Source organism: Arachis stenosperma, chromosome 5 (assembly GCF_014773155.1).
Source record: "Arachis stenosperma cultivar V10309 chromosome 5, arast.V10309.gnm1.PFL2, whole genome shotgun sequence".
Classification (NCBI taxonomy): Eukaryota; Viridiplantae; Streptophyta; class Magnoliopsida; order Fabales; family Fabaceae; genus Arachis; species Arachis stenosperma.
In genome coordinates this window covers 110215417-110287505 of record NC_080381.1, presented here as the reverse complement: position 1 = coordinate 110287505, position 72089 = coordinate 110215417, and the positions used below count along the sequence as shown (strand labels likewise).

At 38.6% G+C, this 72089-nt stretch overlaps 1 long non-coding RNA gene and 2 other non-coding genes across 3 annotated transcripts; 2 read left to right on the top strand and 1 right to left on the bottom strand.

Moving 5' to 3' along the window:
* The first annotated feature begins 28250 nt into the window (after positions 1 to 28250).
* Positions 28251 to 31195, top strand: LOC130979074 (uncharacterized). Its single transcript, XR_009086517.1, has 3 exons — positions 28251 to 28400; positions 28493 to 28546; positions 30909 to 31195. It is a non-coding gene; the product is annotated as an uncharacterized LOC130979074 (long non-coding RNA).
* A 21863-nt stretch (positions 31196 to 53058) lies between these two features.
* On the top strand, positions 53059 to 53166 carry LOC130984301 (small nucleolar RNA R71). Its single transcript, XR_009088244.1, has one exon. It is a non-coding gene; the product is annotated as a small nucleolar RNA R71 (small nucleolar RNA).
* Positions 53167 to 60997: 7831 nt separating this feature from the next.
* LOC130984765 (small nucleolar RNA R71) lies at positions 60998 to 61101 on the bottom strand. The gene has a single exon (XR_009088676.1). It is a non-coding gene; the product is annotated as a small nucleolar RNA R71 (small nucleolar RNA).
* Positions 61102 to 72089: the final 10988 nt, after the last annotated feature.

The window sequence follows — 72089 nt, the reverse complement described above, 5'->3', positions numbered from 1 at the left end:
GTGTATTGATGAGATCTTGCTTGTTGCTTGGCTAAGAATTCAGGGCATTGTTCAAATGGCTTGATCTCAGGATTGAGTGTTGGCAAATTGTGGGTCAAGTACTCCAACCTTGCTTGCATGTTTTCATCATGCTCCATTCTTTGTACGTGTCTAGCTTCTCCCATGGTATGATGAACATTTTTCCATTGATACAGGTTGTGACTATATTCCCCTGCTTTGGCTTGACTAAAATACAGCTTATCATATGATTCTTTGAATTCTTTGTATTGCTCTTTTTGTCCTTCAAGAATCTGTGCTTGAAATTCTTGCTGCTGAGTCATCATTTGTTGTTGCCATCTCTCTTGTTTCTCCTCCATTTGATGCTGCCAAGCTTCTCGTTCTTCTTTTTCTTTCAAGAATTGCTCCATGAATCCAGGATGGGGCTCTAGATATTTCTCTTGGCCCTCCTGATTTTGGCCTTGTTGGGCCTGCATGAGTTGCTGAGATAGTTCTTCAATTGATCTTTGTAATTGGCTCATGTCTATGGCATCATGAGCTTGATTTCGTCCTTCCTCTCCTTGTGATCTCCTTTGTCTAGGAGCTACTACCCCTTCTTGATTTTCTTCTTCATTCGTTCCCTCCATGCTCTTCTTGGTAATCCATTTTCCTTTCTTCACTTTTATTGTATCCTCATCTTCAAAAATTACTCCAGCTTTGTCACATAGCTTGAGGATGGTACTTGGATGTCCAAGACTCTTTGATTTGCTTGTGCTATCGGCCATTTCTTGAATACTGTCAGCTATGAGTTGTGCGAGGTTGATCTCACCTCCATGTAAGATGCAGTATGTCAAGAGTGCTCGTTTGATTGTGACCCAAGAAGCATTTCCAGTAGGAAGGATAGATCTCCTCACTATTTCATACCATCCTTTAGCCACAGGGGTGAGATTTATCCTCCTTATGTGACTTGGGACTCCCTTTGAATCTCTTTCCCAATCAGTGTTCTCCACACATAACCCTTGCAGAATTTCATCAGGATTATTTTCCCTTTGCAATCTAGCCTCATAACTAGGCTCTGCATAGGTTATGGTTCTCAACTTGAGGGCTCTTGTGATGGCTGCTGGACTGAAGCTCACTTCAACTCCTCTGACATAACTTGTGTAAGGAGCACTATCTTTATTTTCCTTCACAGCATTAGCATAGAACTCCCTAATCATATCTGCACTGATGTCAATTAGAGGAGCACACAAGAGCTCCCACCTTCTTTCTTTAGTGATCTGCCTCATGATGGGGTATTCTCCTTCCCTTAAATCAAGACCTTTCTCATAAATGACATTCTTTGCCTCCATGAACCTATGATATCTCCCTTCATGGAATTGGGATCTAAATTTGGTTGCATCAAATGATGGAGGTTCGGTTACCATAGGTTCCTTTCCCGGCCTTCTTTTTGAACTTGAAGAGGCCATCAGATTTGAGGTAAGAAGAAAGAAGAAGTGAGAGTAGAAGAAATGTGTGTTGTGTTTGGGAAGAGTTTTGGTTCGGTTCTGTTGTGAGGTAAGGGAATTATGTTGGCTTTGAAAGTGGAAGAGAGTATGGTTTTCATATGAAAGTGGCTTAAATGAGAATGTGTATGCCGTGTTGGTGCCAACGGCTACTTATAGGCCAAGTCTTCAAGCTTCTCAACAAAACCACAATGAATGGATGAAGAAGGAACCGTTAGTGCTCATGAAGGGTTGAGATTGAGTCGTTCATCTAGAGGACTCTTGGAATGGACGGTCTGCATGCATGGTTGAGGCTTGACGAGGATCCTCTTCCCATTGGTTGCATGCATTTAGGTGTCCAAGGATGCATGCATGCAAACAAATTCGGCTTCCCCATGAGCGCGTTCTCCTAGGCACATGTGACCTTCCTCACATAGCTTCTCCTAGCCGTGGCCCCTCCTTGTGTTTATCTTAATCTTTTTTCTCCTGCAAGAATCAAGATAGCTAGCCTTAGATCATTAATATGGCCGTTGGCAATTAATTTGTATTAAATGAAAAAAATTGTTTTGTTTTGTTTATTATTATGAAAAATATTTTCATGGTCAATTGTGTCCCTTAATTAAAGATGTTAAAGGTTGGTGAACACCAAACTTATCTTTTATTTAGGGGATGGCTTAGCAATGCAAACCATTCTTCACAATTGATGCATTTTAAAAGACTGATGCATGATCCCTTTGTGTATGGTTTTGAATCCATGATTGGAAAATGATCCTCTGAACATTGTTGCATATGCAGACACCAAACTTAGTGTTTGGTCATATGCTTCCTCAAGAAGAATTATGCATATGTTCTAAGAATAACTCCCTCTCTTTTTGAAAAGCAAAAATTAAGTGTGCCTTAAGGGACACCAAACTTAGAAGTTTGACATGTGCTTTAAAACAAGTATGCATTCATTAGGCATGAAAGTTCAAAATCATATTCAGAGGAATCATAGCTTATTAAATGAAAGAGAAGACAGAAATCTTAAACCATGGGTTGCCTCCCATGAAGCGCTCTTTTATTGTCATTAGCTTGACATTGACCTCCCTTTAAGGTGGTTGATGTTGGTGATGTCTCAACTTGTCACCTCTCACTGTCAGCTTTCTCTGTGTGCTTTGATGCTCAATTTCCATATGCTCAAAAGAAAGTATTTGGTTGACAGTGTAATAATCTTCTGCTCCCTGTTGTTGATATACTAGTTGCACTTTATCACCTTTAAAAAATCCTTCAGTTGGGATTTTCTTGTTCTTCCACCCTTTGTGAGCCTTTTTCTTATTCTTCACCTTTTTCTTGCTTGTTGATCTTCCTTTCTTGACAGTTACTTGAGTTGTGATGCCTTCCTTCTTGCTGATCACCCCTGCTTCCTTGTGAATCCCTTTTTCTTCTTGCATCTGTTTGTTTTTCTGTTCCACTTCCTTTTCAGTTGATTGCTTTGGAGGGAGATCATCACTCATTTTGCTTGTTTCTTCATCCTTTTGTAATTCTGGGAAGACTTTCAGGATGATGCTCTCCTCATGCATCCTGAGGGTTACCTCTCCCAGCTCTATATCCACAATGGCTCTAGCAGTGGCTAGAAATGGTCGACCAAGTATTATGGAATCACTTCCATTTTCTGAAGAATCCAGGATCACAAAGTCTGCCGGATAGATGAACTTGCCAACCTTAACTAAAAGGTTCTCAATTAGTCCTTTAGGATATACCACTGATTGGTCCACCAACTCCAAGGACATCTGTGTTGGTTTTACCTCCTCTATGCCAAGCTTTTTCACTAGAAAATATGGGATTAGATTTATGCTTGCTCCTAGATCGCACATTCCTTTGTTAATGAACAAGTTTCCAATAGTGCATGGTAAGAAGAAACCTCCAGGGTCTTCAAGCTTGGGAGGTAGTCCCTTTTTAATGAGTGCACTGCATTCTTCACTGAGCATTACAGTCTCTTTCTCATTCCACTGTCTCTTCTTGTTAATGAGCTCCTTTAAGAACTTGGCATACAAAGGCATTTGTTCCAATGCTTCAGCTAAAGGTATGTTGATCTCCAACTTCTTAAAAGTCTCAAGAAATTTGTGGAAATGCTGATCCTTTGTTTCCTTGTGAAATCTCTGTGGATAAGGCAGTGGTGGTGTTGAGCTCTTCTCCACTTGGTATTGTTTCGGAATTGGTTCCTCCAAGATCTTCTTTCCTTTCTTCAAATTCTGTGGCTTGTTGTCTTCCTCTTTGAGTTTTTCTGGGATATTCTTGGTCATCATGTCTTTGTTGATGGCTTCATCATTCTTTGTTGGCTCAGTGTCATTATGCTTGGTTGCTCCTTGGTTACCATCTGTTAACACTTTTCCACTTCCTAGTTGCACGACCTTGCATTCTTCCTTTGGGTTGGGAATGGTGTCACTAGGTAGTGAACTTGATGGTTTTTCAACAGAAATCTTCTTGGAGATTTGTCCAATCTGCCTCTCTAGGTTCTTCATGGTAGCTTCTTGATTCTTGGTTGTCAATTCTTGGCTCTTCATTAGTTTCTCCATGAGCATCTCTAGATTAGTGATTCTCTGTGAGTCTTGTGAGATGGGTTGATTTTGGGGTGTTGATGGATGAAGATAAGTGTTTTGGTTGGTTGGGTGGTTATTGGGTGGATATTGGTTAGAATTTGGGTAGTTGTTTTGTGGTTTTCTGTATGAGTTTTGGTTAGTGTTTGGCTGGGGGTTGTGGTTTGTGTTTTTCCAATTGTTCTGGCCTGTGTTTCTTTGCCATGGTTGTTGGTTTTGATTATGGTTGTCTCCCCATCTGAGGTTGGGATGGTTCTTCCAAGATGGATTGTAAGTATCTCCATAAACTTCATTTGTTCCAGGATTTTGGTTGTGCATGTATTGGACTTGCTCTTGTTGTTGCTCTTCTTGAGTTTCTTCACTTTGCACCCAAGTGGTTGGAGGTGGGCTTGTGGTGCTCACTGCTGCCACTTGCAAGCCATCAATTCTCTTAGCCATTTGCTCAAATTGTTGTTGAATCTGCTGCTGCATCATCTTGTTTTGAGCTAGAATTGAATCAACTCCTTCCAACTCCATTACTCCTCTTCTTTGTGATGGTTGGCGTTGTCTTTGATGAGCAAAGAAATATTGGTTGTTGGCCACCATGTCAATGAGGTTTCGAGCTTCCTCTGTGGTCTTCATGAGTTGTAGTGAACCTCCGGCAGAGTGATCAAGAGCTTCTTGAGCTTTAAGAGTGAGTCCCTCATAGAAGTTTTGTAACTTATCCCATTCAGTGAACATCTCTGGTGGACACTTCCTCAATAGAGTCTTATATCTTTCCCATGCTTCATATAAGTTCTCGACTTCTAATTGAGTGAACGTTTGAACCTCAGTCTTCAACCTTAGGATTCTTTGAGGGGGATAAAATTTAGCAAGGAACTTGCTCACCAAGTCATCCCAATTGTTGATGCTTTCTTTTGGAAAGGTCTCTAGCCATTGAGTGGCTTTATCTCTGAGAGAGAATGGGAAGAGCAGCAACTTATAGTTATCAGGAGGTACACCATTTGTTTTTACTGTGTCACAGATTCTCAAGAAAGTAGACAAATGTTGATTTGGATCCTCCAAAGGCCCTCCTCCAAAAGAACAATTGTTTTGAACCAGAGTGATGAGTTGTGGCTTGAGTTCAAAATTGTTTGCATTGACATTGGGAGGAAGAATGCTACTCCCACAATGCCTAGCATTTGCAAATGTGTATGAAGCCAAGACTCTTCTCTGTTGTTGATTATTGTTGGCTCCTTCTCCTGGTTGATTGGTGTCTCCTTCCATTTCTTGAAATTCCTCCTCAGATTCTTCTTCTCCAACAACGTTCTTCCCTCTTTCAGCTCTTCTTATTCTCCGAAGAGTTCTTTGATCAATTTCAGAGAGGATAGGGGAAGATCTTCCTATACCTGACATACAAACATACAACAATAAACACACAGACCCAGAAAATTAATAAAACTTCAATCTATTGCTAGAATGAGGTTTTAGTTAGTTTAAGCAAAAATTCAAACAGTTAGTGTGTTAGTAGAAATTAGAATAACAGAAAAGAAAAAAAATGCTTAATCTAGACCTCCACTTCACTTAATCATTGTCAATCTATTTCAATCCCCGGCAACGGCGCCAAAAACTTGATGTGTGGAAAACGATCCAACACAAAACTCACCGGCAAGTGTACCGGGTCGCATCAAGTAATAATAACTCACATGAGTGAGGTCGATCCCACAGGGATTGAAGGATTGAGCAATTTTAGTTTAGTGGTTGGTTTAGTCAAGCGAATCAAGCATTGGTTGAATGATTTGTGTTTAGCAGAAAGTAAATGACAGTAAATGTAAAGGGAGAGAGGAATTTGCAGTAAATTAAAGAACAGGAAGGTAAAATGGACTGAATCTTAAAGAACAAGAAACTAAATGACTGAAACTTAAAGTGCAAGAAATGTAAATTGCAGTAACTTAAATGGCAAGAAATATAAATTGCTTGAATGTAAAAGGGGTTTGAGGACTGGGAATTGCAGAATCTAAACCAAGAGAAAGTAGATGGCAACAATTAAAAGAGCAAAAATTGAATCAGAAGCAATAAGCATTCAAACAGAAAGGAAATAAGGTGCAGCAGAGGTTCACAGAGGAACCAAAAGTAAAATTGGGTCTCAGGTCTCAAGAGACTAGGTAGCAGAGCCTAGATCTCTATTTGCCTTCCTAGATCCAAGTTAACAAAGCAATTGACAGAAAATTAAAAGAGGAAGCAGTAGAAGAACAGAAATGAAATTGAATTATGCAAAAAACAAATTGAAAAGAGTTTGAATGGGAATTGAGACAGAATTTCCTCAATTTCACACACCCAATACTCAGAAACAGAAGAGTAGAATTGCTTAGGCAAGAATGAGGAAGAAGAGAGATCAATTCTCCTCCCCAATTCTCAGAATTCTCAGTAAAGTTCCAAGAACAATTGCCAAAGCTCAAAAGAAAGGTGAAAAATTCAAAGCTCAAAGTAAAATTTAAAAGTCAAAAGTGAAAGTAAAGGTAAAGGTTAAAGGTTCTAATTACAACAAACTAACTCCTATTTATACACTTTCTATTCTTGGATATTGGAATTTGGATGGGCTTTTGATTTGGTGAAGAAATGAATTAAAATGGGGATTTAATTTGAATTTTTGGCCCATTAAAAGTCACTCCCAGGAGGCTGCCCTGCCCTTGTGGAGGGCAGGGCAGAAAAATGAATCTTGGTGCGAGAATTGGTGCGTGTTGGTGCAGCCTTGTGCAAGCTTGGCGCGGCAGAATTTTCCTTGGTGCGTATGATGCTGCCCTGCCCGCGCCAAGGGCAGGGCAGGAAAGGTTTGGTGCGCCAGGGACGTGAGTTGGTGCGCGCTTGGTGCTGCCATGGGAGAAAATTGGTGCGCGCGTTGGTGCTTCTTGGTGCGCCACACACGATGCTGCCCTGCCCGCGCCAAGGGCAGGGCAAAGTTCCTTTCTTTACGGCCCGTGTTCGAAACTGGGCGGACGCATGCGCTACAATTATTTTCTTGGTTTCTTGGCACGGTAGTGAACCTTAGTGCTTAGCTTGCTCATGGTCCCTTGTTCGATCCTTGTGGCATGCATGGTTGATATTTTTTTCTTGAATTTCTTTCTTGGAGAGCCCGATTCTGCCCTCCACAAGGGCAGGGCAAGGTTCTCTTCCTCTTGGTTCCAAGGCACATTTTGTGCTCTGCCCTTGGAGTGGGCAGGGCAGAATTGCCTTCCTTTGCTTGGTCACCTAATGTTGCCCTCCTAGAGGGCAGTGTGCCCTTGTGGAGGGCAATGTTTGCCTCCTCCTTGCTTGCGGCACGCTTCTCCTCCCTTTTGCCACGCTTCTTCTTCCTTGGGCTACACTTTTTATGCCACGCTTTTCCTTTTCTTTTCTTTTCTTCACCTATAATAAACCAAACAACCACTCAAAGTATCACTAAATTCAAGAGGCTTATAAATCAATTAAAATTCAATTAAAATGAGCTCAAACCTCATGGATTAACATTAATTTCATGGTGGTTGCTTGATTTAAAGAAGTTATGCATTTTCACTCCAAATCACGTACTTAGGATGCAAGAAAGTGCATAAATGCTAACAAAACAAGTGAAATTAGCTTGAAAAATGGGTATATGATGACTTGTCATCACTATGGTCACCTTGTAAATCTTAGTCAGGCAGACTCAAATGGTTATGAATGATATATGAATAAAACATAAAGATAAAGATAGAGATACTTATGTAATTCATTGGTGGGAATTTCAGATAAGCGCATGAAGATGCTGTGTCCCTTCCGTCTCTCTGCTTTCCTACTGTCTTCATCCAATCCTTCTTACTCCTTTCCATGGCAAGCTTATGCAAGGGTTTCACCGTTGTCAGTGGCTACCTCCCATCCTCTCAGTAGAAATGTTCAACGCACCCTGTCACGGCACGGCTATCCATCTGTCGGTTCTCGATCAGGCCGGAATAGAATCCAGTGATTCTTTTGCGTCTGTCACTAATGCCCCGCCTTCAGGAGTTTGAAGCACGTCACAGTCATTCAATCATTGAATCCTACTCAGAATACCACAGACAAGGTTAGACCTTCTGGATTCTCTTTAATGCCGCCATCAGTTCTAGCCTATACCACGAAGACTCTGATCTCACGGAATGGCTGGCTCGGTTGTCAGCGAGCACTCGGTTGTCAGGCGATCAACCATGCATCGTGTATCAAGAATCCAAGAGATATTCACCCAATCTAAGGTAGAACGGAGGTGGTTGTCAGGCACACGTTCATAGGTGAGAATGATGATGAGTGTCACGGATCATCACATTCATCAAGTTGAAGAACAAGTGATATCTTAGAACAAGAACAAGCGGAATTGAATAGAAGAACAATAGTAATTGCATTAATACTCGAGGTACAGCAGAGCTCCACACCTTAATCTATGGTGTGTAGAAACTCCACCGTTGAAAATACATAAGAACAAGGTCTAGGCATGGCCGTGAGGCCAGCCTCCCAATGATCTAAGATAGCATAAGAACAAAGATAGCTACCCCGATATCTCAATACAATAGTAAAAGGTCCTACTTATAGAGAACTAGTAACCTAAGGTTTACAGAGATGAGTAAATGACATAAAAATTCACTTCCGGGCCCACTTGGTGTGTGCTTGGGCTGAGCAATGAAGCGTTTTCGTGTAGAGACTCTTCTTGGAGTTAAACGCCAGCTTTTGTGCCAGTTTGGGCGTTTAACTCCCATTTTGGTGCCAGTTTCGGCGTTTAACGCTGGAAATTCTGAAGGTGACTTTGAACGCCGGTTTGGGCCATCAAATCTTGGGCAAAGTATGGATTATCATATATTGCTGGAAAGCCCAGGATGTCTAATTTCCAACGCCGTTGAGAGCGCGCCAATTGGGCTTCTGTAGCTCCAGAAAATTCACTTCGAGTGCAGGGAGGTCAGAATCCAACAGCATCTGCAGTCCTTTTCAGTCTCTGAATCAGATTTTTGCTCAGGTCCCTCAATTTCAGCCAGAAAATACCTGAAATCACAGAAAAACACACAAACTCATAGTAAAGTCCAGAAAAGTGAATTTTAACTAAAAACTAATAAAAATACACTAAAAACTAAACCAAATATACTAAAAACATACTAAAAACAATGCCAAAAAGCGTACAAATTATCCGCTCATCAGTTAGTTACACTAACGTGGGCACTAACGTGGAAGGAAGGAAAGCCCCAACGTTAGTGAGAAAATTTAGTGGCATTAACTTTGAAGAAGGAGAGCATGGAACATTATCAAGGAAGACCCACGTTAAGAGTCACGTTAGCTACACTAACATGAACTCTAACGTAGGGACAAAAGGCACCAAGTAACGTTAATGGGAAAGGTGAGCCCCAATAACGCTTGTTAAAGGGGTATATACCAACGTTAGTGGAAAAAGTGAGTGCCACTAACGTTGGCGAAACAAAAAGACCCACGTTAACAGCCACGTTAACTAAGTTAACGTGGTAGTTAACGTGGAAGGAAAGGAAGGTGCCAACGTTAGTGGAAAAAGTGAGTGCCACTAACATTGGCGAAGCAAAAAGACCCACGTTAACTTCCACGTTAACTAAGTTAACGTGGTAGTTAACGTGGGCAAAAGTCCCCACCTGGCAGCCTGACCATGCCTTCTTTAAACACGCATAACTTGAGCCACAAAGCTCTAAATGAGTTAATTTTAGTGGCATTGTAAAGTAGGATTCCAGAGCTTTCCAAGCATATATCACACTACATGGTTGACACTAAATTTAAGGGAGAAAACCTGCCCCGAAAGTGCAAAGATGAACATGGTATAAACCTCTAGTAAGGCCAACTGACCTCTTCACCTTCCAAGAAGTGTAACTCGAGTTGTAGAGCTCCAAATGATTCGCTTTCAAAGGCGTTGAAAAGTAGACATCCAGAGCTTTCCAACAATATATTAAGCCCCTGGTCGCTAGCGTTATCGGGACTCACGTTTTCCATTAACGCTAGCGACTATGCCAGCGACCCTGTCCACTTCAAAGGAGCATAACTTGAGTTACAGAGATCCAATTGAGGTGATTCTAGTTGCGTTAGAAAGCTGACATTCAGAGCTTTCCAAAGATATAATAGTCTATAGTGGGCATGAAACTGGAGCATAAACAAGAGGCATCTTTTAAGCTCTAAAAACACCAACTGGGCAGCAAGTGCAACGTTAGACACAATAACTTTATCACTAACGCCACACTTGTAGCATTAGTGTGGCTAACGGCAGCATTAACGCAAGTCACCCTGGGCCTCAATTTGATCACTTCTCTTTCAAAGACCACCCAACCTCAAGGAAGCAAGGCCACAAGTGTCAACCAATCAAGGCCACAAGAGGCATCTAGAATAGGAATTTTCATTTAATTGTAATTTGCTTTAAATTTCATTTTGTAATTTAGGAGAGCCTATATAAAGGCCTTAGTTTGTACATTCAAGTATTTTGGAATTGGGGGATTGAAGAGGGGTCTTCGGACTCTCTCCCCTCACACACTTTTCCTTCTCTTTCTTTTCTTTGTACTTTTCATTTATGAATTTTGAAGTTGTCATTTTAGTTTTAATCTTCATCTTTACTTTTCTGCACTTTCTTTCTTTTCTATTTTGGTAGAGCAATGATCAACTAACTCTTTCCATTGGGTTAGAGAGCTCTATTGTGATATAATGGATCAATATTAGTTTTCATTCTTCTTCTTCTATCTTTTCTCTTGATTTTACTAGAGAGCTTTCGATCTTCATCCAATTGGGTAGTTATCTTGGAAAAGAAGCTATTCATACTTGGATCTCTTCTGAACCTTGGAAGAGGAATGAAGAGATCATGCTAGAAATGCTTTCTCATGCTGGACCAAATTGGGTTTGGATGGATATGTGACTATAATCCTACCAAACACTTGATTTGGGAATGCATGTGGTATAATCAGTGACCATACTTCTTCATCTCTTCTCATGAGCAATTGACCAAGGAATTGGCTATTGATCAAGATTTGAGAGATTGAATTCCAAGGAATTGGGATCCAATCACTTAAGATTGCCAAGGAGATCAATGAATGCATTGATTGAGGAAAAAGATGAGAATAAACTTGATCTGGAGGATTGCAATATCTCTTGATCCCAATGTTCATTTTATTTTTAGTTCTTACATTTACTTTTGTTGCCATTTTACTTCTCTGCACTTTATTGCTTTCTTTACTTTTATGCCATTTACATTTCCTTGTTGCTTATCACTCCAATATGATTCGTCTAACTTGGATAATCAGTTAACCATTGATTGCTTAATCCGTTAATCTCTGTGGGATTCGACCTCACTCTTTTGTGAGTTATTACTTGACGACAATTCGGTATACTTGCCGAAGGGAAATTTGTTGAGAGGCAAGTTTTCCGCTTATCAAGTTTATGGCGCCATTGCCGGGGATTAATTGTGATTAACAAACTACCGGTTGATTGATTTACTAGATTAGACACTTTTCTTTTGTCTTTGTTTTCTTTTGTTTCTTTATTTTCTTTTGCTAACCAACTGTTTGTGATATTGCCTCACTGGGAATTTCCTCATCTGTGACAAGGGGAATTCCAAATCTCTTTTATCTTGGTGATTGTTATTTGATACAGAGTATTTTGTAGAAAAATGGAGTATAGATCATCCTTTGGTCAATCAAACTTCATGGGAAACTCTCCACCACCACAGAATGATCCACTTTACTATGCTCATGGTGGGTGGGAGTATCAAAAACATGAAATGGGGTACTTTCCAGAGCCACAAAATGGTTCATATTTTGATGACTTTGAGTACTACTCAAGCTGTGCCTGGGGAGATCAGAACCAAAGAAATTTCACTCATTCATACCCCATTCATCAAGAGCCATCACCTCTCAATTATACAACCTCACCTCCAAGTTTTACATGCCTAAATTCTTCATCATTTGAGTATGCCTCAGCACAAAGGTCTATCCTAAATCCATACAATTCATTTCATCATCCAATTATACAACCTCACCTCCAAGTTTTACATGCCTAAAATTCTTCATCATTTGAGTATGCCTCAGCACAAAGGTCTATTCAAAAGAAGTAGAAAAGAAGATATACTCTAGGATAGAACTCCTCCTTGAAAAATAATGAAGACAATCAAAGAGGAGAAAATAGCAGAAAGGGACCATGAAGAAAAATTGAGACAGAATGCACAACTCTATTCTGAAGAACAATTCATTAAAGAACTGAAATCACAAAGAGAGACCACTTCACTCTCTCCAGAAACAGAGGAGTGCATTCAATGGTCAAGAACAAGGGAGGAAGTCAATCAAGGGAGTCCACACTACTCCAATGAAACAGAGAGTTGCTAGAGGGTGAGTTCATTGAACCACCAATTCAAGAAGCACTTGATGAAGAAGATGCTCCAACCATCATACAACACCCAAGTCTTGAAATCAAGGTGGTGAAGACAATCAACATGAGCACTAAAAAGAGGATGGTGACCAAGAAAAGAAGGACAATATCCATGCAGAAGAAAAGGTCAACCAAAAGCCATCCCACCCCTACCCCAACAAGCAGTTTACTCAAGCTAACAACAGAAAGCTTGCTGGGGAGAGGCACTCTAAAGGGGCATTAACTGGCTCCTCTTTCCTCTTGAGTCATTCCTCTTAACAAACTGGAAGAAGAGGAAGAAAGTCATGAACAACATGTCAAGCTAATGACATTAAAGAGCGCTTGTTGGGAGGCAACCCAACCGTAGGTAACATTTCCTTGCTTTGCTTAGTTTACTTTCAATAATTGGGCATATGATTGCATTCTAAGTTTGGTGTTGCCATGCAACAATTTGATTTTCAATCTTCACTGGGTACTTGCAACATTCTAAATTGAGAGTGTCACACTAAGTTTGGTGTGCCACTCATCTTTCATGCAAAGTAACAAGCACACCACTTACTAATGCAATCAAAATGTCTCTGATTGTATCTCTTGTGCCTTTATTGTATCCTTAATCTTGCTTGCTGAAATACATGCATACTCACACTTCATTCTATGACATTCATGATCCATCATAGACCCCATCACCACTGTTTTAATTGTTGCTTGAGTATAAGCAAGCATTCTAAGGTTGGTGTGGGAAGGGAAAGAATAGGAGGAAAAGGGCAACAACAATGAAGATAAACTACAAGGTGGTAAAGTTCCTTTCTCCTCTTACTTATTTCCAGCACTTTAAATTGCATGATTGTCTTCTATTTTCTTTGTATGCATGTGTGATTACTCCTTGTGAATAAGCATAATTTGATATTTGATTTGTAACATGTTGCTATGATATCATGATTATCATCTTGAGTTTTACTTGCACCCAATCTCTTTAAGAATGCAACAAAGAAATCATTCTTTTGAAAGGAAAATGTTGAAGAATTTTATAAATCATGGACAAGCAAAAGATTGGAGTGGGAGTTGATTGATTGTATTGTGTATTGGGTTGCATGTTTATGAAAACTTGCATGGGAGCTCATAGACAGGAAATGAAGTTTAGAAGTATTATATTTCTCAAACATCTATTGATCCAAGAAGCAGTAACAAAAGAAAACAAAAGAAAAAGAAAAACAAAGAATAAGCCCAAGGCTCTGAGCATCAATTACTAGGAAGAAAAAGAAAGAAACAAGAACTCAAAGAGTTATTGTCCTAGTTAAATGCTTGTGGTAGATTTGTATCAAGGAGAGAGGCTTGAGCAAGTAAATCCTAAGGGGTGTTTCAACGCCTAATACCTTAGACCAACTGGTTTGGGAGTATTGATTGAAAGCTTATCTTAAAAAGCCGCTTTGATACATGACACCTAGAGTCGAGGCCAAATTCCAAAAAAAGAAAGAAAAATGCTAGAAAATAAGTGCTGTTTCAAGGTGACAATCTATAAAGAGACTTCCATAGTATCATTTGAATGAAAGTTCTAAAGATCTAAGACTTCCAAAATGTGAGGACTAATAAGCACTGGAATCATTGCATAAGCATACAAATTAGAGTTCACCCCACTGTCACTTATTCACTTCACCCACTAAGGCATCATAAGCAATCCTTCAATACATTCCAATTAAAGAGAATTCTTTGTGCATAGTTCTTTTCTTGCTTGGGGACAAGCAAGCTTTAAGTTTGGTGTTGTGATGCCAGGGCATCTTGGTTAGTTTTACTAGCCATTTTTTGTATACTTTAGGTTGGTTTCATGCATTTTCTTAGGAAATAAGCAAGTATTTAGTTGAAAATGCAATCATACCATGATTCAAGCAAACATTGTGAATCTTGAATGATTTCATGAGAATTATGCATAAATTGAATGATAAATTGGATGATGCATAATCCCATGATTAAGAGCAAGACTTTGATGCACTTTGTTTGACTGATTTCAGGCCAAAAGAAGAAGAGAAGAGCCACGTTAGTGGCTACGTTAGTTACACTAACATGGGCACTAACGTGGAAGGAAGGAAAGCCCCAACGTTAGTGAGAAAAGTTAGTGGCATTAACTTTGAAGAAGGAGAGCATGGAACGTTAGCAAGGAAGACCCACGTTAAGAGTCACGTTAGCTACACTAACGTGAACTCTAACGTAGGGACAAAAGGCACCAAGCAACGTTAATGGGAAAGGTGAGCCCCAATAACGCTTGCGAAAGGGGTATATGCCAACGTTAGTGGAAAAAGTGAGTGCCACTAACGTTGGCGAAGCAAAAAGACCCACGTTAACAGCCACGTTAACTAAGTTAACGTGGTAGTTAACGTGGAAGGAAAGGAAGGTGCCAACATTAGTGGAAAAAGTGAGTGCCACTAATGTTGGCGAAGCAAAAAGACCCACGTTAACTAAGTTAACTAAGTTAACGTGGGCAAAAGTCCCACCTGGTAGCCTGACCATGCCTTCTTCAAACACGCATAACTTGAGCCACAAAGCTCCAAATGAGGTGATTTCAGTGGCATTGGAAAGTAGGATTCCAGAGCTTTTCAAGCATATATGGCACTACATGGTTGACACTAAATTTAAGGGAGAAAACCTGCCCCGAAAGTGCAAAGATGAACATGGTATCAACCTGTAGTAAGGCCAACTGACCTCTTCACCTTCCAAGAAGTGTAACTCGAGTTGTAAAGCTCCAAATGATGCGCTTCTAATAGCGTTAAAAAGTAGACATCCAGAGCTTTCCAACAATATATAATAGTATGGGGTGGACATTAATTTTAAGCTCCCGAACCTGGAAATATTAAGCCCCTGGTCGCTAGCGTTATCGGGACTCACGTTTTCCATTAACGCTAGCGACTATGCCAATGACCCTGTCCACTTCAAAGGAGCATAACTTGAGTTACAGAGATCCAATTGAGGTGATTCTAGTTGCGTTAGAAAGCTGACATTCAGAGCTTTCCAAAGATATATAATAGTCTATAGTGGGCATGAAATTGGAGCACAAACAAGAGGCATCTTTTAAGCCCCAAAAACACCAACTGTGCAGCAAGTGCAACGTTAGCCACAATAACTTTATCACTAATGCCACACTTGTAGCGTTAGTGTGGCTAACGGCAGCATTAACGCAAGTCACCCTGGGCCTTAATTTGATCACTTCTCTTTCAAGGACCACCCAACCTCAAGGAAGCAAGCCCACAAGTGTCAACCAATCAAGGCCACAAGAAGCATCTAGAATAGGAATTTTAATTTAATTGTAGTTTGCTTTTAATTTCATTTTATAATTTAGGAGAGCCTATATAAAGGCCTTAGTTTGTATTCAAGTATTCTGGAATTGGGGGATTGAAGAGGGGTCTTCAGACTCCCTCCCCTCACACACTTTTCCTTCTCTTTCTTTTCTTTGTACTTTTCATTTATGAATTTTGAAGTTGTCATTTTAGTCTTAATCTTCATCTTTACTTTTCTGCACTTTCTTTCTTTTCTATTTTGGTAGAGCAATGATCATCTAACTCTTTCCATTGGGTTAGAGAGCTCTATTGTGATACAATGGATCAATATTAGTTTTCATTCTTCTTCTTCTATCTTTTCTCTTGATTTTACTAGAGAGCTTTCGATCTTCATCCAATTGGGTAGTTATCTTGGAAAAGAAGCTATTCATACTTGGATCTCTTCTGAACCTTGGAAGAGGAATGAAGAGATCATGCTAGAAATGCTTTCTCATGCTGAACCAAATTGGGTTTGGATGGATATGTGACTATAATCCTACCAACACTTGATTTGGGAATGCATGTGGTATAATCAGTGACCATACTTCATCTCTTCTCATGAGCAATTGACCAAGGAATTGGCTATTGATCAAGATTTGAGAGATTGAATTCCAACGAATTGGGATCCAATCACTTAAGATTGCCAAGGAGATCAATGAATGCATTGATTGAGGAAGAAGATGAGAATGAACTTGATCTAGAGGATTACAATATCTCTTGATCCCAATGTTCATTTTATTTTTAGTTCTTACATTTACTTTTCTTGCCATTTTACTTCTCTGCACTTTATTGCTTTCTTTACTTTTATGCGATTTACATTTCCTTGTTGCTTATCACTCCAATATGATTTGTCTAACTAGGATAATCAATTAACCATTGATTGCTTAATCCGTTAATCTCTGTGGGATTTGACCTCACTCTTTTGTGAGTTATTACTTGACGACAATTCGGTATACTTGCCAAAGGGAGATTTGTTGAGAGACAAGTTTTCCACGCATCAGGCAGATAATAAATGGTTATGGAGTTTTCGAAAATAAGGGTAAATAAAACATAAAATAGATGAAGGGGATACTTATGTAGATCCTTGGTGAAAACTTCAGATAAGTGTATGGAGGTCTTTTGTCCCTTCTGAATCTCTGCTTTCCTACTGTCTTCCTCCAATCATTCTCACTCCTTTCTATGGCAAGCTGTATGTAGGGCATCATCGTTGTCAATGGCTACTTCCCATCCTCTCAGTGAAAATGGTCCTAATACTTGTTACAGCACGGCTAATCATCTGTCGGTTCTCGATCATGTCGAAATAGAATCCATTGATTCTTTTGCGTCTGTCACCACGCCCAACAATCGCGAGTTTAAAGCTCGTCACAGTCATTCAATTCCTGAATCCTACTCGGAATACCACAGACAAGGTTTAGACTTTCCAAATTCTCAAGAATGGCCGCAAATAATTCTAGCTTATACCACGAAGACACTGATCTCACGGAATGCTAGGCTTGGTTGTCAGGCGAGGGCAACCATGCATCGTGCCTCAGGAATCCAAGAGATGCACACTCTAGCTTTCGCTTGTAGAACGGAGGTGGTTGTCAGGCACGCATTCATAAGGATGGATGATGATGAGTGTCACGGATCATCACATCCATCAGGTTGAAGTACGAATGATATCTTAGAACAAGAATAAGCTTGAATTAAATAGAAGGCAGTAGTAATTGCATTAAAACTCGAGGTACAGCAGAGCTCCACACCCTTAATCTATGGTGTGTAGAAACTCCACCGTTGAAAATACATAAGTGATAGTGGTCCAGGTATGGCCGAATGGCCAGCCCCCAAAACGTGATCAAACATGTAAAATCCCAGATGAAACGTGGTCAAAAGACACCTAGTACAATAGTAAAAAGTTCTATTTATAATAAACTAGCTACTAGGATTTACAGAAATAAGTCTAAGTGCAGAAATCCACTTCCGAAGCCCACTTTGGTGTGTGCTTGGGTTGAGCTTGAGCTTTACACGTGCAGAGGCTTCTCTTGGAGTTAAACGCCAAGTTGTAAAGTGTTTTTGGCGTTTAACTCTGGTTTGTGACGTGTTTCTAGCGTTTTACTCCAGAATGTAGCATGGAACTGGCGTTGAACGCCAATTTGTGTCGTCTAAGCTCGAACAAAGTATGGACTATTATATATTGCTGGAAAGCCCTAGATGTCTACTTTTCAACGCAGTTGAGAGTGCAAGGAGGTCAGAATCCAACAGCATCAGCAGTCCTTTTTCAGCCTGAATCAGATCTTTGCTCAAATCCCTTAATTTCATCCAGAAAATACCTGAAATCACAGAAAAACACACAAACTCATAGTAAAGTCCAGAAATGTGAATTTTGCATAAAACTAATGAAAACATCCCTAAAAGTAGCTAGATCCTACTAAAAACTACCTAAAAACAATGCCAAAAAGCGTATAAATTATCCGCTCATCAATATCAATCCAGAATTAAAAATTATAAAGTCTCAAAGTTACTGACTTAGAAAATAAAACCTGACTTTTACTGCATAATACATCTTACTTTAAAAATCCAAATCTTTAAAACCACAACTCTAACAATTCTAAGTTTTTTTATGAAATTATAGTATTAAGACCAGAATTTCATTTAAAATTGGTTCTATTTCAAAATTCAAAAGAGGAAACAAGTTGCTGCTGTGTTAAACGTTCAGTAGAAAAACCAGATTTGATTTCCATAATTCAAAAATTCACCATAAATCTTAAACTTAATGAAAAAGTCTCAAATTCACCAGTCCAGCTCCCCATATTTCCAAGCTTAATTTGGACTTGGTTCCACGCAATTCGATAATCACAGGATTAGTTATAGCTTTTCAAAGTTACTGACTCAGTTTAGAAATTATGCAGAAAATCAGATTTTAGAACTCAACTTTGAAAAATCATAACTAATTCTCTAGTTGATACGAAACCTTCAAAATTGAGTTTTCACAGTTACACTTAATATAATTTACTTAACACTTAAATACTTATCATTTCAGTCACTATAGAGTCACTAATTCACTTTCAAAGTTGCTATTTAATTTTAAGAGAACCTGATTTTCAGCAAACCATTTAGTATTCAAAATCCAACCCTTCAATACCCCTCAAAACCAATTCCAAATCAACCACCAACCAAGCTCATTAATATTGCAATATACCAAATAATAGCTCAACAGCAACAAATCCAACATAACCCATTAAAATTCATAATTCTCAACAATAAGTCATCAAACTATTCCCAATCTACATAATCAATCAATATCACCAATCAACAATTCCAAATCACAATCTCAACCATTCCAATCACAATTTCAGCAATAATTCAATATTCACATAATCAATCAATTACTCACATCTATTAAATCTATTTGCAGTTATTCAATAAACCTTGTAGGCATTCTTAAATTAAAATCATTTTAAACCCCCTACCTCAGTTAGTCGAAAACGTTGAATTTAAATGTGGTGATCCCCTTCTTTTTCCAGTTTACAATAGCTAGTACGGCCGGAACAGTAGCAGTAACCTCAGTTCTTTTGGGGAAGCAACAACAATGACATCGGTGGTTCCGGATAAGGACAACAATACCGAACAAAGACAGTAATGATTGGCAGCTAAGGAAGATCAAGAAAACGAGGCATGTTATAGTCAAGGTAATAGCAAACCAAATAATGGCAACAGAACACAACTCAATGCTACCAGGGAAAAACAGAATAGAACAGCAACGGCATAGTAACCTACGATGAACATGAAGCATGGAGGAGATGGAAACAATGGCGGTGGACCTTCGGTGGCGGTGACGCGGCGATAACAGAGATCAGACGCGATAGAGCGGGTGGCATAGGCAGCCTCTTCTTTCTCCCCTGCGAGCTTCCTTCCTTACGCATCTCTTCTCCCTCGCGACAGTAATGACATCGCAACAGCAGCAGTGTGACGGGTTCGGTGGAGGCACAACGATGGTGACGCGAAAGTGCAGCTTCGACAGTGATGAAGGCGCGACAAAGACACAGCGGCACTACCCTTCGCGCACAAGCTCTCCTCGTGTTTGTCCTCTCCCTAGCGAGCGTTCAGCTCCTCAACGACTTCAAATTTGACAGCATTGTGACCTTGCTCCAGCGGCGGTGACGGCAAGGCGAATTAGCAACGGCTGCACGACGATGGGCATGAATAACGGCGCAGGCGAGGTGCTGCGGCGGTGAGCTGGACGGCGCAGAGTGCGGCTCCTCTTTTCTGATTCCAAGCTCTCTGTTCTCCCTTTCCATTTCTTTGTTTCTTTCTTTTGTTTGGGTGTTAAGTGTTTTGGAAGAAAGGTGGGGCAGGGGCTGCATTCTGAGGCTGGAGAAAAGGGAAAAATTAGGATTAGGGGTTCTGATTTCCAATTTGGGAATTTAGGGTTAGAAATTAGTATTTTATAAAAGTATAAGGATAGATATGAATAGATATTTTGATAAAATTGAAGGATAAAACCAAATATACTCTCTTAAAATATTTAAGAATATTATTTATCAACATATTGCTAAGTTGAATTAATTATTTCTAATTTAAATTATAAAATAAGCATATTAATCACATTTTTATTAAATATAGTTTAAACTCAATATTAATTATTCAAATTAAATGATATAACTTTTTATTATTTTTCTATCACCGAAACTTTAATTTCAATTTACAAAATATCTAATTATAATAAAAATTGTACATAAATATTAACTTACTTAAACTTAAAGTATTTATAAAAAAATCCACTTAATCATTCCTAATAAGTTAATCTCTAACAGCTCAAACTAATAAAATAAACCATATTTATTCATAATAGAAATTTCTTAAATTAAGTTATATATTGCTTCCATTACTAAATCTTCATTTCAAATTATATAAAATAACAATTATAAAATTACACAAGAATATTAATTAACATAACTCCAAATATTAATAAAACTAATTTAGTTACTCTTAATAGTTCAGTTTATAAAATAAAGAATTCAAATTAATAATAAGTCATAACTTATTAATAATAAAAGTTACTTAAATTAAATTGTACAATTCTTTCTTATTTTTCAATTACTAAAATTATACAAAATATTCCATTATAATAAGATTGCTTAAGAATATTAATTGATTCAAAATAAAACTATCTCTGAATCTATTTAATTATTTCTAATAAAATAATTTCTAAAATTATAAAGTTTAAACTTAATAAGATAAATTCACAATTTATTCATATTTAGGTTTCCAAAAACGCGGGATGTTACACTGTACTCCACCATTCGACTTGTCTCTCCTCCTATTCCTCTCCTTTCCTTTCTTTTGCTTGAGGACAAGCAAATCTCTAAGTTTGGTGTGCTTTTCGTGATCACTGGGCTAAGATTCACCAAGATCATGGCTCCTAAGAGAAAACAAACCACTCCAAGAGGCAAGAAAGAGAACATTCCAAAACCACTTTAGAATCAAGAGAGGTTCTTAACCAAAGAACATGCAGATATTACCACAAAATAATGGGTCTAAGGTCAGTGATTCTGGAAGTTAAATTCGATCTGAAAGAAGACGAATATCCGGAGATCCAAGAGCAGATTCGAAATAGGGGCTGGGAAATTCTAGCTAATCCCGAGACAAAGGTGGGTAGAAACATGGTTCAGGAATTCTACTCAAATCTGTAGCAAACAGATAAGCAGAGAATGACTGGAACCGCCTTCTATACCTTTTGAACTATGGGCAGGGGGAAGATTATTTACTTTGACCTGGACAGAATAAGAGAGGTCTTCAAGTTGCTTCAACTACAAGATGATCTAGAATCCTTTAATATGAGAATGGTGAGAGTAGATAAGTGCTTGGACCAAGTTCTAGAGGACATATGCATCCCTGGAGCTAAGTGGATAACTAACACAAAGGGTGTCTCAAATCAACTCAAGAGAGGGATCTCAAACCAGTTGCTAGAGGCTGGCTGGATTTCATTGGGCATTCCATACTGCTCACTAGCAACTGCTCTAAGGTCATTGTCAAAAGAGCAGTGATGGTCCATTGCATTATGCTGGGAAATAAAGTGGAGGTCCATCATCTGATTTCTTGTGAGCTTTACACAATTACAAACAAGAACTCTATGAATCCAAATTGGCCTACCCAAGCTTGATTTCTCTGCTATGTAAATATGCTGGGGTAAAGATGGGAGTAGATGAGTATATCTCAGTCGATCACCCAATCACAAAAAAGTCAATAGAAGGACAACAAGTGCAAGATAACTCCACCAAGAGGAGGGCACAGGAGTTCCTCCCAGCAATCCCTCAGATTGACTACTGGACCCGCCTAGAAGCATCTGTCACCAAGCTGCAAGAAGTTATAGATCAACTTAAGGAAGAACAGCAGAATCAAAATAGCATGCTTTGCAAACTGCTTAAGGAACAGGAGAAGCAAGGGCGTGAGCTACAGGAGCTGAAGTGCCAGAAGCTGTCTCTTGAAGGACCAGACACCCCACAGATTGAAGGAGCATCCATCTCCCAAAATAAAGGTTGTTGAGTCCTAATCTTAACTCTGTGATAACTTCTGCTATTAGAGATCTACCTTAGAAGTCACATGAATAGTAGTAATTAGTATTTTTAATTTTAATTTTATTTTTATTTTTATCATCTCCAAATAAGTTATAATCTATTTTTCTCATCATCATTAAACATGAATAAAATAGCAGATTTTTTTAGAATAAGGAGGCAATTTTGTTTTTTGAGTTCTTAATAAGAAAAATTCAAATTATTTATATGTGGTGGCAAAACTTTTTGTTTTCTGAATGAATGCTTGAACAGTGCATAATTTTGATAGTGAAGTTTATGAATGTTAAAATTGTTGGCTCTTGAAAGAATAATGAATAAAGAAAAATGTTATTGATGATCTGAAAAATCATGAAATTGATTCTTGAAGTAAGAAAAAGTAGTGAAAAAAAAGAGAAAAAGAAAAAAAGCCAATAGCCCTTTAAACCAAAAGGCAAGGGTAAAAAGGATCCAAGGCTTTGAGCATTAATGGATAGGAGGGCCTAAAGGAATAAAATCCTGGTCTAAGCGGCTAAATCAAGCTGTCCCTAACCATGTGCTTGTGTCATGAAGGTCCAAGTGTAAAGCTTGAGACAGAGTGGTTAAAGTCGTGATCCAAGGCAAAAGAGTGTGCTTAAGAACTCTAGACACCTCTAACTGGGGACTTTAGTAAAGCTGAGTCACAATCTGAAAAGGTTCACCCAGTTATGTGTCTGTGGTATTCATGTATCCGGTGGTAATACTGGAAAACAAAGTGCTTAGAGCCACGGCCAAGACTCATAAAGTAGCTGTGTTCAAGAATCAACAACACTATTTGAATTCTAAGTTTCTATAGATGCCAAAACTGTTCAGAAACCAAAAAGCTACTAGACCCGCTTATCTAATGAGAATTTGAGCTTCATATAACACTCTGAGAAGTTATTGCCTCTTGATTTTCTTTTTATCCTATTTTATTTATCTAGTTGCTTAAGGACAAACAACAGTTTAAGTTTGGTGTTGTGATGAGCGGATATTTTATACGCTTTTTGGGGTATTTTCATATAGTTTTTAGTAGGATCTAGCTACTTTTTAGTATATTTTTATTAGTTTTTATGAAAAACTCACAATTCTGGACTTTACTATGAGCTTGTGTGTTTTTCTCTAATTTCAGGTATTTTCTGGCTGAAATTGAGGGACCTGAGCAAAAATCTGATTCAGAGGCTAAAAAAGGACTGCAGATGCTGTTGGATTCTTACCCCCTACACTCGAAATGGATTTTTTGGAGCTACAGAAGCCCAATTGGCGCGCTATCAATTGCGTTGGAAAGTAGACACCAAGGCTTTCCAGCAATATATAATAGTCCATACTTTGCCCGAGTTATGATGACGCAAACTAGCATTTAACACCAAGTTTCTTCCCTATTCTGGCGTTAAATGCCAGAAACAAGATACAAGCTGAAGTTAAATGCCCAAACTGGCACAAAAGGTGGAGTTAAACGCCAGAAATAGCCTCTACACGTGAAAGCTTCATTGCTCAACCCAAACCTAGGTTACTAGTTTAGTATAAAAACTACTTTTCGAGATTCATTTTGTACCTCATGACATTTTACATCTGAACTTGTATTTCCTACGGCATGAGTCTCTAAACTCCATGGTTGGGGGTGAGGAGCTCTGCTGTGTCTCGATGAATTAATGCAATTATTTCTGTTTTCTATTCAATCACGCTTGTTTTTATTCTAAGATATTCATTTGTACTTCAACATGATGAATATGATGATCAGTGACACTCATCACCATTCTCAACCTATGAACGCGTACCTGACAATCACTTCTGTTCTACCTTAGATTGAATGTATATCTCTTGGGTTCCTGGTTCGCAAGTTTGACTGCCTTTCCTGACAATAGAGAATTCAAATCCGTGAGATCAGAGTCTTCATGGTATAAGCTAGAATCAATTGGCAGCATTTCTGAGATCCGAAAAGTCTAAACCTTGTCTGTGGTATTCCGAGTAGGATCTGGGAAGGGATGACTGTGACGAGCTTCAAACTCACGAATGCTGGGAGTAGTGACAGACGCAAAAGGATCAATGGATCCTATTCCGACATTAGTGAGAAACAACAGATGATTAGCCTTGTACATGGACCCTTTTCACTGAGAGGACGGCTGGTAGCCATGGACAACGGTGATCCACCAACATACTGCTTGCCATGGAAGGAGACCTGCGTGCGTGAAGAAGAAGACAATAGGAAAGCAGAAATTCAGAAGATAGAGCATCTCCAAAACTCCAACCTATTCTCCATTACTGCATAACAAGTATTTATTTCAGGCTCTTTTACTTTTCGCAATTAAAACTAAGAACCACTATTGATATCCTGACTAAAAATAATAAGATAACCAAGCTTGCTTCAAGCCGGCAATCTATGTGGGATCGATCCTTACTCACGTAAGGTATTACTTGGACGACCAAGTGCACTTGCTGGTTAGTTGTGCGGAATTACAAAGTGTGAGTGTAATTTTCGTGCACCAATTGCGCATTTGCATTTGGTCTTGTTTTGCTTGTTGTATTTTCTCTGTGATTGTGTTGCTTCACTTGTTTGTCTTATTACAATTTGTTTGTGTGTTGATCTGTTTCTTGTGCTATTGTTTCTCTGTGATTAGGAACTGAGGTTTTGATTGAGATTAGTTTATGTTCGGAAATTTAAAGAAGGTAATAAGTTAATAAAGTAAAAATAAAAAGTATTTCCAAAGGTTTAACAAAATAGTTTTATTGAGTAAAGTTATTTATTTGTATTTTATTTTATTACTTTTACGGCATTCCTATTCCCTACTGAGAACTAGTGGTTTGTTCTCACCTCAAAATCTTCCACCCTTTCAGTGACACAGGTTCGGAGACTTAGTTTGAAGCTGCGGGCGATTATGAGTTTTATTTAAGTTAACTTTATGTGTTGAGTTTTTTTCATAGAATTTCCTTGTCTTTGTTATTTAAGATTTTATTTTATACAGAGGGATAGGAATTGTATCTGAGTTTCTTTTGGATTCTTTTGTATAATATTTTTTATTATTAATAATTACGTGATTATTATTACTTGGTGTCCTTTGATGAATGAGTTTGATTAATAAAAAAGAAACAAGGTTTCCAGCATGTTCTCAAAATTGAAATGCGAAATCGAACTAACGGCTCAATATTAAATAGTAAATAAGGAAAACAGGTTAGTAACGCCTCACTTTGGTACGATCATGACGTGCTAAAAGTTAGGATATTACATCTATCTCTTTCACAGCTTCCATGTATGTGAACAAAGATGTATGCACTTTTACATCTTCACTAACCCAATCATATGACCAGTCCACTTTGTCCTTTTTCTCTCTATCTCTCTCGAAAGCCATTTTCAACAACAAAAATTCAAAAAATGTAGAAAACAGAACACACAGAAAGGAGAAAACTAGCACATACCTTTTTTACTCATTTCTTTCTCAACAACCTTCACAAGCAATTCTTAATGCAAATGAAATAATGATTTGGGAAGAATTTATTTTCATTCCAATGAGGTTAAGAAAAAGTAACCACCACAGGTTAAGTTCCCCACACCTATTCTACCAATCAAATCACCAGTCCAAATGGCATTGGAAATGAAAAACCCTTTAATTCCATCATTACTTATCTCTCTCTACATTTAAAACTGATACTTTTTCAAAGCAATTATTTAATATCATTTTTAATCAAGTACGTTGAATTGGGGGCTTCATAACTATCCCACTCGCCGAGTTATTGCTCGTCGAAAAGCTCAACCTGCTTTATTAAAAATATCCTTAGGCTAAGCCTGGGGGCTATGATATGGCTGTTACAAATCCGATATCATAACTCGGTATTATACACCATAACTCGGCATGAAGCGTTACGCTTCAACTCAACGGATTACATTTTAAAATAAAAGCGTCCGACCTGATGTTGTCACCTACTAAATTCTAATAATTGCTCTTCAATGTAGATGACTAACAGAAGCGTAACCAACCTATTCTACTCCACCTATAAAGGTATGATATTTTATCCTCGAAAGATACACTAAATTCACAATACTACCTTAAGCATCGGAGTGCCTTTTGCAGCTACACTCCCCCTTTGTTCATACTCTCTGTGATGTGATATCACTCTGGGCGAAGAGCTCAGACCTTTCTAGTATATAGCTCGGCGTTGAAGGCAACTCGGCGTCGACTCCCAAAAACCGAGTTACGTCCAGGTTATTCACACAACAACAACAACAACAACAACAACAACAACAATAACAACAACAACAACAATAATAATAATGTTATCAGTTTCAATTATTATAAATTTATAAAATGTATAATTGGAAAGAAAATATTTGATTGACAAAAAATTTATATAAAGGATAAAATTAAAAGTAAATTTCAAATATTAAAGGCAAAATTAAATCAAATTAAATGTTAAGAGTATTTTTAATTTTTTTTTAAAATATTAGAAACATAAACATAGTTTATCCAATTTATAATTAAATATTTAGTCGTTCAACTATCATTTCTATTTAACATAATTTAATATCTGCACTGCATTTTAGACCCAAACACTATCAGATATCCCATGTCCTCAAGAAAATAGTTAATTAACGATAGATTTTATAATCGATTTTTCACCCTTTTCGATCGACAGATTTTTAGGTTACTGACAAATTCCACCTACACGTAAAGCCATTGTTGGTAATATTTTGTCGACAGACTTTTGCATCAATAAATTAATGATATGTTTTGTGTTGTTACTAACTGGAAATTCTTTTGAAAAAATACATCGCAAATTTGCCAATACATGCATTCACCTTTCTTATAGATTATTCGTTTACAAACTTAGACACTTTCACATCCTACACGGAATTTTATAATTATTATCAGATTTATCATCGTTTACTCAGAAAATCCGATGATAAAAAATGTTTAAGGAATATCGTAATGCTCGAAAAAAACATGTTACGCTCAAATTTTACATGGACAGCGTTAAATGCTTAATGATTATCGTAATGCAATGGTAATATTGGTCTAAGATGATGAATCTATTTATCCATTATTGTAATGCTCAAAGAATCTGCCAGTAAATTCGATCATAATTAATAGATAACTATAAAATTAAAAAATTAATTAATTAATTACTGGCGAATATATATCCCTTGTAATTAAATTCGATCGTAATTTGTAAATGAATTTTTTAATAATTATTTTTTTTATCAAATAATTAAAATTTCTAAACATATTTTTTAATTATTTTTTATTAAAATTAATATTTATTTTACTGTTGAACATAATAAGAAATAAATATTATTTTCTATTATAGCAACAAATTAAAGTATTAATAATAAAAACTAAATGCACGACATCATCTACACCGTCTTTTTGGCCCTTCCACTCCTCATGGGTCGATAGTATCGATGCCGATGTCGAGCCCCACTCCAGCAGTATTTCCACCTGTGCGGACCTGATGACTCCCTTGCAGATTTACTCCAACTCTTGCAAGATGTAAGCACAGTAAGCTGCGATGGGTTGTTTGTCTTTCTCCACTATGCATTCGTCAGGTTAGGCATGCAAGGAGGTCTTGGATCCGCTCCTCAGCCTATTGTAGATATTGTTCCTAATCATGTAAGCTTTAGGTGAGGTTATGGACATGCTCACATCCCTACCACTGGATCTTACTCCCATGGCAGCTCACATGGCCTCGCACGACCACCAAATCATCGTCGACGTCAACCACACCAAGCTCTGCTACTGCGCGGGTCCTGAGTAGTTCAGGATCGCATAGGTCTTGTAAACCCCGCTAAAATCGGTAAATTATTAGTTAATAAATTAAATTTTTAATTAGGAAAGCTAAAATATAAAACTAATATCAGAATAGGATAGAGCTCGTCGAAACAAGAATTTTGATACCAATTTCAAAAATTTGGCCCAAAAATCGGATCGGAAAGATTGAACCGGTTGAACCGGGGCCCAAACCAGATCCGTGGGTCCAACCAGACCCAAATATTAAAACAAAACAGCAGCTCTTCTTCTTCCCAATTGCATGCAATGGACATAAACAGAATTGGGAAAGGGAGGAGGAGCTCTCAACCCTCACAACCTTGGATCCACCATAACTCCTCCATCCGAGCACCGATCGCCGCACCGTTTGCAGCTACGCGCTCAGTGCGTCGAGCTCTACCTTTCTATCCGAACAATTTCACTGGTAAACTTCCTATTAGGTTCAGAATCTCTACCCCTCTTTCTTTGGTAAACTTGAAAACCTATGGTGAATCTTGTCAAATTTTTGTGTTCTAGGTTCAAGTTAGCTTCCGAAACTTGTGGGATCAAGCTATTGAGTATATGGGTATGGTAAGAACACCCTAACCCTAACTCAATCTTGTATTTGTAATGAAAAACTGAATTGGAACATATATATATATGTATTAGGTGTAGGTTAAGTGGGTGTTTATGCATTGGAATTGAACTTGAATTACTTGGAGGTTTGTTGGTGACCAAGGCTTGTTTTGGGGCTGTTTGATTGAGTTTCGAGGGGCTGTAATTTTGAGTTGTGAGGCTGCCTTGGGTGAACTAAGTGATCAGCCAAGATATGGTTTAAGTTTCGCACGTTTAATATTTACGGTGTTGTGAAAACTTAGGCTAGAGGAACCATAGGATAAGTTGAATTGATTATTGCATTTAATGATTAGTCTTGTGATGATGTTGGCATAAATGGTGGATGAACTTGTATTAGAATTTATGAGGTGTTGAAATTGTTAATTGTGCACTCTTGAAATTGAGTTAGTGATGGAAGTTATGATTATGATTTGCTAGTGTCAAATATGTAAGCTTGAGATCATTAATGAGGGTTGAATTATGTTAATAGAATTTGGTGGTTATGGCTTGTTTAGTTGGTTGAAGTTGATTTATGATTGTTTATGAATGAATGAAGGGAATGGGTTTATGGATTTTTTTTGAATTGGAAGATTATGAATGGTGTTTGTTAATAAGGATATAGAATTGTGTTGTGGCGGTATTGCATATGCTATAACTAATTCTGTGATGATCGGAATTGCGTGAAACCAAGTCCTGGTTAACCTCGAAATATTTGGAACTAAACTGGAGAATTTGGGATCTTTTCGTTAAATATATGATTTATGGTGAATTTTCAAATTGTAGTCGTGGAATCTGATTTTTACTGCATGATTTTTAAAACAGCAGTAAATTGTTGGCTCTGCTGCAAATGTTTCAAGATGAATTTTGAAATGAAACTAATTTTAAATAAAGATTTAGTTCTATTATTTTAACTTCATAAAATTTTAGAATGGTTGGGCTTGTGGTTTTAAAGATATGAATTTTTGAACTACGATGCGTTATACAATAAAAGCCAGATTCTGTTTTCTTAGATCAGAAACTTTGAGAGTTTATAACTTCTGATTATGGATGGATATTCAGGTGCAACCAATTGGAGATAAATATTAATTATGCTTATCAGTTGTGATTTAAATTTCAGGGCTGTTCATGTTTTAATAAGTGAGTTATGGGACTTGGAAGAGGACATATTCATTGGTTTTCAAAACAGAATTCTGCAGAAAGTTACTCAACTTCCAAGTTACATAACTCCTTCATTAAAAATGTTTTTGACCTGAAATCAATTGGAAACGAAACCTGGTTATGTTAAGTTGAACCATATTAATTTTTAAGGCTATTGGATTTAATTTGAATTTTATATGAAATTTTAGATATCATATGCTGCTGCTGTTTTCTGGTTTCTATGCACTGCAGAGTAGTCAGCGTTTTTCCTCTATTTCTGAAGCTAGTTAAATCAGAAAATTATGATTTTTAGTTTGTTAGAAAGTTTATTCCGAGATGAACATCTGGACATAAAGTTTGCCCAATTCTGAGTTCATTTGTTATATTAAAAACAGAAAAGAAAATTGAGTGTCGAGGATGTCTTAGTGATAATCATGGGTCTGAGAAGACAAAGTTTAACGTTAAGGCTTGATATTTGATAATGTATTGATAATAATTGCTATGGCTTATGAATAATGATATCTGAGATATGAGTTTCCCTGGGTAAGAACCGTGGCTCACCACCTCGTGTTCCAGGTTGAATCTCGATACTCTATTGACCCTACGTCGTAAGGGTGACCGGGCACGTATAAATTCCCGGGTATGGATAGCCCCCATTGAGTGATTATATGATAATTGAATGTGAACTCTATGCATAGACTCTTGGGGATGCGCGACGGGGGACAGTATGAGATTTTCAGATGTCAGGTTGGTTGGATAACCGACAGATGGGCCCCATCAGCCATAGGACAGGCATGCTTCATATGCATTTGTTTGTTTTGATTGCTATGTATTTCCTGGGTTTGCCTAATTGATCTATATCACCTGCTACCTGTTATACTTGCTATTTGTACTATCTGCTCATTACCTATGCGTGAACTTATTTGGTTGCTTGTTTTTGTTGCATTATGAATGGTGGAGAAAATGGAGGAAATGGAGAAACAGTTTGGTGTTAGGTTAGGATTGAACTTGAGTAAGTTAGGTAGATATAGAATACCTACCCCAGTTTATGGCTTCTGTTTAGAACTTAAGTTGGATAACTGAATAACGGAGTTCTAGGATTGCCTATGGCATTCTCAAGACCTTATTTATTATACGCGTGGCACTTTTACCATGCTGAGAACCTCCGATTCTCATTCCATATTGTATTGTTGTTTTTCAGATGCAGGTCAAGAGGCTCCTCGCTAGGCATCTGGATTCTGGGAAGCAAAGTAGTCCCTGGGTGTATTTTGGTTTCTGTTTGTATATATGTATATATGTATTTAGCTTACTCTCCAAGTAATTTATGTATGCTGCTCCTCTTAGAGATTGACGGAGAGATAGGAGTTTACCATGGTATTTTGGTGTATTTTGGGAATACCTATGTATGTTTATATGTATATATATATCCTCTGGCCAGCCTTAGCTTCGCAGGTTCAGTCAGGGGCTAGCTATGCTATTTCCTTGCTTTCCTTCATTCCTTTGCTTATCTTCATCATGTTCTTATTAGGTTTCTTAGCATGCAAGTAATCCTTTCCGTTGAGCGTTGCACTTTTCATTTTGCGATTTTTATTTACCATTTTGTTTCAAGGCTCCTATTATATTATCCTCTTCTCTATTATGTATTTATTTTTTTGTTTAGAGGTCTGTAATACCACACTACCTCTGTTCTACGACTTAAGCGTAAAATTCTGTGTAGTAGGGTGTTACAGGTCTCAAGTTTCAGATATCGCAGACTAAGTCTAAGATCTGCACTCCCAAATCTAAACTTTTCTTTGCTCCTCAATGCCTCTGTTCCTCAGTCCTCCTCTTCGTGCTCTCAGCCACTTCGATGATTTGATGCTCTCATCCTAGCCTCACCCTCAGCCTCTAAGCCTCTCATTCTCTGTGTTCTTTGTGGAATTCTTAATCACAATCTCAGTGCTTTTTACACTTCAGGTTTGATTTTTCCTCCTTTCATTCGTCTCTCAATCTTCTGTGGCAAACAACGATGCTCTCCTAACCTATCTCCTAACCGTAGGGGAGGCTTTGTCAAAAATTGTTAAAAAAATTTTGAACACAATAAAAATAAAATACTCAATCTTTGTTTGGTAGATATAAGAGGAATTGTAGCATAAATGACTCAAAATTGATCCTGAATGTGTGATAAAATGTATTTAAATAGAGGGTTTGAAACTGTCATTTATGAAAGGTTTATGCAAATTTTTGGACAATTGTTTGCTGTTTGATAATTATTTAAGGTTGAGAGGTTAGATCTCCATTTTCAAAATGTAAATGTACATAGTTTAAGTCTATTAGTGATATTAAATATTAGTGATAAGTACTATTTTAATCCCATGGTGCAGGATGAAAATCAAAATCGTTCTTAATATTTTTTTTTTCAAAATCATCATTAGCTTAATTTAATTTTGAAATCATCCTTTTATCAAAATATGATAATTTTGGACCATTTTACCTTTAGAGATGAAGAAAGGATATTGATGTTTAAAATTTCTTTCCACGATAAAATAGTAGAGATCCAATAGTTGTCGTCGTCGAGCCCAAAGGGGCAGGTTTTCATTCTACCTGACCTCGACCTATCCTACTTTAATCAGTATTGAATCCGCCTTCCCCTACTCATGGGTAGTACAAAAGTGAATCTTAACCGGCGCCGTGAGTACATGCCTTATCCATACCCGCTTCTATAACCATTTAAATTTAGCAAACAAAATTAAATTTTACAATTTATATAACAAAAATCAGTTCCACATATAAATTAAACAAAAATAGGGACGGATTTTTACCCTACTCAATCCTGCCTCGCATCGGGGCTGATAATTATCCACTCTGACTGAATAGGGCCAGGAAAAGTAGGACACCCGTGAATCTGGATAGTGTATGTTGCCACCCCTAAGGAAAGAAAAAGGATAGGGTTAGAGAGATGTGAGTAAAATGGTCTAAAACTTATCATCTTTTTAATAAAATGATGATTTTAAAAATAATTTTAATGTTAAGAATGATTTTGAACAAAAAAAAACTACATTAAGAATAATTTTGTTTTTCATCTCAAATTATAGAAACTAAAATAATACTTATCCCTTAATATTATGATAAAGGGGTTTGAGCCAAAATTATTGGTTTTGTATTCAATGCGGTGAAGGAAGTTTAGAAGTTGGGGGTAGTTTTGGAGTAGACAGGTATTCTTATAGTAATGAAGTATCAGGTGTAGTTTCAACAGTTTACTCTAATAGCGGAGAAAGAGAAACCTAATCCTGACGTACAAATATTTTTCTGCATGTTAGAATTGGTACGCAGGTCTCTTTGGACAGAATCTGTCTACTTACAATTGCCAATTACTACAAAAATGTTATAGGCAATAAATCTGAAAACACAACTCACAATATTTGTTTGACCAAATGGTGACATTAGTTAGAGAAGTCACCTTGAATCATAATGATATTTTCAAAACATATTATAAGGGCAGTTTAGTAAGAACCTCAGAAAAGCATGAGGCTCAGATTGTTGAGCGAGCCTAAAATCCACTTATCACAAAAGACGAGGTGTAAATGCAAACAAAAAGTGGACGCAAGCTTAGGAGGACCTACATGGTCGAATGTGTCTACACCACCATTACTCCATATTTTTATCTGTTGTTTCGGTGCTAGATGGCATATCTAGTCAACCACCAATGGACTAGAGCAACATAAGATGAGATATCAAAAGATAGAAACACACTACCAATAAGAGAGGGAGGAGTGGAGACATGATCATCAGAGGTACGAGGCATATATCACTCGCCTCAAGCAGACTATCAACACATATAGCATAGAATTCTGTGAGTAGAAGAGCACAGTGAGCCAAATGAACAAGTTTATGCGATAGATGCAAAGCAACTTATCGAACAGTGCTTTAGTTGTAACGATCCACATTTTTAAAAATCTAAATATAACTATGCTATAATTTATTTTATTAATTGAAATTCTTTATTTTTAGAAATTATTTTATTAAAAGTAATTAAGTTAATTTTATAATTATTTGAATTCAATTAAATTCATAGTGGTTTATAGGTAATTCTAGTGGTTAAAATTAAAATTATAATTCATATATATATATATATTAACTTGAGTAATTGACAATTTTAATTTAAAAATAGAATTTAGTTAATAATATTATTATTGAGCTCGATATCCGCTAATATAAATAAATATCGATACTCTTTAGTGAACTTAATTTTACTAATGCTTCATCATATATTTTTTATCATTATGTTATTGATGTCATTTATATTAGTAAATCATATATATTATTATTTATGTTTTAATATATCCAACTTTCATAGTTATCCGCTTAAGATATTTATAATTTGAACAGCAGACTCAACATCTCCGGGCCTTGACACCCAACCCTTATTTTAACGAAACATGACGCCTATGCCTATAATTATTCTTTATCATCATCTAATATCATTATATTTGTTCCATTTTATTTGATTTGGCCGAAGCCACTACAGGAACAAAAGGAAAGAAAATGGGGATGTGACTTAGGTGCATGAATATATATATAACTTGACACCTAAATAAAGCTTTTACACCACAAATTACCTTCGGCCGTAATCTTCTTCATTTCTTCTCATTCGTCACCGAACCATAAGAAAGAAAAGGAAAGCGAATATAGAGAAAAGAGTGTGAGAACCCCTATGACTATGGTGTTTTCAACTTTAATTTCTTAATATATGTAACTTCAATATAAAATTTAATCCGATAGGATCATAATTAGGCAAAGATGTACATAAACAATAAGGTATGATTTAAAGAAGTAATCAAATCACATTTTAAGGAGAAAATCCAAAACAAATAATTCCAATGAAAATAATAAAAGAAGAGATGACATCAAGTCACATAGCACAAATAAAAAGTATACGTCGAAACGAGTTCTTAAAACGTAACTTCTAACATTTTCAAATCCCGTAATTCGCATAACCTATTATTTCTATTTGTTCGTCTATGATAATTCATTAGTATTTTCATATACACAAATCATCAGTATTAAGTTGGTCAAACCTAATACCATGAGAGATGCAACAGCATTAATCAATAGACAATCATGTATTTAAAACTCAAACTTTTGTCATTAGGACAAGTCCTACTGTATGACAGACATTCAGAATATGCAATAAAGCATAGTTCTATTTTTAAGGCTCTAATAGGAACGAATTGCTCTAATACCATAATATAACACATTTACTATAAGAGTGGCGCAACTGAAAGCGTGACATTATAATAATAAAGGTGTTACATTAGTCCCTCCCCCATATCCACCTCCTTCGCAACAACTGTGAGCCGACAATCCTCTACCATTGCCATGACCACCACTTAAACACGGGAATGATGATGGTGGTAGGTTCGTAGATGAGGATTACTTGTAGTAACTAAAGAGAATTTTATTGTATTTATTTTGGATTCTTGTTTTGTACTTTGAAGAATGTTGTATGCTTAAGTTTTATTTAGTTTCAATACATTTTGATATTATAAATATTTTCTCTATGATTGGATAATTTAGTTTATAATTCAATGAACAGGTACTAGAAAATATAATAAATACATATTATTAATACAAAAATAGAAAAAAATAAAATATTTTTATTAATGACTTGGTCAATTGGTCGTGAGTAAAAATATATAATAAGAATCAATAAAAAATATTTATTCAAAAGTAAGATGTCTAGGGGTTGGAAAAACAAGAATATCCTTACTGAAGGCTTTCCACCTCAGAATAAGGGAATTCTTGAAGTTGGTACTTTGAATGTCATATTGGCTTAGAATAAGATCTTGACCCAGCAAGTCAATATGATCTCTCAGCAATTGATTAGAATGCAAGCTGCAGCTGGCAGCACTCAAGAAGCTTTTTCTGAAGAAGAAGCTTATGATCCTGATCAACCCACCATGGAGAAGGTGAGTTACATGGGAGAACCCTATGGAAATACATACAATCCCTCATGGAGGAATCATCCTAACCTTTCATGGAAGGATCAACAGAAGGCTCAGCAAGGCTTCAACAACAATCAAGGTGGAAGAATCCAAAATAGGTTCAACAACAGACCACTATTCTCATCTTCTCAAGGGAATATGGAAACCCCAAGCAGAACCTTTCTGACTTAGTTACTATAGTCTCCAACCTCTCTAAGACCACTCATAGTTTCATAGCTGAAACAAGGTCCTCCATAAAAAATTTGGAGGTACAAGTTGGTCAACTGAGTAAGAGAATCCTGAGACTCCTCCTGACACTCTTCCTAGTAACACTGAGGTAAACCCAAGAGAAGAGTGCAAGGCCATCACCATTGAGGTTGAGAACGAATCTGGAGAGACTGGGATGGCGTTAAACACTAGTGAAGAGCATATCACTGGGCGTTCAAAGCCCAACTTGGCACCAAAGCTGGCGCTGAACGCTAGAGAGGAATCCCTTACTAGGTGTCAACGCCTATCCTGGCACAAGAGCTGGCACTGAACGCCAGTGAGAAAGCCCTAACTGGGCTTTCAACGCCCAAAAAGACAAGGAAGCTGGCATTGAACGCTAGCAAGGACATCCCTGCTGGGCGTTCAACGCCCAAAATGGTAACGGAATTGGCGTTTAACGCCAGTAAGGGTATGTATCATGGGCGTTTGATAAACCACTTTTTCATGATAAATCTTGTGCTTAAATTGAATGATTTTATCAACTCTTCACCTACTTATTTATATGAATTTGCATAGTTTTGCAATTCCTTCCTTATGATATGACATGTGAGAAAACATGTTTCTTATGCTTTAAAATAATCAAATTTAATTATCCTTTATTACCATTCGATGCCGTGATTTGTGTGTTGAGTACTTTCAGGTTTTATAGGGCAGGAATGACTTAAAAGATGGAAAGAAAACATACAAAAATGGAAGGAAAGGACAAATTGGAGTTTTGGAGAAACTGGCAGCGATGCGTTCGCATGGACGACGCGAACGCTTGCTTAGCGCAAAAGAGAATCGACGCGAGTGCCTGGATGACGCGAATGCATGACCCGCGAAACGCAACTAACGCGGACGCATGACTGACGCGACCACGTGGAAGAGCAACACTCCATATGACGCGACCGCGTGACCCACGCGGACGTGTGACGTGCGCAATCTGCAGAATTTGCAGAAGTCGGCCCCAGCGACTTTTGGGCCCTTTTTAGCCCAGATCCAAGCCCAGAAAACACAGATTAAAGGATTATAAATGGAGGAATCCATCCATTCATATAAGGGATACTGGATATATCATACAACATACATTCATACATAGTTTTAGGATTTAGATGTAGTTTTTAGAGAGAGAGGTTCTCTCCTTTCTCTTAGGATTAGGATTTAGAATTTCTCTTGATTTTAGGATTATCTCATCTTTATATCAGGTTCAATATTCCTTTATTTTGACTTCTCTTATTCGTTAATTATATATGTTGCCAAATTAGCTTATGGACCATTCTTGTTATGATTTTCTTAATTAATACACATTGAGGTATTTCAGACTTATGATTGCTTTTCCTTATTTATAATTTAGATTATTTACTATTGGCTTTGGTTGATTAATTGGTAACTCTTGAGTTGTCAAACTTATCGTGATTGATAATTGTTATCTTTGCTGATTAATTTAGATTCCTATAACTCTAGTCTTTCCTTAAGGAGTTGACTAGGACTTTAGGTGTTGAATTAGTTTGTCCACTTAACTGACCTTCATAGTTAGAGGTTGACTTAGTGGGAGCAAAAGTACAATTCTCATCACCATTGATAAAGATAACTAGGATAGGATTTCCAGTTTTCATACCTTGCCAAGAGATTTCTTCATTATTAATTTATTAATTTCTGCAACCCATTTCTCTTGCTCAAAACCCTTTTAAAAACCCAAAAACACTGTTTTCCATAACCAATAATAAAACAAACTTCCCTGCAATTCCTTGAGAAGACGATCCGAGGTTTGAATACTTCGGTTAATTATTTTTATTGGGTTTGTTACTTATGACAACCAAACGTTTGTACGAAAGAATTTTCTGTTGGTTTAGAAGCTATACTTACAACGCGACTATTTTTATAAAATTCTTTACTAGCAAAAATCTTAACGTCAAAATGGCGCCGTTGCCGGGGAATTGCATACGTGTGCCTTATTATTGGTTATTGTAAATATTTTTCTTTTACTTGTTTATTTGTTTTTGTTTTCCCTTCTCATTTCTGATAGCTACTATGAATTCTCACCCCTCTCACTTTGAGTTTGGTTCTAATTTTTCTAAAAGAAATGGAAGCTATAACAGGAATATGCATCACGGTCTAAGTAATCAAAGATGGATGGAGCCAAGAGGGTATGATCAACCCTTGAGGCAACAACACCCTCCAAGATATCACAGACAGAGACCATTCTACAATGCATACCAAACTGATAGATATGGTGGACCCCCTTGTAGCTACCAACAAGCCCCACCCTATGCCAGAGACCATCCTCTCAACATAGCTTCGAACCACCACACTCACAAGCTTCTTTTCACCATTCACCACCGTATGTTCCTTATCCGCCCCAACACCAATCCAATGATTCCCAAGAACCACCACTCCCCTATGCACCATGTCCATATCCATCAAGCCAAGAATCATAGGTTCGCTTCGAAGAATCAGTAGACCAATTTCATACAACCGTTCATCAACTGGAGCAAGCAATAAATCAATTATCCTCCAAATGTTCGGACACTCAACAAACCCCCACGGCTTCATGTGGAGAATCTAATGAAGAACGTAGCATGAAGGAGACACTAGAAACTCCATTGGACAGTATAGAGCATAACTTCGTACTAGAACAAGTAGAGGAAGCTGTCATTATAGAAAAAGAAGAGTTGGTTGAAGATTTAGGAGATGCCGAACCTCCGCAGGAATCCAGAGTTATGGAGAATTCTGTCAAAGACGTTACAATTGATGCTAAGGAGGATAGTGCACAACCCCCAAAGCAGGTATTCTATGAGGCATTAGACGAAGTAATCTAAGACGCATGTCTCCTTGATGATGATAATTACAAGTCAAGTCCTCTTAGCAATGAACTTGCATCCGCAAGTGATGTCTTTGAGGTAGAGGAATCTTCCCCAAGTGAATACTGATGTGCGGAAAACGATCCGACACAAAACTCACCGGCAAGTGCACCGGGTCGCATCAAGTAATAAAACTCACGGGAGTGAGGTCGATCCCACAGGGATTGAAGGATTGAGCAATTTTTGCTTAGTGGTTGATTTAGTCAAGCGAACAAGAGTTGATTGTGTGAAATCTTGGTTGACAGGAATTAAATTGCAAGGGATGTAAAAGGGAAGGGGTGAATTGCAGTAAATTAAAGAGAACGGGAGATAAAAGTGCTGAATCTTAAAGTGCAAGAAATTAAATGGCAGAAACTTAGAACGCAAGAAATGTAAATTGCAGAATCTTAGAGTGCAAGAAGTGTAAATGACTTGAATTGTAAATGGGTCAGGGATGTGGGATTGCAGAAATTAAACAGAGAAAAGTGAAATTAAACAAACAGTAAAGGAGCAGATGAATTCAAATAAACCGGATCTCAAACGGAAATGAAAATAAGCTTGGTGTAGCAATTAAACAAGGAAATTAAACTGGAGACCAATAGATCTCAGGACCCAAGAGACTAGAAAACTAAGTCTAGATCTCAATGCCTTCCTAGATCCAAATTCAGAGAGCAATTAAAAAATTTAAGAAGAGAGCAATGTAGAAAAGTAAATTCAAAGTTCAATTTCCAAAAGTTGCAGTAAATCAAAACAGAGGGAGATCTCAAGGTGAGATTGAAACAGAATTCCTTCAATTCTCAACACCCAAGACTCAAGACAAGTGTAAATGAAATTGAAAACAAGAAAACTAAGAGGAAGAGAATTCAATTCTCCTTCCCCAAGACTCAGAATCTGAAAATAACTCAAAACCCAAAAACTCTCCAAAACTACCCAGCAAAATTAAAAGAAAAGCTCTCGAAAACTTAAATTCTCAGCTATTTATACACTCTCTTCAAATGGTCTTCAAGCCTTGAATTGGGCCCTTGCTCTTGATGAAATTAGGTTGACAATAGCCTCTGTTGATTTCTCTTGGTATTGGGGAGAAACCCACTTCTGAACCGGGCCATGAACCATAAAAGTTTGAGTCAAAGTTTGAGGCAAACTTTGACTCAAGCTTTTTGTTGCAGATTGCTTCTTGTGCTGCTATCCATGTTTGAGCTCAAGTTGGACCTCAAACTTGGACTCAAACATGGCTCCTTCCTTGCAGTTTTTTTGGCCAACGTTTGGCCCAACGTTTGAGGCAAACTTTGGCGCAAACGTTGGCTTGTTCAAGGCTTCAAACAGAGTACCCTTCCTTGCTAGATTGGCGCCAACGTTTGACTCAAAGTTTGAGGCAAACATTGGCGCAAGCTTTTTGCTCCCTGGGTCTTCTTGTTGTGGCGCCAACGTTTGACTCAAAGTTTGAGGCAAACGTTGGCGCAAGCTTTTGGCCTCCAGGGTGTTTCTTCTCTTGCTCTTATGGTGCCAACGTTTGACCTCAAGTTTGAGGCAAACGTTGGCGCAAACTTTTGATGCCTCCAGGGTAAAATCAAGCTCTTCCTCACGTTTGAGCTAAAGTTTGAGGCAAACTTTAGCTCAAGCTTTTTGTCCTCTTTTGCTCTTTGCCATTCCCTCTTTCTTCAACCTTCTTCAAAACTTTTTCACCTATCATCAATCAATCAAAAGCATCAAAGCTATGCTCCAAATCATGAGATTATTTCTCTTTCATAATATATGACAATTATAGCACAAAATCTCATGAAAATGCATCAATTTATCCATGATTGATTGAATCAAAGGAAACATGAAATTCTACCCAATTGGCTTACTTATGGCTCAAGAAAATGCATAAAACCTATTGAAAACAAAAGAAAAAGACTAGTGAAACTAGGCTAAGATGACTTGTCATCAAATACGAAGATGATGCAGAGGTAGACTTTTCCCAACCTCCTAATTATGAATCGAGTGATAAGGAAGATATCAGTGACTTTGATCCAAACATGGTTGAAACGGAAGATATTTGCATGGAAGTGGAGGAATTCACTGAAGACCATAAGGGAGTAGAATTTGCAAAACCACTGGAAACACCTATCCCAAGGCCATTACTGCCCAATACAAACTTCAAGTGGGTAAAATCCTTAGCTTTTATCTTTACTTTTCCACTTGAATATGGTTTACTTGAAACAGATGGCTAGCTTAGGGATCTTTATGGCTTTAAGAGTAAAAGGGAATTGACTCGCACTCAGAGCTGGTATGCGAGGTTCAATGAGGTTTCACACTTCAATTTGAGGTGCAAGGATTGGTGTCAAGCTCAATTGAAAGGATCTCGGAAGTTGTTTGGTCACTGCAGTGAGAATTCAGATTACTCACCACCCGACTAGAAAAATGCAGATCAAGACAAAGGTGGGTGTAAAAGTAGAGTTTGGGATCCTGGAATCTATGCCAACATTCAACACCCCAGGAGCCTGGAAACCTGTTTGAAACTGCTCAAGGGTTTTACGTACCTTGTTTGGGACCCCGGAGGATGCTGGCATTCCAAACACTGGTGGAGATTTCTGGACGAATTCAAGCACAAGCCACCATAACAGGAAGCTCATCAAATGTCCAACTTAAGGACTTTAACTAAAAGTGCTAGGTGGGAGACAACCCACCATGGTATGATCGTCCCTTCTTCATTCTTCTCTGTTTTTGAATTTTGTTTGAACCTAAAATTTTTGCATGACAGTCATTGTATTTTGCATTCTGCATACTGCATAAAAAAAGAGAAAGAGCACGCGACGCGACAGCGTCGCTGATGCGTCCGCGTCACAAGTGCATTAGGAAGAAAAGGAAAGTGAACAGAAAGTCGCGCGAAAGTATGGCTGGAGCGCTTGCCTTGGCACAAAATTATTCCACGCGACCGCGTGCCCTACGCGCTCGTGTCAGTTGCGAAAAATGCCTACGACTCGTCCGCGTCATTCACGCGAACGCGTGATCTGGATATCGGCATAAAGATCCAATGCCCAGAAACTTGGGCTGGAATCATGCGGCTGGTGTGCGTTTAGCACAAAACAACCCACGCATGCGCGTCCTTGACGCGCACGCGTCCCTGACGCACACGCGTCACTTCCATAACACCCATCCCACACGAAAGCGTGAGCGACGCGATCGCATCACATGGATATTATGGCCCCCTAAATTAAACAGAGAGTTGCACGAAAACGACGCTGGAACTGTGCGTCTAGCACAAATTCCAGCGATGCGTTCGCGTGCTTCACGCGTCCGCGTCACCCATCCTTTACCCAAACCATGCGATTGTGTCGACCACGCACCCGCGTCATCCCTATTTCACCCTACTCACGCGATCGCGTCCTCCACGCGAACCCTAACCTGTCACGTCCCCCAAATCCCAACCCCCTCCCTACTCCTCTGCAACTCTCTCCCCTTCAACCACCCCCAGCCACCAACAAACCCCAACGCACCCAACCACCTTGCTCCGGCTATTGTGACCGCCGCCAATCCACCTTCAACCACCCAGGCCCGCCGCAACAACCCCCCTCTCCTCTTTCTTCCCCTCTTCTCTTCTCTCCCCTCCGCCACTACCCCCACCGCGGCCAGCCTCAGACCACCGCCGACCACCACCCCAACCCTCACCCCCTCTTCTCAATCATAACCACCCAACCCTCCACCATTTAACCCTATCCTGCACCCCTGCCACTGCCCCTGCTTCACCATCATGCCGCCGTGCTTCCCCCAACGCCGCTGCATCACCACCACCACCTCTCTGCCCTCATCTCTGCTCTATATCATTGTTCTTTACGCACCAGGTTCCGCCATTCTGCGATTCCTACTTGCAATTCTTTAGTTCGTTTTCCAATTTTTGTTCCAAATAGGCTAGATAGAGATGCATGTTTGTAGTGGATTCTAGGTGGTTAGGTAGCTAGGATCTGATTAGTGGATTTAGGCCTGATAATTGCACCGTACTTGTTGCTTGTTTTACCTATTCTGCAATTTTGCTCTGGCCGTGATGTTCATAGTGTTCATATGCTGCTCTTAACTGTTTCATGCTGCTGTTGCACTGCTTTTTCATATTCATGTAATCTATGTCTATTTGCAGCATTATTTTAATTCATGTGAACTGTTTTATTTTCTTGCTGTTTGTTTCCTGGAAATATCCAATTTTAGCCGGAATGCTGCCCAATTTTCTGCAAATTGTTTCCTTTTTACATTCAGGAATTGGTTTTGGCAATCCTCAATTTTGCACTACTTAGCGCCAACCAAACCAATTCTTGAATGCACGGGCCAGCATTCTTATTCCTTTCAATTCCCTGGTTACTAAATTCCATTATTGATTATTTCATGTTGGTTTTGCACCTTTTCTATCCATCTGAATTCTCATCAATCTTGCTTGCATATGAGTTGTTTTTTCTCTTTATTTGTGAATATTGTTAACTAGGAAACCGTTATCATGCCACTTACTTTGACTTTCTTTTTAACTCACTGCTTTGACCTCCTTTTAACTTATTAACCATTCTAACTTTCTAACTAATGGCATGACTACTGTTTTCCTAATTAACAAATATTCTACATATCATATATTCAACTCACTTTATGCTTTTAGCCCTCTTTCGTTCATCTTTTGCCTTTATGCTTATATTGCTATTATCCTATTTGCCTACTTGTTTTCCTACTTTCATTCTTCAATTATATCTTGGAAATTCTGTCTTTCAGGATATCTGGCTCTCAAAGCAGAGGAAAGGGCAAAGTAACCACTGGCAAAAGAAAAAGAGGCGAATCCTCTGTTTCCATCCTTGGCATCTTACATGATGATTCCTGGCGGGAGAAGAACTTTACCCCACAGGAAAAAGCTGATCAGTTGGTACCTGCGGTTGACCCAATTAAATTTGCAAACAAATATTGTGAGCTGAAGTACCTAGTTTTTGCCACATCCAGGAACCTGTACCTGGAAAGGACACTCAAAATTCCAGAAGAACTTAAGTATTACACTTCAGACCAAATTAAACAGAGAGGCTGGTTCTTCCTGGAGAGAAACTTGACAGAGATCAACTCATCCTGGGTCAGAGAATTTTACTGTAACTACTTTCTATCATCCCTGGATGCAGTACAGATCAGACGCAAATAAGTTCTGATTACTGAGGAAGCAATTGAAGACATCCTCCAGCTTGCACCTAAATCAGATCAGCCAGATGGTTAGCAGAAAGCTGAGGAGGATATGAGATTCATGAGGTTTGATAGGGATGCCGTGAAATGGGATATCACCATTGATCCTTGATGAGCGGATAATTTGTACGCTTTTTGGCATTGTTTTTAGTATGTTTTTAGTATCTTTTAGTTAGTTTTTAGTATATTTTTATTAGTTTTTAGTTAAAATTCACTTTTCTGGACTTTACTATGAGTTTGTGTGTTTTTCTGTGATTTCAGGTATTTTCTGGCTGAAATTGAGGGATCTGAGCAAAAATCTGATCCAGAGACTAAAAAGGACTGCAGATGCTGTTGGATTCTGACCTCCCTGCACTCGAAGTGGATTTTCTGGAGCTACAGAAGCCCAATTGGCGCGCTCTCAACGGTGTTGGAAAGTAGACATCCTGGGCTTTCCAGCAATATATGATAGTCCATACTTTGCCCAAGATTTGATGGCCCAAACCGGCGTTCAAAGTCACCTCAAGAAATTCCAGCGTTAAACGCCGGAACTGGCACCTAATTGGGAGTTAAACGCCCAAACTGGCATAAAAGCTGGCGTTTAACTCCAAGAAGAGTCTCTACACGAAAATGCTTCATTGCTCAGCCCAAGCACACACCAAGTGGGCCCGGAAGTGGATTTTTATGTCTTCTACTCATCTTTGTAAACCTTAGGCTACTAGTTTTCTATAAGTAGGACCTTTTACTATTGTATTTTAAATATCTTTTGATCATGTTTTGATGATTGAACCCTCATTGGGAGGCTGGCCTCACGGCCATGCCTAGACCTTGTTCTTATGTATTTTCAACGGTGGAGTTTCTACACACCATAGATTAAGGTGTGGAGCTCTGCTGTACCTCGATTATTAATGCAATTACTATTGTTCTTCTATTCAATTCCGCTTGTTCTTTGTCCAAGATATCACTTGTTCTTCAACTTGATGAATGTGATGATCCGTGACACTCATCATCATTCTCACTCATGAACAAGGTGACTGACAACCATTCTTGTTCTACAAGCAATCAAAGCTCTAGTGAATATCTCTTGGATTCCTGATAACACGATGCATGGTTGATCGCCTGACAACCGAGTGCTCGCCTGACAAACGAGCCAGCCATTCCGTGAGATCAGAGTCTTCGTGGTATAGGCAGGACCTGATGGCGGCATTCAAGAGAATCCGGAAGGTCTAACCTTGTCTGTGGTATTCTGAGTAGGATTCAATGATTGAATGACTGTGACGTGCTTCAAACTCCTAGCAGGCGGGGCGTTAGTGACAGACGCAAAAGTATCAATGGATATTATTCCGGCCTGACCGAGAACCTACAGCTGAATTCCGCTATGCCGTGACAGGGCATATGCCAATCGCTTTCACTGAGAGGATGGGAGGTAGCCACTGACAATGGTGAAACCCTACACGAGCTTGCCATGGAAAGGAGTAAGAAGGATTGGATGAAGACAGTAGGAAAGCAGAGAGACGGAAGGGAAGGCATCTTCATGCGCTTATCTGAAGTTCCTACCAATGAATTACATAAGTATCTCTATCTTTACCTTTTATGTTATTTTCGTTCATCACCATCATACATTTGAGTCTGCTTGACTAAGATTTACAAGATGACCATAGCTTGCTTCATAGCAACAATCTCCGTGGGATCGACCCTTACTCACGTAAGGTATTACTTGGACGACCCAGTGCACTTGCTGGTTAGTTGTGCGAAGTTGTGTTTATGCCATGGTATTGAGCACCAAGTCTTTGGAGCCATTACCGGGGATTATTTGAATATGGACAAAGTAGTGATCACAATTTCGTGCACCAATCCTACTGTTCCATGGGTCATGGAAAGAGCACAGTGGTACCCAAGGGAATCAGACAAATTTATCTGAATAATGACGCTCGGCTATGGCAACAGATTCTGAGTAACTACGTGATGCCGAGCACTCATGAGACGGAGGTGCCAGCTGCTATGATTACCCTCATCTGGTGTGTGATGACGGGTAAGGACTTATATCTACCCCGCTTCATCCGGCATTATATGACCAGAGTCCATGTTAGAGGCACCCTTCCCTTTCCATTCCTGATTACTCAATTGGGTCGCCGAGCTGAGGTACCTTGGGAGGTTGCTGATGAAAAGCCACCCGCCGTGGACTACAGAAAGATCATCCCTCACAGTCGGAAGTTTCAGGCATTCGGCTACCGACCTCCATTTTTCACTGACTCTGCTGAGGCAGCTACTTCTTCAGTTGCTCCTTATGCTTCCACTGGCCCAGCACCGCCCACTGCACCCCCACCTGCTCATGAGCCCGTATACTTTCTGGTGCACCGCCTCTTTGACTGCTTAGACCAGATGGAGCACCGTCACCAGCAGCACTTTGAGAGGTCTGAACATCACAATAGGCGACGTTATGAGAGGTCTGAGCGTCGCCACAAGCGGCGCTCTGAGCACCTCAAGCTGATGATCCGATCTGGTGGCGACATCCCCTCCGAGCCCGACACGCCCTCCGACACATCTGAGGAGGATGTGAGCGATCATGAGGAGGAGGCACCTACCCAAGCTGAGCAGGGAGGACCCGAGCACACTGTCCCACATCCTGAGGAGCACCACCAGCTACAGACCACTGATCCGGACATTCCCTTACAGACAGGGCCTCCGCTTCAGCAGACCGCTCCTCCTACACTCACAGAGACTGCAGACCCTCAGCCTACCACCGAGACACTGGCAGCCCATCCTTCCGGAGATGATACTTTCTCACATCCAGTTTTAGTGAGCATCGAGGACGATGCTATTATTTAAGTGTGGAGAGGTCGCCATCTCTGGCATATATTTCTTTTGGTGAACCACTATAGACTCTTATTGGTGCACGAAATTGTGATCTCTTCTTTTCACAACTCAAATAATCCCTAGTAATGGCCCCAAAGACTTGGTGCTCAATACCATGGCATCACAACTTCGCACAACTAACCAGCAAGTGCACTGGGTCGTCCAAGTAATAAACCTTACGCGAGTAAGGGTCGATCCCACGGAGATTGTTGGTATGAAGCAAGCTATGGTCACCTTGTAAATCTCAGTCAGGCAGACTCAAATGGTTATGGATGATGTATGAATAAAACATAAAGATAAGGATAGAGATACTTATGTAATTCATTGGTGAGAACTTCAGATAAGCGAATGGAGATGCTTTATCCCTTCCGTCTCTCTGCTTTTCTACTGTCTTCTTCCAATCCTTCTCACTCCTTTCCATGGCAAGCTGTATGTTGGGCATCACCATTGTTAATGGCTACAGTCCCGTCCTCTCAGTGGAAATGTTCAACGCACCTTGTCACGGCACGGCTATCCAGCTGTCGGTTCTCAATCATGTCGGAATAGAATCCAGTGATTCTTTTGCGTCTGTCATTAACGCCCTACAATCGCGAGTTTGAAGCTCGTCACAGTCATTCAATCATTGAATCCTACTCAGAATACCACAGACAAGGTTTAGACCTTCCGGATTCTCTTGAATGCCGCCATCAATTCTAGCTTATACCACGAAGATTCCGGTTAAAGAATCCAAGAGATAAACATTAGAGCCTTGTTTGCTTGTAGAACAGAAGTGGTTGTCAGTCACTTGTTCATAAGCGAGAATGATGATGAGCGTCACATAATCATCACATTCATCAAGTTCTTGAGTGCGAATGAATATCTTAGAATAAGAACAAGCTGAATTGAATAGAAGAACAATAGTAATTGCATTAATACTCGAGGTACAGCAGAGCTCCACACCTTAATCTATGGTGTGTAGAAACTCCACCGTTGAAAATACATAAGAACAAGGTCTAGGCATGGCCGTGAGGCCAGCCCCATGATCTAAGATAGCATAAGACTAAAGATAGCTACCAAGATTGTCAAATACAATAGTAAAAGGTCCTATTTATAGGGAACTAGTAGCTTAAGAATTACAAAGATGAGTAAATGACATAAAAATCCACTTTCGGGCCCATTTAGTGTGTGCTTGGGCTGAGCATTGAAGCATTTTCGTGTAGAGACTCTTCTTGGAGTTAAACGCCAGCTTTTGTGCCAGTTTGGGCGTTTAACTCCCACTTTGGTGCCGGCGTTTAACGCTGGAAATTCTGAAGGTGACATTGAACGCTGGTTTGGGCCATCAAATCTTGGGCAAAGTATGTACTATCATATATTGCTGGAAAGCCCAGAATGTCTACTTTCCAACGCCATTGAGAGCGCGCCAATTGGGCTTCTGTAGCTCCAGAAAATCCACTTCGAGTGCAGGGCGTTCAGAATGGAACAGCATCTGCAGTCCTTTTCAGTCTCTGAATCAGATTTTTGCTCAATTTCAGCCAGAAAATACCTGAAATCACAGAAAAACACACAAACTCAGTAAAGTCCAGAAAAGTGAATTTTAACTAAAAACTAATAAAAATATACTAAAAGCTAACTTGAACATACTAAAAACATACTAAAAACAATGCCAAAAAGCGTACAAATTATCCGCTCATCACAACACCAAACTTAAATTGTTGCTTGTCCTCAAGCAACTGAAAATCAAACAAGATAAAAAGAAGAGAATATGCAATAAACTCCAAAAACATCTATGAAGATCAGTATTTATTAGATGAGCGGGGCTTTTAGCTTTTTGCCTCTGAACAGTTTTGGCATCTCACTTTATCCTTTGAAATTCAGAATGATTGGCTTCTTTAGGAACTCAGAATCCAGATAGTGTTATTGATTTTTCTTGTTAAGTATGATGATTCTTGAACACAGCTACTTTATGAGTCTTGGCCGTGGCCCAAAGCACTCTGTCTTCCAGTATTACCACCGGATACATACATGCCACAGACACATAATTGGGTGAACCTTTTCAGATTGTGACTCAGCTTTGCTAGAGTCCCCAATTAGAGGTGTCCAGGGTTCTTAAGCACACTCTTTTTGCCTTGGATCACAACTTTATTTCTTTCTTTTTCTTTCTTTTTCTCTTTCTCCTTTTTTTTCGTTTTTTTTTCTTTCTTTTTTTTTTTGTATTCACTGCTTTTTCTTGCTTCAAGAATCATTTTTATGATTTTTCAGATCCTCAGTAACATGTCTCCTTTTTCATCATTCTTTCAAGAGCCAACAACTTTAACATTCATGAACCACAAATTCAAAAGACATATGCACTGTTTAAGCATACATTCAGAAAACAAAAGTATTGCCACCACATCAAAATAATTAATCTGTTATAAAATCTGAAATTCATGCAATTCTTCTCTTTTTCAATTAAGAACTTTTTTCATTTAAGAAAGGTGATGGATTCATAAGACATTCATAACTTTAAGGCATAGACATAAAGACACTAATGATCATAAGACACAAACATAGATAAACATAGAGCATAATTTTCGAAAAACAGAAAAATAAAGAACAAGGAGATTAAAGAACGGGTCCACCTCAGTGATGGCGGCTTGTTCTTCCTCTTGAAGATCTTATGGAGTGCTTGAGCTCCTCAATGTCTCTTCCTTGCCTTTGTTGCTCCTCTCTCATGATTCTTTGATCTTCTCTAATTTCATGGAGGAGGATGGAATGTTCTTGGTGCTCCACCCTTAGTTGTCCCATGTTGGAACTTAATTCTCCTAGGGAGGTGTTGATTTGCTCGCAATAGTTTAGTGGAGGAAAGTGCATCCCTTGAGGTATCTCAGGGATTTCATGATGAGTGGGATCTCTTGTTTGCTCCATCCTTTTCTTAGTGATGGGCTTGTCCTCATCAATGGGGATGTCTCCCTCTATGTCAACTCCAACAGAATAACAGAGGTGACAAATGTGATGAGGAAAGGCTAACCCTGCCAAGGTAGAGGACTTGTCTGCCACCTTATAAAGTTCTTGGGCTATAACCTCATGAACTTCTATTTCTTCTCCAATCATGATGCTATGAATCATGATGGCCCGGTCTAGAGTAACTTCGGACCGGTTGCTAGTGGGAATGATTGAGCGTTGGATAAACTCCAACCATCCCCTAGCCACAGGCTTGAGGTCATGCCTTCTCAATTGAACCGGCTTCCCTCTTGAATCTCTCTTCCATTGGGCGCCCTCTTCACAAATGACTGTGAGGACTTGGTCCAACCTTTGATCAAAGTTGACCCTTCTAGTGTACGGGTGTTCATCTCCTTGCATTATGGGCAAGTTGAATGCCAACCTTACATTTTCTGGATTAAAATCTAAGTATTTCCCCCGAACCATAGTAAGCCAATTCTTTGGGTCCGGGTTCACACTTTGATCATGGTTCTTGGTGATCCATGCATTGGCATAGAACTCTTGAACCATTAAGATTCCGACTTATTGAATGGGGTTGGTAAGAACTTGCCAACCTCTTCTTCGGATCTCATGTCGGATCTCCGGATATTCACTCTTTTTGAGTTTGAAAGGGACCTCGGGGATCACCTTCTTCAAGGCCACAACTTCATAGAAGTGGTCTTGATGCACCCTTGAGATGAATCTCTCCATCTCCCATGACTCGGAGGTGGAAGCTTTTGCCTTCCCTTTTCTCTTTCTAGAGGTTTTTCCGGCCTTGAATGCCATAAATGGTTATGGAAAAACAAAAAGCAATGCTTTTACCATACCAAACTTAAAAGGTTTGCTCGTCCTCGAGCAAAAGAAGAAAGAAGAGAGTAGAAGAAGAAGAAATAGAGGAGATGGAGATGGCTTTGTGGTCGGCCAAAGGGGAAGAAGTGGTGTTTAGGGTGTGTGAAAATGAGGGAGTGAAGATGGGTTTATATAGGGGTGGAGAGAGGGGTAGGGTTCGGTCATGTAAGGGTGGGTTTGGGAGGGAAAGTGGTTTGAATTTGAATGGTGAGGTAGGTGGGGTTTTATGAAGGGTGGATGTGAGTGGTGAAGAGAAAGATGGGATTTGATAGGTGAAGGGTTTTTGGGGAAGAGGTGTTGAGGTGATTGGTGAATGGGTGAAGAAGAGAGAGAGTGGTGGGGTAGGTGGGGATCCTGTGGGGTCCACAGATCCTGAGGTGTCAAGGAAAAGTCATCCCTGCACCAAATAGCGAGCAAAATTGCTCTTCATGCCAATTCTGTCGTTAAACGCCGAGCTGGTGCCCATTTCTGGCGTTTAACACCAACTTTCTGCCCTTTTCTGGCATTTAACGCCAGTCTGGTGCCCCTTTCTGGCGTTAAACGCCCAGAATGGTGCCAGACTGGGCGTTAAACGCCCAACTGATACCCTTACTGGCGTTTAAACGCCAGCAAGTTCTCCTCCAGGGTGTGCTGCTTTTCTTTCTGTTTTTTCATTCTGTTTTTGCTTTTTCAATTGATTTTGTGACTTTCTATGATCATCAACCTACAGAAAACATAAAATAACAAAGAAAAATAGATAAAATATAACATTGGGTTGCCTCCCAACAAGCGCTTCTTTAATATCAGTAGCTTGACAGTGGGCTCTCATGGAGCCTCACAGATAGTCAGAGCAATGTTGGAACCTCCCAACACCAAACTTAGAGTTTGAATGTGGGGGTTCAACACCAAACTTAGAATTTGGTTGTGGCCTCCCAACACCAAACTTAGAGTTTGACTGTGGGGGCTCTGTTTGACTCTGTTTTGAGAGAAGCTCTTCATGCTTTCTCTCCATGGTGACAGAGGGATATCCTTGAGCCTTAAACACAAGGGATTCTTCATTCACTTGAATGATCAATTCACCTCTGTCCATATCAATCACATCCTTTGCTGTGGCTAGGAAAGGTCTGCCAAGGATAATGGATTCATCCATGCACTTCCCAGTCTCTAGGACTATGAAATCAGCAGGGATGTAATGGTCTTCAACTTTTACCAGAACATCCTTTACAAGTCCATAAGCTTGTTTTCTTGAATTGTCTGTCATCTCTAGTGAGATTCTTGCAGTTTGCACCTCAAAGATCCATAGCTTCTCCATTACAGAGAGAGGCATGAGGTTTACACTTGACCCTAAGTCACACAGAGCCTTCTTAAAGGTCATGGTGCCTATGGTACAAGGTATTGAAAACTTCCCAGGATCTTGTCTCTTTTGAGGTAATTTCTGCCTAGACAAGTCATCCAGTTCTTTGGTGAGCAAAGAAGGTTCGTTCTCCCAAGTCTCATTACCAAACAACTTGTCATTTAGCTTCATGATTGCTCCAAGGTACTTGGCAACTTGCTCTTCAGTGACATACTCATCCTCTTCAGAGGAAGAATACTCATCAGAGCCCATGAATGGCAGAAGTAAATCTATTGGAATCTCTATGGTCTCAGTGTGAGCCTCAGATTCCCATGGTTCCTCATTGGGGAACTCATTGGAGGCCAGTGGACGTCCATTGAGGTCTTCCTCAGTGGCGTTCACTTCCTCTCCCTCCTCTCCAAGTTCGGCCATATTGATGGCCTTGCACTCTTCTTTTGGATTTTCTTCTGTATTGCTTGGAAGAGTACTAGGAGGGAGTTCAGTAATTTTCTTACTCAGCTGTCCCACTTGTGCCTCCAAGTTTCTAATGGAGGGCCTTGTTTCAGTTATGAAACTTTGAGTGGTTTTGATTAGATCAGAGACCATGGTGGCTAACTCAGAGTAGTTCTGCTTAGAATTCTCTGTCTGTTGCTGAGAAGATGATGGAAAAGGCTTGCCATTGCTAAACCTGTTTCTTCCACCATTATTGTTATTGAAACCTTGTTGAGGTCTCTGTTGATCCTTCCATGAGAGATTTGGATGATTTCTCCATGAAGAATTATAGGTGTTTCCATAGGGTTCTCCCATGTAATTCACCTCTTCTATTGAAGGGTTCTCAGGATCATAAGCTTCTTCTTCAGATGAAGCATCCTTAGTACTGCTTGGTGCATTTTGCATTCCAGACAGACTTTGAGAAATCAAATTGACTTGCTGAGTCAATATTTTATTCTGAGCCCGTATGGCATTCAGAGTATCAATCTCAAGAACTCCTTTCTTCTGATTTGTCCCACTGTTCACAAGATTCCTTTCAGAAGTGTACATGAATTGGTTATTTGTAACCATTTCAATTAGTTCTTGAGCTTCTGTAGGCGTCTTCTTCAGATGAAGAGATCCTCCAGCAGAGCTATCCAAAGACATCTTGGATAGTTCAGACAGACCATCATAGAAAATACCTATGATGCTCCATTCAGAAAGCATATCAGAGGGACACTTTCTGATCAATTGTTTGTATCTTTCCCAAGCTTCATAGATGGATTCTCCTTCCTTCTGTCTGAAGGTTTGTACTTCCACTCTAAGCTTACTCAATTTTTGAGGTGGAAGGAACTTTGCTAAGAAGGCATTGACTAGCTTTTCCCAAGAGTTCAGGCTTTCTTTAGGTTGTGAGTCCAACCATATCCTAGCTCTGTCTCTTACAGCAAAAGGGAATAGCATGAGTCTGTAGACCTCAGGGTCAACCCCATTAGTCTTGACAGTGTCACAGATTTGCAAGAATTCAAACTGATGAGGGTCTTCCAATGGAAGTCCATGGAACTTGCAATTCTGTTGCATTAGAGAAACTAATTGAGGCTTAAGCTCAAAGTTGTTTGCTCCAATGGCAGGGATAGAGATGCTTCTCCCATAGAAGTCGGGAGTAGGTGCAGTAAAGTCACCCAGCACCTTCCTTGCATTGTTGGCATTGTTGTTGTTTTTGGCTGCCATGGGTTCTTCTTCTTTGAAGATTTCTGTTAGGTCCTCTACAGAGAGTTGTGCCTTGTCTTCTCTTAGCTTTTGCTTCAAGGTCCTTTCAGGTTCAGGGTCAGCCTCAACAAGAATGCTTTTGTCTTTGCTCCTGCTCATATGAAAGAGAAGAGAATAAGAAAATGTGAAATCCTCTATGTCACAGTATAGAGATTCCTTGAGGTGTCAGAGGAACAAAAAAATAGAAGGAATAGGGAGAAGAATTCGAACTTAGTGAGATAGAGTTCAAATTGTGCATTGAGGAAGAGTGGTACTCCATAAATAGAAGGATGTGAGAAGAGAGGAAGAGTTTTTCGAAAATTAAGTAAAAGATTTAAAAACATTTTGAAAAATACTAATTGATTTTCGAAAACCAAGAGTGGGAAAGAAATCAAGTGATTTTTGAAAAAGATTTTGAAATTAGAAATCAAAAAGATATGATTGAAAACTATTTTTGAAAAAGATGTGATTAAAAAGATATGATTTGAAAAACAATTTAAAAAGATTTGATTTTAAAAATTAATGACTTGGCTAACAAGAAAAGATATGATTCAAACATTAAACCTTTCTCAACAGAAAAGGCAACATACTTGAAATGTTGAATCAAATCATTAATTGATAGCAAGTATTTTTGAAAAAGGAAAGAAATTGATTTTGAAAACATTTGATTGAAAAGATATGATTTGAAAAAGATTAGAATTTGAAAAACTTTGAAAACTTGAAAAAAATTTGCATTAAAAACAAAATCTTCCCTCTTGTGCCATCCTGGCGTTAAACGCCCAGAATGGTATCCATTCTGGCGTTTAACGCCCAAATGCTACCCTTTTGGGCGTTAAACGCCCAGCCAGGTATCCTGGCTGGCGTTTAAACGCCAGTTTTTCCTTCTTCACTGGGCGTTTTGAACGCCCAGCTTTTTCTGTATAATTCCTCTGCTGCATGTACTGAATCTTCAGTTCCCTGTATTATTGACTTGAAAAGACACAAATTAAAAATATTTTTGGATTTTTAATAATGAGGAATAATCAAAATGCAACTAAAATCAACATACAATGCATGCAAGACACCAAACTTAGCAGTTTGCATACTACTGACACTAGACTCAACAAGAAACATAAAATATTTTTGGTTTTTATGATTTTGTAATTTTTTTTTTGGTTTTTTCGAAAATTAAGTGGAAAAGAAAATAAAGGTATCAAAATTCTTAATGAGAATTCCAGGAATCATGCAATGTTAGTCTAAAGCTTTAGTCTAAAGGAATTAGACATGGATAGCCAAGCTTCAGCAGGACATTGCATTCAAGAGCTAAATTGATGAGAATCAATCAGCTTTGGTGATGATAAGATCATCACCTTGAAACACTAGAATTCATTCTTAAGAACTCTGAAAAATACCTAATCTAAGCAACAAGATGAACCGTCAGTTATCCATACTCGAAACAATCCCCGGCAACGGCGCCAAAAACTTGGTGCACGAAATTGTGATCTCTTCTTTTCACAACTCAAATAATCCCTAGTAATGGCACCAAAGACTTGGTGCTCAATACCATGGCATCACAACTTCGCACAACTAACCAGCAAGTGCACTGGGTCGTCCAAGTAATAAACCTTACGCGAGTAAGGGTCGATCCCACGGAGATTGTTGGTATGAAGCAAGCTATGGTCACCTTGTAAATCTCAGTCAGGCAGACTCAAATGGTTATGGATGATGTATGAATAAAACATAAAGATAAGGATAGAGATACTTATGTAATTCATTGGTGAGAACTTCAGATAAGCGAATGGAGATGCTTTGTCCCTTCCGTCTCTCTGCTTTCCTACTGTCTTCTTCCAATCCTTCTCACTCCTTTCCATGGCAAGCTGTATGTTGGGCATCACCGTTGTCAATGGCTACAGTCCCGTCCTCTCAGTGGAAATGTTCAACGCACCCTGTCACAGCACGGCTATCCAGCTGTCGGTTCTCGATCATGTCGGAATAGAATCCAGTGATTCTTTTGCGTCTGTCACTAACGCCCCACAATCGCGAGTTTGAAGCTCGTCACAGTCATTCAATCATTGAATCCTACTCAGAATACCACAGACAAGGTTTAGACCTTCCGGATTCTCTTGAATGCCGCCATCAATTCTAGCTTATACCACGAAGATTCCGGTTAAAGAATCCAAGAGATAAACATTAGAGCCTTGTTTGCTTGTAGAACAGAAGTGGTTGTCAGTCACTTGTTCATAAGTGAGAATGATGATGAGCATCACATAATCATCACATTCATCAAGTTCTTGAGTGCGAATGAATATCTTGGAATAAGAACAAGCTGAATTGAATAGAAGAACAATAGTAATTGCATTAATACTCGAGGTACAGTAGAGCTCCACACCTTAATCTATGGTGTGTAGAAACTCCACCGTTGAAAATACATAAGAACAAGGTCTAGGCATGGCCGTAAGGCCAGCCCCATGATCTAAGATAGCATAAGACTAAAGATAGCTACCAAGATTGTCAAATACAATAGTAAAAGGTCCTATTTATAGGGAACTAGTAGCTTAAGAATTACAAAGATGAGTAAATGACATAAAAATCCACTTCCGGGCCCACTTGGTGTGTGCTTGGGCTGAGCATTGAAGCATTTTCGTGTAGAGACTCTTCTTGGAGTTAAACGCCAGCTTTTGTGCCAGTTTGGGCGTTTAACTCCCACTTTGGTGCCAGTTCCGGCGTTTAACGCTGGGAATTCTGAAGGTGACTTTGAACGCCGGTTTGGGCCATCAAATCTTGGGCAAAGTATGGACTATCATATATTGCTGGAAAGCCCAGAATGTTTACTTTCTAACGCCGTTGAGAGCGCGCCAATTGGGTTTCTGTAGCTCCAGAAAATCCACTTCGAGTGCAGGGAGGTCAGAATCCAACAGCATCTGCAATCCTTTTCAGTCTCTGAATCAAATTTTTGCTCAAGTCCCTCAATTTCAGCCAGAAAATACCTGAAATCACAGAAAAATACACAAACTCATAGTAAAGTCCAGAAAAGTGAATTTTAACTAAAAACTAATAAAAATATACTAAAAACTAACTAGAACATACTAAAAACATACTAAAAACAATGCCAAAAAGCGTACAAATTATCCGCTCATCACTTATCTTATTTTGTCCATTTTTGTATTTTATTTTTGCACATTTCTCTCTTTTACTTTTGTTGTACTTTTGCACTCTGCACTTTGGGCTGTATATATCTTGGATATTTTAGCTTAATTTGCACCTTAGTTTACTAGTTATATATTAAGTGGATTAATTAGCTTAGTTTACCCTTTTTAGCATATGATAGTTTATTTGATTGGAAAATAAAAAGAGTAAGCTAGGAACCATAGCATAGTAAAATAATGAGCGGATAATTTATACGCTTTTTGGCATTGTTTTTAGGAAGTTTTTAGTAGGATCTAGCTACTTTTAGGGATATTTTCATTAGTTTTTATGCTAAATTCACATTTCTGGACTTTACTATGAGTTTGTGTGTTTTTCTGTGATTTCAAATATTTTCTGGATGAAATTGAAGGACCTGAGCAAAACTCTGATAAAAGGTTGACAAAGAACTGCTGATGCTATTGGATTCTGACCTCCCTGAACTCGAAATAAATTTTCTGGAGCTATAAAACTCCAAATGGCGCGTTCTCAACGCCGTTGGAAAGTAGACATCCAGAGCTTTCCAGCAATATATAATAGTCAATACTTTATTCAATATTTGATGACGTAAACTGGCACTCAACGCCAGTTCCATGCTGCATTCTGGAGTCAAACGCCAGAAACACGTCACGAACCAGAGTTGAATGCCAAAAACACGTTACAACTTGGCGTTCAACTCCAAAAGAAGCCTCAGCTCGTGTAAAGATCAAGCTCAGCCCAAACACACACCAAGTGGGCCCCGGAAGTAGATTTCTGCATCAATTACTTACTTTTGTAAACCCTAGTAGCTAGTTTAGTATAAATAGAACTTTTTACTATTGTATTAGTTGTCTTTGGATTGGTCTTTGATTGTAAAGTCTTTTGACCATTCGGTCTTCTGATCACGTTTCGGGGGCTGGCCATTCGGCCATGCCTGAACCTTCATCACTTTTGTATTTTCAACGGTGGAGTTTCTACACACCATAGATTAAGGGTGTGGAGCTCTGGTGTACCTCAAGTTTTAATGCAATTACTACTATTTTCTATTCAATTCAGCTATTCCTGTTCTAAGATATTCGTTGTACTTCAACATGATGAATGTGATGATCCGTGACACTCATCATTTTCTCACCTATGAACGCGTGACTGACAACCACTTCCGTTCTACTTTAGACCGGGCGCATATCTCTTGGATTTCTTAATCAGAATCTTCGTGGTATAAGCTAGATTGATGGTTGCATTCATGAGAATCCGGAAAGTCTAAACCTTGTCTGTGGTATTCCGAGTAGGATTTAGGGATTGAATGACTGTGACGAGCTTCAAACTCGCGATTGTTGGGCGTGATGACAAACGCAAAAGAATCAAGGGATTCTATTCCAACATGATCGAGAACCGACAGATGATTAGCCATGATGTGACAGAGCATTTGGACCTTTTTCACTGAGAGGATGGGATGTAGTCATTGACAACGGTGATGCCCTACATACAGCTTGCCATGGAAAGGGATAAGAAGGATTGAAGGAAGATAGTAGGAAAGCAGAGATCCAACAGGGACAAGCACCTCCACACACACTTATCTAAAATTTCCACCATTGAATTACATGAGTAACTCTATCTTTATTTTCTGTTTTATTTATTATTCGAAAACTCCATAACATTTACTATCTGCCTAACTGAGATTTACAAGATGACTATAGCTTGCTTCATACCAACAATCTCCGTGGGATCGACCCTTACTCACGTAAGGTATTACTTGGATGACCTAGTGCACTTGCTGGTTAGTTGTGCGGAGTTGTGACTAAGTGTGATTCACGTTGAGAGCGCTACCAAGTTTTTTTGGTGCCATTGTTGATGATCACAATTTCGTGCACCAAGTTTTTGGTGCCATTGCCGGGGATTGTTCGAGTATGGACAACTGACGGTTCGTCTTGTTGCTTAGATTAGGTAATTTTCTTTTAATTTTTCTTTTCAAAAAGTTTTCAAAAATATTTTTCAAAATTTTTTCTTTGTTTTCGAAAAATTATTCAAAATTTTTAAGAATGAATTCTAGTGTTTCATAAAGTATGTTGAAGCTTGGCTGGCTGTAAAGCCATGTCTAACTCAATTGGATTGAGGCTTCAAAACCATCAGCATTGAGACAAGTTAATTGGAATATCAGTTGTTACATGCCTGATTTATATCTTCTAAAGCTGGCTGGCTATTAAGCCATGTCCAACCCTTGGACTGGAGCTTTAGGCTAATATTGAAAGATTCCTGAAATTCTTATTAAAAATTTTGGATTTCTTATTTTCTTTTTTTTTCTATATGTTTTTCGAAAAAATTAAAAGAAAATCCAAAAAAATCATAAAATCATAAAAAACCAAAAATATTTTGTGTTTCTTGTTTGAGTCTTGAGTCAATTTTTAAGTTTGGTGTCAATTGCATGTTTTTAAAAAATTTATGCATTATTTTTTGAAAATTCATGCATTCATGGTGTTCTTCATGATCTTCAAGTTGTTCTTGGTAAGTCTTCTTGTTTGATCTTGATGTTTTCTTGTTTTGTGTCTTTTATTGTTTTTCATATGCATTTTTGCATTCATAGCGTCCATGCATTAAAGATTTCTAAGTTTGGTGTCTTGCATGTTTTCTTTGCATCAAAAATTTTTCAAAAATATGTTCTTGATGTTCATCATGATCTTCAAAGTGTTCTTGGTGTTCATCTTGACATTCATAGTATGCTTGCACGCATCATGTGTTTTGATCCAAAATCTTCATGTTTTGGGTCATTTTTATGTTTTTCTCTCTCATCATTAAAAATTCAAAAATAAAAAAATATCTTTTCCTTATTTCTCTCAAAAATTCGAAATTTTGGGTTGACTTGGTCAAAAATTTTTAAAATAAGTTGTTTTCTTGTTAGTCAAGTCAAAATTTCAATTTTAAAAATCTTATCTTTTCAAAACTTTTTCAAAACTCAAATCTTTTTCATTTTTTTTATATATATTTTCGAAAATTTCTTTTAAATTGATTTTCAAAATCTTTTTTTATCTTTATTTCATAATTTTTGAAATTACACTAACAATTAATGTGATTGATTCAAAAATTTGAAGTTTGTTATTTTCTTGTTAAGAAAGACTCAATCTTTAAATTCTAGAATCATATCTTTTAGTTTCTTGTTAGTTAAGTAATTAATTTTAATTTTAAAAATTAAATCTTTTTCAACCATATCTTTTTATCATATCTTTTTATCATATCTTTTATATCATATCTTTTTCAAAAAAAATTTGATTTCAAAATATCTTATCTAACTTCTTATCTTCTTATCTTTTCAAATTTGATTTTAATATCTTTTTCAACTAACTAATTAACTTTTTGTTTGTTTCTTATCTTTTTCAAAACCACCTAACTACTTTTCCCTCTCTACTTTTCGAAAATATCTCATCCCTTTTTCAAAATTCTTTTTAATTAACTAATTGTTTTAAATTTTAATTTTAATTCTATCTCACCTTTAATTTTCGAAAATCACTAACTACTTTTTCAAAATTTATTTTCAAAATTCCTTTCCTCTCCTCTTCTTCTATTTATTTATTTATTCACTAACACTTCTCTTCATCTCAAATCACTGCCTCTATCCTCACCCTTGTGTTTGGATTCTCCATTCTTCTTCACTCTTATTCCCTTTCTTCTTCTACTAATAATAAGGAACCTCTTTACTGTGACATAGAGGATTCCTCTTCCTTTTCTGTTCTCTTCTTTCTCATATGAGCAGGAACAAGGAAAAAGGCATTCTTGTTGAAGCTGATCCTGAACCTGAAAGGACTCTGAAGAGGAAATTAAGAGAAGCTAAATTACAATAATCCAGAGACAACCTTACTGAAATTTTTGAACAAGAAAAGGAGATGGCAGCCGAACCTAACAACAATGATGCAAGGAGGATGCTTGGTGATTATACTAAACCCACGTCCAAATTTGATGGAAGAAGCATCTCAATTCCTGCCATTGGAGCAAACAATTTTGAGCTGAAACCTCAACTGTTACTCTAATGAAACAGAACTGCAAGTTTCATGGACTTCCATCAGAAGATCCCTACCAGTTTTTAACTGAGTTCTTACAGATTTGTGATACTGTTAAGACTAATGGAGTAGATCCTGAAGTCTACAGGCTCATGCTTTTCCCTTTTGCTGTAAGAGACAGAGTTAGAACATGGTTGGACTCACAACCTAAAGATAGCCTGGACTCCTGGGATAAGCTGGTCACGGCATTTTTGGGTAAATTCTTTCCTCCTCAAAAGCTGAGCAAGCTTAGAGTGGATGTTCAAACCTTTAAACAAAAAGATGGTGAATCCCTCTATGAAGCTTGGGAAAGATACAAGCAGATGACCAAAAAGTGTCCTTCTGACATGTTTTCCAAGATGTCATTGGACCATTCTGTAGGTGGATCCATTCACCTAAAGAAAACGCCTGCAGAAGCTCAAGAACTTATTGACATGGTAGCAAATAACCAGTTCATGTACACTTCTGAGAGAAATTCTGTGAATAATGGGACGCCTCAAAGGAAGGGAGTTCTTGAAATTGATGCTCTGAATGCCATATTGGCTCAGAACAAAATGTTGACTCATCAAGTCAACATGATTTCTCAAAGTCTGAATGGATGGCAAAATGCATCCAACAGCACTAAAGAGGCATCTTCTGAAGAAGAAGCTTATGATCCTGAAAACCCTACAATGGCAGAGGTAAATTATATGGGTGAACCTTATGGAAACACCTATAATTCATGATGGAGAAATCATCCAAATTTCTCATGGAAGGATCAACAAAAGCCTCAACAAGGCTTTAATAATGGTGGAAGAAATAGGCTCAGCAATATCAAGCCTTATCCATCATCTTCTTAGCAACAGACAGAGAATTATGAACAGAATACCTCTAACTTAACAAATTTAGTCTCTGATCTGTCTAAGGCCACTTTAAGTTTCATGAATGAAACAAGGTCCTCCATCAAAAATCTGGAGGCACAAGTGGGCCAGCTGAGTAAGAAAATCACTGAAACCCCTCCTAGTACTCTCCCAAGCAATACTGAAGAAAATCCAAAAAGAGATTACAAGGCCATTGATATAATCAATATGGCCGAACCTAGAGAGGAAGGAGAGGACGTGAATCCCAATGAGGAAGACCTCATGGGACGTCTCTCAAGCAAGAAGGAGTTCTCTATTGAGGACCCACGGGAATCTGAGGCCCAAATAGAGACCATAGAGATTCCATTAAACCTCCTTCTGCCATTCATGAGCTCTGAAGACTATTCTTCCTCTAAAGAGGATGAAGATGTAACTGGAGAGCAAGTTGCTCAATATCTAGGAGCTATCATGAAACTGAATGCCAAGTTATTTGGTAATGAGACTTGGGAAGGTGAACCTCCCTTGCTCATTAGTGAACTAGATACCTGGGTTCAGCAAACTTTACCTCAAAAGAGACAAGATCCTGGCAAATTCGTAATACCCTGTACCATAGGCACCATGACCTTTGAGAAAGCTCTGTGTGACTTAGGGTCAGGCATAAATCTTATGCCACTCTCTGTAATGGAGAAGCTGGGGATCATTGAGGTACAACCTGCCATATTTTTATTGCAAATGGCAGATAAGTCAGTAAGACAAGCTTATGGATTGGTAGAGGACGTGTTGGTAAAGGTTGAAGGCCTTTACATCCCTGCTGATTTCATAATCTTAGACACTAGGAAGGAGGAGGATGAATGCATCATCCTTGGAAGACCTTTCCTAGCCACAGCAGGAGCTGTGATAGATGTTAACAGAGGAGAATTAGTCCTTCAATTGAATGGACACTACCTTGTGTTTAAGGCTCAAGCATCTTCTTCTTTAACAATGGAGAGGAAGCATGAAAAGCTTCTCTCAGTACAGAGTCAAACAAAGCCCCCACAATCAAACTCTAAGTTTGGTGTTGAATCCCCACATCCAAACTCTAAGTTTGGTGTTGGGAGTCTACAACATTGACCTGATCACCTGTGAGGCTCCATGAGAGCCCACTGTCAAGCTATTGACATTAAAGAAGTGCTTATTGGGAGGCAACCCAATTTTTAGTTATCTAATTTTATTTTATTTTCATTGTTCTTTTATGTTTTATTAGGTTCATGATCATGTGGAGTCACAAAAAAAAATATATTAAAATAAAAAAAAACATAATCAAAAATAGCAAAAGAAAAATCACACCCTGGAGGAAGGACTTACTGGCGTTTAAACGCCAGTAAGGAGCATCTGGCTGGTGTTCAACGCCAGAACAGAGCATGGATCTGGCGTTGAACGCCAGAAACAAGCAGCATCCTGGCGTTTAAATGCCAGGAATATACCCTGAGGAGAGTTGGCGCTGAACGCCAGAAACAAGCATGGAACTGGCGTTCAATGCCAGAAACATGCTGCAGCTGGGCATTGAACGCCCAGAACATGCATCACCTCGGCGTTTAAACGCCAGAATTGCATGCAAAGGCATTGTACATGCCTAATTGGTGCAGGGATGTAAATCCTTGACACCTCAGGATCTATGGACCCCACAGTATCATCTCAGGATCTGTGGACCCCACAGGATCCCCACCTACCATATTCTCCCCTCTTCTCAACATTCATCATCTCTTTCTAATAAACACTCTTCCCCAAAACCCTTCACCAATCACCTCAATCTCTCTTTCCAATTACCCCCTTCACCACTCACATCCATCCACTCTTTCCCATAAACCCCACCTACCTTCAAAATTCAAATTTTCTTTCCCACCCAAACCCACCCTAAATAGCCGAACATACTCCCTCTCCCCTCACTATATAAACCCCTTTATTCTCCTTAATTTTCACACAAAACACCTCCCTTTCATATACCTTGGCCGAATACACCTTTCTCCACTCTCCTCCATATTTTCTCTTCTTCTTCTTCTTTTCTTTCTTCTCTTGCTCGAAGGCGAGCAATATTTTAAGTTTGGTGTGATAAAAGCATAAGCTTTTTGTTTTTCTATTACCATTGATGGCACCTAAGGCTGGAGAAACCTCTAGAAAAGGGAAAGGGAAGATAAAAGCTTCCACCTCCGAGTCATGGGAGATGGAGAGATTCATCTCCAAAGCCCATCAAGACCACTTCTATGATGTTGTGGCTAAGAAGAAGGTGATCCCTGAGGTCCCTTTCAAGCTCAAGAAAAATGAGTTTCTGGAGATCCGACATGAGATTCAAAGAAGAAGTTGGGAAGTTCTGACCAACCCCATTCAACAAGTCGGAATCTTGATGGTTCAAGAGTTCTATGCCAATGCATGGATCACTAGGAACCATGATCAAAGTATGAACCCGAATCCAAAGAACTATATTACAATGGTTCTGGGAAAATACTTAGATTTTAGTCCGAAAAATGTGAGGTTGGCATTCAACTTGCCCATGATGCAAGGAGATGCACACCCCTACACAAGAAGGGTCAACTTTGATCAAAGGTTGGACCAAGTCCTTAGGGACATATGTGTTGAAGGAGCCCAATGGAAAAGAGACTCCAAAGGCAAGCCGGTTCAATTAAGAAGACTGGACCTCAAGCCTGTGGCTAGAGGATGGTTGGAGTTCATCCAACGCTCCATCATCCCCACTAGCAACCGATCTTAAGTTACTGTGGATCGGGCCATCATGATTCATAGCATTATGAATGGAGAGGAAGTAGAAGTTCATGAAGTCATCTCCCTTAAATTCTACAAAATAGCCGAAAAGCCCTCTACCTTGGCAAGGCTAGCTTTTCCTCATCTTATTTGCCATTTATGTTACTCAGCTGGAGTTATCATAGAAGGAGACATCCCCATTGAGGAGGATAAGCCCATCACTAAGAAAAGGATGGAGCAAACAAGAGAGCCCACTCATGGAACCCAAGAGACGCATGAGGAAGCTCATCACCAAAAAATCCCGGAGATGCCTCAAGGGATGCACTTTCCTCCCAATAACTATTGGGAACAACTCAACACTTCTCTTGAAGATTTGAGTTACAATATGGATCAATTAAGGGTGGAACATCAAGAGCACTCCATCATTCTCCATGAAATTAGAGAAGATCAAAGAGCAATGAGGGAGGAGCAACAAAGGCAAGGAAGAGACATAGAAGAACTCAAGAACATCATTGGTTCTTCAAGAAGAAAGCGCCACCATCACTAAGGTGGATTCATTCCTTGTTCTTATTTTTCTGTTTTTCAGTTTTTATGCTTATTATGTCATCTATATTTGTGTCTCTGTTACATGATCATTAGTATTTAGTAACTATGTCTTAAGGCTATAAATAATTCCATGAATCCTTCACCTCTCTTAAATGAAAAATGTTTCTAATTCAAAAGAACAAGAAGTACATGAATTTTGAAATTATCCTTAAATTTAGTTTAATTATATTGATGTGGTGACAATACTTTTTGTTTTCTGAATGAATGCTTGAACAGTGCATAATTTTGATCTTGTTGTTTATGAATGTTAAAATTATTGGCTCTTGAAAGAATGATGAACAAAGAGAATGTTATTGATAATCTGAAAAATCATGAAAATTGATTCTTGAAGCAAGAAAAAGCAGTGAAAAAGCAAAAGCTTGCGAAAAAAAAGCAAGCAGAAAAAGCCAATAGCCCTTAAAACTAAAAGGCAAGGGTAAAAAGGATCCAAGGCTTTGAGCATCAATGGATAGGAGAGCCCAAGTAAATAAAATCTAGGCCTAAGCGGCTAAATCAAGCTGTCCCTAACCATGTGCTTGTGGCATGCAGGTCCAAGTGAAAAGCTTGAGACTGAGTGGTTAAAGTCGTGATCCAAAGCAAAAAGAGTGTGCTTAAGAGCTCTGGACACCTCTAACTGGGGACTTTAGCAAAGCAGAGTCACAATCTGAAAAGGTTCACCCAGTAATGTGTCTGTGGCATTTATGTATCCGGTGGTAATACTGGAAAACAAAGTGCTTAGGGCCATGGCCAAGACTCATAAAAGTAGCTGTGTTCAAGAATCAACATACTTAACTAGAAGAATCAATTAACACTATCTGAACTCTAAGTTCCTATAGAAGCCAATCATTCTGAACTTCAAAGGAAAAAGTGAGATGCCAAAACTGTTCAGAAGCAAAAAGCTACAAGTCCCGCTCATCTAATTAGAACTAATATTCATTAATATTTTGGAATTTATAGTATATTCTCTTCTTTTTATCCTATTTGGTTTTCAGTTGCTTGGGGACAAGCAATAAATTAAGTTTGGTGTTGTGATGAGCGGATAATTTATACGCTTTTTGGCATTGTTTTTAGGTAGTTTTTAGAAGGATCTAGCTACTATTAGGGATGTTTTCATTAGTTTTTATGCTAAATTCACATTTTTGGACTTTACTATGAGTTTGCGTGTTTTTCTATGATTTCAGGTATTTTCTGGCTGAAATTGAAGGACCTGAGCAAAACTCTGATAAAAGGCTGACAAAGGACTGCTGATGTTGTTGGATTCTGACCTTCCTACACTCGAAATGGATTTTCTGGAGCTAAAGAATTTCAAATGGCGCGTTCTCAATGGCTTTGGAAAGTAGACATCCAGAGCTTTCCAGCAATATATAATAGTTCATACTTTATTCAAGATTTGACAACGTAAACCGGCGCTAAACGCCAGTTCCATGCTGCATTCTGGAGTCAAACACAAGAAACACGTCACGAACCAGAGTTGAACGCCAAAAACACGTTACAACTTGGCATTCAACTCCAAAAGAAGCCTCAGCTCGTGTAAAGATGAAGCTCAGCCCAAACACACACCATGTAGGCTCCGAAAGTGGATTTCTGCATCAATTACTTACTTTTGTAAACCCTAGTAGCTAGTTTAGTATAAATAGAACTTTTTACTATTGTATTAGACGTCTTTGGATTGGTCTTTGATTGTAAATTCTTTTGACCATTCAGTCTTCTGATCACGTTTGGGAGGCTGGCCATTCGGCCATGCCTGAACCTTCATCACTTATGTATTTTCAACGGTGGTGTTTCTACACACCATAGATTAAGGGTGAGGAGCTCTGCTGTACCTCAAGTTTTAATGTAATTACTACTATTTTCTATTCAATTCAGCTATTCCTTTTCTAAGATATTCGTTGCACTTCAACATGATGAATGTGATGATTCGTGACACTTATCATCATTCTCACCTATGAATGCGTGACTGACAACCACTTCCGTTCTACTTTAGACCGGGCGCATATCTCTTGGATTCCTTAATCAGAATCTTCGTGGTATAAGCTAGATTGATGGCGGCATTCATGAGAATCCGGAAAGTCTAAACCTTGTCTATGGTATTCCGAGTAGGATTCAGGGATTGAATGACTGTGACGAGCTTCAAACTCGCGATTGTTGGGCGTGATGACAAACGCAAAAGAATCAAGGGATTCTATTCCAACATGATCGAGAATCGACAGATGATTAGCCGTGCTGTGATAGAGCATTTGGACCTTTTTCACTGAGAGGATGGGATGTAGCCATTGACAACAGTGATTCCCTACATACAGCTTGCCATGGAAAGGGATAAGAAGGATTGAAGGAAGACAGTAGGAAAGCAGAGATCCAATAGGGACAAGCACCTCCACACACACTTATCTGAAATCCCCACCATTGAATTACATGAGTAACTCTATCTTTATTTTCTGTTTTATTTATTATTCGAAAACTCCATAACATTTACTATCCGCCTAACTGAGATTTACAAGATGACTATAGCTTGCTTCATACCAACAATCTCCGTGGGATCGACCCTTACTCACCTAAGGTATTAATTGGACGACCCAGTGCACTTGCTGGTTAGTTGTGGGGAGTTGTGACTAAGTGTGATTCACGTTGAGAGCGCTACCAAGTTTTTTTGGCGCTATTGTTGATGATCACAATTTCGTGCACCATAAAACAATCCACACACCTTGTATATATAGCATTACATGTTCGTTAGTTAACAACATTTCTTCAAGGAGAAACACTAAGATTTTAAGGGGCACCTTAAAAAAAATTTACATTGAGTTGAATGGAAACTCTTAATTTCTACTTGCATGACATTCATAACTGATATATGATTTATGAGCTTGAGAACACACAGCTCGTGAGTTTTGAGCTTAATTGTATGGTTGCATTCAAACCATAAATTTCATTCCTGTGTGTTTTGCCCTTCTTTTTCATTCTGGTGTTCTTTACTTTGCTTTAATCTATATGTCCAATATAGAATATAGATGCATACCAAGAGATGATTGAGGCATTATTTGTATTTATACCCACTTGTCCCAAATAAACCTACCTTTTATGCCATCCTTGTTAGCCCCCTTGAGCTTTTTAGTCCCCCTTCATTTTATAACCACATTACTAGCCTTAAGTCGAAAAACAAAATAAAAATCCCAAGTTGAATCCTTGGTTATCTTAAGATAGATATTGTGTATAATTTAAGTGTGGAAAATTTTATGGGAACATGGGATGATAGAAAAAGTAGGGAATTAAATTGAATAAGTTATTTGAAAATTTGGAAAGCATGCTCATGTGAAATCAAAACAATTAAGCTACCATGTGCAATTAAAAAAATTTATAAGGGGATACAAAAATTATCCCAAATGCTATTACAAAAAAAAATCAATGCACATGGGACAAAAGTAAAAAATAAAATGCATGAGCATGTAACACAAAAGTGGAAAGATTTGGGTAGGTGAAGAATTATGAAATTAGATATGTATATGTTAGGTGAAATATTAGACTAATTATTGATTCACTTATTAGCTCACTTAGCCTTATACATATACACTTACCTTCACCCTGGCCCCATTACAACCTTGAAAAGACCTCATGATTTTTGTATGTCTATATTCCATATTTGTTGATTGGTTAGATGAAGAACAAAGTTATAGAAAGTAAGGATAGAAAGAAGAATAAAGCGATTAACCCAAATAAACACCGAGTGACTAGAGAGTAAACACAAAATCCAGTGAGGGTTCAATAGCTCATTCTCATATGTCCATGTTTAATTGTTGATTGTCTTGCAAGTTGTGAACTATGTTAACTCAACTCAATTGTAATTGTGCTTTAATATGATTTGGCCCTAATTGTACGTACATGATCCCTTGAAGATATAAATTAATTTAACTACATGTATGCCTTATATGTAAGTGAATAACAACTAGATTTGCATGACTCATTTAGGTAGTTACATTTAGAGTAGATTGCATTGCATATGATTCCACCATTTTACCTTTACTCTTTTCTCTTGGATTTAGCATGAGGACATGCTATTGTTTAAGTGTGGGGAGGTTGATAAACCACTATTTCATGATAAATCTTGTGCTTAAATTGAATAATTTTATCAACTTTTCACCTACTTATTTATATGAATTTGCATAGTTTTGCAATTCCTTCCTTATGATATGACATGTGAGAAAACATGTTTCTTATGCTTTAAAATAATCAAATTTAATTATCCTTTATTACCATTCGATGCCGTGATTTGTGTGTTGAGTACTTTCAGGTTTTATAGGACAGGAATGACTTAAAAGATGGAAAGGAAACATACAAAAATGGAAGGAAAGCACAAATTAGAGTTTTGGAGAAACTGGCAGGGACGCGTCTGCATGGACGACGCGAACGCGTGCTTAGCGCAAAAGAGAATCGACGCGAGTGCCTGGATGACGCGAACGCGTGACTCGCAAAACGCAACTAATGCGGACGCATGACTGACGCGACCGCGTGGAAGAGCAACACTCCAGATGACGCGACGGCTTGACCCACGTGGACGCGTGACGTGCGCGATCTGCAGAATTTGCAGAAGTCGGCCCTAGCAACTTCTGGGCCCTTTTTGGCCCAGATCCAAGCCCAGAAAACACAGATTAAAGGATTATAAATGGAGGAATCCATCCATTCATATAAGGGATACTGGATACATCATACAACATACATTCATACATAGTTTTAGGATTTAGATGTAGTTTTTAGAGAGAGAGGTTCTCTCCTCTCTCTTAGGATTAGGATTTAGAATTTCTCTTGATTTTAGGATTATCTCATCTTCATATCAGGTTCAATATTCCTTTATTTTGACTTCTCTTATTCGTTAATTATATATGTTGCCAAATTGGCTTATGGACCATTCATGTTATGATTTTCTTAATTAATACACATTGAGGTATTTCAGACTTATGATTGCTTTTCCTTATTTATAATTTAGATTATTTACTATTGGCTTTGGTTGATTAATTGGTAACTCTTGAGTTGTCAAACTCATCGTGATTGATAATTGTTATCTTTGCTGATTAATTTAGATTCCTATAACTCTAGTCTTTCCTTAAGGAGTTGACTAGGACTTTAGGTGTTGAATTAATTTGTCCACTTAACTGATCTTTATAGTTAGAGGTTGACTAAGTGGGAGCAAAAGTACAATTCTCATCACCATTGATAAGGATAACTAGGATAGGATTTCCAGTTTTCATATCTTGCCAAGAGTTTTCTTTGTTATTAATTTATTAATTTCTGTAACCCATTTCTCTTGCTCAAAACCCTTTTAAAAACCCAAAAACACTATTTTCCATAACCAATAATAAAACACACTTCCCTGCAATTCCTTGAGAAGACGACCCGAGGTTTGAATACTTTGGTTAGTTATTTTTATTGGGTTTGTTACTTGTGACAACCAAACGTTTGTACGAAGGGATTTTCTATTGGTTTAGAAGCTATACTTACAACGCGACTATTTGTATAAAATTCTTTACTAGCAAAAATCCTAACGTCAGCGTTCAACACCCAAAGAGCCATCAGAGCTGGTGTTAAACACCAGTAAAGGCACACCCTTTGAGTGTTCAATACCTACTTAGGAAATCCCTATCCAAGAACTAAAAGAAGCCAAGGCTCATATAGAGATCATAGAGGTTCCTTTGCATGCACTTCTGCAATGCATGAGTTTTCATGAATACTCATCCTCTGATGAGGATGAGGATACTAGGGAAGAGCAAGTTGCTTGGTACCTAGGAACTCTCATGAAGTTGAATGTCAGGCTATTTGGTATAAAGCCTTTGGAGGAAAAACCTCTACTGCTTACCAAAGAGCTAAATGCTTTGGTTCAGTAGAAGCTACCTCAAAAGCTTCTGTGTGACCTAGGGTCAAGTATAAACCTCATGCCACTCTCTGTAATGGAGAAGCTGGGAATATTTGAGGTACAAGCTGCAAATATCTCATTAGAGATGGCAGACAAGTCAACAAAGAAGCTCTATGGCTTAGTAGAGGATGTCTTGGTAAAGGTTAAAGACCACTACATCTCTGCAAACTTTATAATCTTGGATATTGCAGAGGATGGGGATGAATCTATCATCCTCGGAAGACCTTTCCTAGCAATTGCAAATGCCATGATTAATGTGGCAAAGGGAGAAATGGTTTTCCAACTAGGAGAAGACTACATCTTATTCAAGATGTCCAACCCTAATTTTCCTTTGAGAAAAGAGTGATAACTGTGCAACACCTAGTGTTTCAACCTTCTCTTTCAGTGTAGAGCATTACTAAGCCCCCAAACATCAATTAAAAGTTTGGTGTTGGGCAGCCATTAATAAGCACTGAGAATAAAGGTACTAGAAAGAAAGTACCTAAAGGCTGGAGGGACAAGAAAGTCCCCACCGAAGGCCTCTCACTTGGCATAAGAGTTGTCTTCACCAAGAAACCAGTCATACCATATACAGTGAGTCGTATCCTGTCTCTAGAGCATGTGGAGCTCATTCATGAGAAGACAGGAAGAAAGTTCACTTTAAGGGACAAAATTCTGAGCCCATACTCACCTCTGTAAGGAGCTAACTGTCAAGCTAATGACGTTAAGGAAGCGCTTGTTGGGAGGTAACCCAACCCTAATTAAATATTTTTATTTCTTTTAATTCCTTAATTTTGTTTTTCTTTAAGTTATTTCTTTAGGGTCATGATCATGTGCAGCAGTCAGAACAGAGACAGAAATGTTAAGCAGTGAAAATAGAACACTCTAGATGGAGTGTTGCTAGCGTTGAACGCCCAGCCAATGCTGAACGCTAGCCAGGGAGCAGACCCTGGGCGTTCAAACGCTAGTGCAGAGGGCAGAAAATCTGAATTCCCTAGCCTTTCAGGACCAGTGGGCCCACAACATCTTTACCTACCCCACTTCTTCTTTCTTACTTTCACACTTCCCGATACACTCTTCCCTATAAACCCTAGCCCAATCATATCCATAACATTTCCTCAAAACCATCATAACTCCCACCAACCCTCACCCAATTCAAAATCAAATTTCCCACCCATTTTCCCCACCTATAATCGAACCGAACCCTAGCCCACTCCTATAATAAATACCACTCATTCTACCCCTGCATACACACACCTTTCATACACCTATAAGCCCCCATTTGGCCGAGCCCTCCTTCTC